Genomic DNA, 70305 nt, shown 5'->3' with positions numbered 1-70305 from the left:
GACGCTCCATCCTTTTCACCGGCCATGGATGCGGCCAGGGCAGGGGGATGGATGCCTGGGACACAAGCCCAGTGCGGGGACCTGCACGGCGGTTAGCCCTGGTCCCGCGTCCCGTGTGAACAGCGATGAATGAATTCATTCAATGCACTTTCCCCCCCGGGTGCACGAGTGTTATGAAGCCGGGCTATCGTTCCCCGAGCTCGGCTGAACACTTGCGGCGGTTAGCCCTGGTCCCGCGTCCCGTGTGAACAGCGATGAATGAATTCATTCAATGCACTTTCCCCCCCGGGTGCACGAGTGTTATGAAGCCGGGCTATCGTTCCCCGAGCTCGGCTGAACACTTGCGGCGTCCCCCGGGGGACCTGCACGGCGGTTAGCCCTGGTCCCGCGTCCCGTGTGAACAGCGATGAATGAATTCATTCAATGCACGCCCCCCCCGGGTGCACGAGTGTTATGAAGCCGGGCTATCGTTCCCCGAGCTCGGCTGAACACTTGCGGCGGTTAGCCCTGGTCCCGCGTCCCGTGTGAACAGCGATGAATGAATTCATTCAATGCACGCCCCCCCCCCCGGGTGCACGAGTGTTATGGGTCCCGGCTATCGTTCCCCGAGCTCGGCTGAACACTTGCGGCGTCCCCCGGGGGACCTGCACGGCGGTTAGCCCTGGTCCCGCGTCCCGTGTGAACAGCGATGAATGAATTCATTCAATGCACTTTCCCCCCCGGGTGCACGAGTGTTATGAAGCCGGGCTATCGTTCCCCGAGCTCGGCTGAACACTTGCGGCGTCCCCCGGGGGACCTGCACGGCGGTTAGCCCTGGTCCCGCGTCCCGTGTGAACAGCGATGAATGAATTCATTCAATGCACTTTCCCCCCCGGGTGCACGAGTGTTATGGGTCCCGGCTGGAGATCCGCGAGCTCGGGCTGAACACTTGCTCGTCCCCTGCAGTGTTTTTAGAAGAATTCCCGCAGAAATCGGATTTTTTTGAGCAATTCAAATAAGAGTAACAGCATTTGCATCCCCGGTGTCATAAATATTTTCCACCAGTAGATGGCAGCAGCCCCTAGAATTGGAGTCGGCAACCATTCAAATACTTGAAAAAGTACATTTTAATGAGTTTTTAAGCCAATTTTGGCAGGCTCTCAAAGAATCAGCGAATGTGGTAGGGGGCTGAAAATTGCTACAGAGTACCTGTAGGACATGCAGATAAGTGGTGGAAAAGCACAGGTTGCTGGGCCTTTCGGTTCCGACGCTGCCCCTGTCCTTAAATGCCACTTCTAAGTGCACTGCAGGCCCCTTGAAAAAGTACATTTGGAAGGATTTTGAAGCCATGCAAGCAGGTAGAAACACCATTCCAAGGGCTGTAGTATCAGACTAACAGCCTGTAACTGAGCCCAGGGTTTTTAGAGCGATTCCTACAAAATTCAGCTTTTTTCCCATTCAACTAAGGCGACCGCTGCTTTAAGCCTATGGGTCATTTGTAACAATTTTGGCAGGCTCTCAAAGAATCAGCGAATGTGGTAGGTGGCTGAAAATTGCTACAGAGTACCTGTAGGACATGCAGATAAGTGGTGGAAAAGCACAGGTTGCTGGGCCTTTCGGTTCCGACGCTGCCCCTGTCCTTAAATGCCACTTCTAAGTGCACTGCAGGCCCCTTGAAAAAGTACATTTGGAAGGATTTTGAAGCCATGCAAGCAGGTAGAAACACCATTCCAAGGGCTGTAGTATCAGACTAACAGCCTGTAACTGAGCCCAGGGTTTTTAGAGCGATTCCTACAAAATTCAGCTTTTTTCCGTTTCTGTTTTTTACGTTTTCTGGTGAAAACGCCTATACGTTTCAATGGGAATCACATTAAAATTAATATTTCAATAACCCCTGGAGCTACCACCTCATACGAGGTATCGTTGGATAGGTATGATTGCAAGCTACAAAACAACACCGCACTCGAGTTTTTATTCGACTGCTACACTAAATAACGACCTTAAATAGGTTTCGTTTACATTTGGCGAAAAAACGTCCCGTTCAGGTTTTTTTTTTTTTTTTTTTTTTTTAATATTTAAATAACCACAGGTGGTATCAATTGAATCAAGGTATGCCTGTAAAGGTATTACTGCGAGCTACAAAACAAGACCTTTAGCACGGAAACGAGTGTGACCCTAACCCTAACCCTGAGTCACACTAGTTTTGATGGGCCACAGATGGAGCTGCGTGCCTGCAACGGAGAGTGGGAGAGCTGGAGAGTGGGAGAGCTGGAGAGTGGGAGAGCTTGGGAGTGGAACGGCACTTGCATCCCAGTCGGATGCTGGGCTTTGGGACGCTCCATCCTTTTCACCGGCCATGGATGCGGCCAGGGCAGGGGGATGGATGCCTGGGACACAAGCCCAGTGCGGGGAGCTGCACGGCGGTTCGCCGGTGCCCCGCGTCCCAGGTGAACAGCGATTAATGAATTAATTAAATGCACGTCCCCCCCGGGTGCACGAGTGTTCTGAGGCCGGGTTGCAGTTCCGCGAGCTCGGGCGTGGGACGGCACTTGCATCCCAGTCGGATGCTGGGCTTTGGGACGCTCCATCCTTTTCACCGGCCATGGATGCGGCCAGGGCAGGGGGATGGATGCCTGGGACACAAGCCCAGTGCGGGGAGCTGCACGGCGGTTCGCCGGTGCCCCGCGTCCCAGGTGAACAGCGATTAATGAATTAATTAAATGCACGTCCCCCCCGGGTGCACGAGTGTTCTGAGGCCGGGTTGCAGTTCCGCGAGCTCGGGCGTGGGACGGCACTTGCATCCCAGTCGGATGCTGGGCTTTGGGACGCTCCATCCTTTTCACCGGCCATGGATGCGGCCAGGGCAGGGGGATGGATGCCTGGGACACAAGCCCAGTGCGGGGAGCTGCACGGCGGTTCGCCGGTGCCCCGCGTCCCAGGTGAACAGCGATTAATGAATTAATTAAATGCACGTCCCCCCCGGGTGCACGAGTGTTCTGAGGCCGGGTTGCAGTTCCGCGAGCTCGGGCGTGGGACGGCACTTGCATCCCAGTCGGATGCTGGGCTTTGGGACGCTCCATCCTTTTCACCGGCCATGGATGCGGCCAGGGCAGGGGGATGGATGCCTGGGACACAAGCCCAGTGCGGGGACCTGCACGGCGGTTAGCCCTGGTCCCGCGTCCCGTGTGAACAGCGATGAATGAATTCATTCAATGCACTTTCCCCCCCGGGTGCACGAGTGTTATGAAGCCGGGCTATCGTTCCCCGAGCTCGGCTGAACACTTGCGGCGGTTAGCCCTGGTCCCGCGTCCCGTGTGAACAGCGATGAATGAATTCATTCAATGCACTTTCCCCCCCGGGTGCACGAGTGTTATGAAGCCGGGCTATCGTTCCCCGAGCTCGGCTGAACACTTGCGGCGGTTAGCCCTGGTCCCGCGTCCCGTGTGAACAGCGATGAATGAATTCATTCAATGCACGCCCCCCCCCCGGGTGCACGAGTGTTATGGGTCCCGGCTATCGTTCCCCGAGCTCGGCTGAACACTTGCGGCGTCCCCCGGGGGACCTGCACGGCGGTTAGCCCTGGTCCCGCGTCCCGTGTGAACAGCGATGAATGAATTCATTCAATGCACGCCCCCCCCCGGGTGCACGAGTGTTATGGGTCCCGGCTATCGTTCCCCGAGCTCGGCTGAACACTTGCGGCGTCCCCCGGGGGACCTGCACGGCGATTAGCCCTGGTCCCGCGTCCCGTGTGAACAGCGATGAATGAATTCATTCAATGCACTTTCCCCCCCGGGTGCACGAGTGTTATGAAGCCGGGCTATCGTTCCCCGAGCTCGGCTGAACACTTGCGGCGTCCCCCGGGGGACCTGCACGGCGGTTAGCCCTGGTCCCGCGTCCCGTGTGAACAGCGATGAATGAATTCATTCAATGCACTTTCCCCCCCGGGTGCACGAGTGTTATGAAGCCGGGCTATCGTTCCCCGAGCTCGGCTGAACACTTGCGGCGTCCCCCGGGGGACCTGCACGGCGGTTAGCCCTGGTCCCGCGTCCCGTGTGAACAGCGATGAATGAATTCATTCAATGCACGCCCCCCCCCGGGTGCACGAGTGTTATGGGTCCCGGCTATCGTTCCCCGAGCTCGGCTGAACACTTGCGGCGTCCCCCGGGGGACCTGCACGGCGGTTAGCCCTGGTCCCGCGTCCCGTGTGAACAGCGATGAATGAATTCATTCAATGCACGCCCCCCCCCCGGGTGCACGAGTGTTATGGGTCCCGGCTGGAGATCCGCGAGCTCGGCTGAACACCTGCGCAAGCGCCGCTGCGGAGACCCGTTAGAAGCAGCCCCGAAGGCCAGCGAAAATAGCCGAGAGTTAAGCCCCTCCCCGCCGTGGCTTCGTCAGCCACTCGCCGCTTCAAGAGGGACGGGCCTCTGGTCATGTCATGTCATAAATCACATGACCAGAGGCCCGCCCATCCTGACGTTGCGGAAGTTTGCCGAAGACACAGCGGGGAGAGGCTTAACTCTCGGCTATTTTCGGACCCGGCGAGAAGGCAGCAGGTCGCTCTATTCACGGCTAACTCCCCGCGGTCCCCTCTGACCGATCGGAGCCGGTTTAGCGCTCCAGGCAGTCGGATACTTTAGCGCCTCAGCAGCGGGGGCGACGACCTCTAACATTCCCCGGGGAGCTGCCCGAGTGTAAGGCCGGGACCCCCGTCTGCTGGGGGAAAAAAATACCTGCACGTCCCCCCCCGTGTGCACGGGTGTTATGAGCTCGGGCTGAACACTTGCTCGTCCCCCCCGCCCCCGGGGAGCTGCACGGCGGAACAGCGATGAATGAATTCATTAAATGCACTTTCCCCCCGGGTGCACGAGTGTTATGGGTCCCGGCTGGAGATCCGCGAGCTCGGCTGAACACTTGCGGCGTCCCCCGGGGGACCTGCACGGCGGTTAGCCCTGGTCCCGCGTCCCGTGTGAACAGCGATGAATGAATTCATTCAATGCACTTTCCCCCCCGGGTGCACGAGTGTTATGAAGCCGGGCTATCGTTCCCCGAGCTCGGCTGAACACTTGCGGCGTCCCCCGGGGGACCTGCACGGCGGTTAGCCCTGGTCCCGCGTCCCGTGTGAACAGCGATGAATGAATTCATTCAATGCACGCCCCCCCCCGGGTGCACGAGTGTTATGGGTCCCGGCTATCGTTCCCCGAGCTCGGCTGAACACTTGCGGCGTCCCCCGGGGGACCTGCACGGCGGTTAGCCCTGGTCCCGCGTCCCGTGTGAACAGCGATGAATGAATTCATTCAATGCACGCCCCCCCCCCGGGTGCACGAGTGTTATGGGTCCCGGCTATCGTTCCCCGAGCTCGGCTGAACACTTGCGGCGTCCCCCGGGGGACCTGCACGGCGATTAGCCCTGGTCCCGCGTCCCGTGTGAACAGCGATGAATGAATTCATTCAATGCACTTTCCCCCCCGGGTGCACGAGTGTTATGAAGCCGGGCTATCGTTCCCCGAGCTCGGCTGAACACTTGCGGCGTCCCCCGGGGGACCTGCACGGCGGTTAGCCCTGGTCCCGCGTCCCGTGTGAACAGCGATGAATGAATTCATTCAATGCACGCCCCCCCCCGGGTGCACGAGTGTTATGAAGCCGGGCTATCGTTCCCCGAGCTCGGCTGAACACTTGCGGCGGTTAGCCCTGGTCCCGCGTCCCGTGTGAACAGCGATGAATGAATTCATTCAATGCACGCCCCCCCCCCGGGTGCACGAGTGTTATGGGTCCCGGCTATCGTTCCCCGAGCTCGGCTGAACACTTGCGGCGTCCCCCGGGGGACCTGCACGGCGGTTAGCCCTGGTCCCGCGTCCCGTGTGAACAGCGATGAATGAATTCATTCAATGCACTTTCCCCCCCGGGTGCACGAGTGTTATGAAGCCGGGCTATCGTTCCCCGAGCTCGGCTGAACACTTGCGGCGTCCCCCGGGGGACCTGCACGGCGGTTAGCCCTGGTCCCGCGTCCCGTGTGAACAGCGATGAATGAATTCATTCAATGCACTTTCCCCCCCGGGTGCACGAGTGTTATGGGTCCCGGCTGGAGATCCGCGAGCTCGGGCTGAACACTTGCTCGTCCCCTGCAGTGTTTTTAGAAGAATTCCCGCAGAAATCGGATTTTTTTGAGCAATTCAAATAAGAGTAACAGCATTTGCATCCCCGGTGTCATAAATATTTTCCACCAGTAGATGGCAGCAGCCCCTAGAATTGGAGTCGGCAACCATTCAAATACTTGAAAAAGTACATTTTAATGAGTTTTTAAGCCAATTTTGGCAGGCTCTCAAAGAATCAGCGAATGTGGTAGGGGGCTGAAAATTGCTACAGAGTACCTGTAGGACATGCAGATAAGTGGTGGAAAAGCACAGGTTGCTGGGCCTTTCGGTTCCGACGCTGCCCCTGTCCTTAAATGCCACTTCTAAGTGCACTGCAGGCCCCTTGAAAAAGTACATTTGGAAGGATTTTGAAGCCATGCAAGCAGGTAGAAACACCATTCCAAGGGCTGTAGTATCAGACTAACAGCCTGTAACTGAGCCCAGGGTTTTTAGAGCGATTCCTACAAAATTCAGCTTTTTTCCCATTCAACTAAGGCGACCGCTGCTTTAAGCCTATGGGTCATTTGTAACAATTTTGGCAGGCTCTCAAAGAATCAGCGAATGTGGTAGGTGGCTGAAAATTGCTACAGAGTACCTGTAGGACATGCAGATAAGTGGTGGAAAAGCACAGGTTGCTGGGCCTTTCGGTTCCGACGCTGCCCCTGTCCTTAAATGCCACTTCTAAGTGCACTGCAGGCCCCTTGAAAAAGTACATTTGGAAGGATTTTGAAGCCATGCAAGCAGGTAGAAACACCATTCCAAGGGCTGTAGTATCAGACTAACAGCCTGTAACTGAGCCCAGGGTTTTTAGAGCGATTCCTACAAAATTCAGCTTTTTTCCGTTTCTGTTTTTTACGTTTTCTGGTGAAAACGCCTATACGTTTCAATGGGAATCACATTAAAATTAATATTTCAATAACCCCTGGAGCTACCACCTCATACGAGGTATCGTTGGATAGGTATGATTGCAAGCTACAAAACAACACCGCACTCGAGTTTTTATTCGACTGCTACACTAAATAACGACCTTAAATAGGTTTCGTTTACATTTGGCGAAAAAACGTCCCGTTCAGGTTTTTTTTTTTTTTTTTTTTTTTTTAATATTTAAATAACCACAGGTGGTATCAATTGAATCAAGGTATGCCTGTAAAGGTATTACTGCGAGCTACAAAACAAGACCTTTAGCACGGAAACGAGTGTGACCCTAACCCTAACCCTAACCCTAACCCTAACCCTAACCCTAACCCTAACCCTAACCCTGACCCTGACCCTGACCCTGACCCTGACCCTGACCCTGACCCTGACCCTGACCCTGACCCTGACCCTGACCCTGACCCTGACCCTGACCCTGACCCTAACCCTAACCCTAACCCTAACCCTAACCCTAACCCTAACCCTAACCCTAACCCTAACCCTGAGTCACACTAGTTTTGATGGGCCACAGATGGAGCTGCGTGCCTGCAACGGAGAGTGGGAGAGCTGGAGAGTGGGAGAGCTGGAGAGTGGGAGAGCTTGGGAGTGGAACGGCACTTGCATCCCAGTCGGATGCTGGGCTTTGGGACGCTCCATCCTTTTCACCGGCCATGGATGCGGCCAGGGCAGGGGGATGGATGCCTGGGACACAAGCCCAGTGCGGGGAGCTGCACGGCGGTTCGCCGGTGCCCCGCGTCCCGGGTGAACAGCGATTAATGAATTAATTAAATGCACGTCCCCCCCGGGTGCACGAGTGTTCTGAGGCCGGGTTGCAGTTCCGCGAGCTCGGGCGTGGGACGGCACTTGCATCCCAGTCGGATGCTGGGCTTTGGGACGCTCCATCCTTTTCACCGGCCATGGATGCGGCCAGGGCAGGGGGATGGATGCCTGGGACACAAGCCCAGTGCGGGGAGCTGCACGGCGGTTCGCCGGTGCCCCGCGTCCCGGGTGAACAGCGATTAATGAATTAATTAAATGCACGTCCCCCCCGGGTGCACGAGTGTTCTGAGGCCGGGTTGCAGTTCCGCGAGCTCGGGCGTGGGACGGCACTTGCATCCCAGTCGGATGCTGGGCTTTGGGACGCTCCATCCTTTTCACCGGCCATGGATGCGGCCAGGGCAGGGGGATGGATGCCTGGGACACAAGCCCAGTGCGGGGACCTGCACTGCGGTTAGCCCTGGTCCCGCGTCCCGTGTGAACAGCGATGAATGAATTCATTCAATGCACGCCCCCCCCCCCGGGTGCACGAGTGTTATGAAGCCGGGCTATCGTTCCCCGAGCTCGGCTGAACACTTGCGGCGTCCCCCGGGGGACCTGCACGGCGGTTAGCCCTGGTCCCGCGTCCCGTGTGAACAGCGATGAATGAATTCATTCAATGCACTTTCCCCCCCGGGTGCACGAGTGTTATGAAGCCGGGCTATCGTTCCCCGAGCTCGGCTGAACACTTGCGGCGGTTAGCCCTGGTCCCGCGTCCCGTGTGAACAGCGATGAATGAATTCATTAAATGCACTTTCCCCCCGGGTGCACGAGTGTTATGGGTCCCGGCTGGAGATCCGCGAGCTCGGCTGAACACTTGCGGCGTCCCCCGGGGGACCTGCACGGCGGTTAGCCCTGGTCCCGCGTCCCGTGTGAACAGCGATGAATGAATTCATTCAATGCACGCCCCCCCCCCCCCGGGTGCACGAGTGTTATGAAGCCGGGCTATCGTTCCCCGAGCTCGGCTGAACACTTGCGGCGTCCCCCGGGGGACCTGCACGGCGGTTAGCCCTGGTCCCGCGTCCCGTGTGAACAGCGATGAATGAATTCATTCAATGCACTTTCCCCCCCGGGTGCACGAGTGTTATGAAGCCGGGCTATCGTTCCCCGAGCTCGGCTGAACACTTGCGGCGTCCCCCGGGGGACCTGCACGGCGGTTAGCCCTGGTCCCGCGTCCCGTGTGAACAGCGATGAATGAATTCATTCAATGCACGCCCCCCCCCCGGGTGCACGAGTGTTATGAAGCCGGGCTATCGTTCCCCGAGCTCGGCTGAACACTTGCGGCGTCCCCCGGGGGACCTGCACGGCGGTTAGCCCTGGTCCCGCGTCCCGTGTGAACAGCGATGAATGAATTCATTCAATGCACTTTCCCCCCCGGGTGCACGAGTGTTATGAAGCCGGGCTATCGTTCCCCGAGCTCGGCTGAACACTTGCGGCGTCCCCCGGGGGACCTGCACGGCGGTTAGCCCTGGTCCCGCGTCCCGTGTGAACAGCGATGAATGAATTCATTCAATGCACTTTCCCCCCCGGGTGCACGAGTGTTATGGGTCCCGGCTGGAGATCCGCGAGCTCGGGCTGAACACTTGCTCGTCCCCTGCAGTGTTTTTAGAAGAATTCCCGCAGAAATCGGATTTTTTTGAGCAATTCAAATAAGAGTAACAGCATTTGCATCCCCGGTGTCATAAATATTTTCCACCAGTAGATGGCAGCAGCCCCTAGAATTGGAGTCGGCAACCATTCAAATACTTGAAAAAGTACATTTTAATGAGTTTTTAAGCCAATTTTGGCAGGCTCTCAAAGAATCAGCGAATGTGGTAGGGGGCTGAAAATTGCTACAGAGTACCTGTAGGACATGCAGATAAGTGGTGGAAAAGCACAGGTTGCTGGGCCTTTCGGTTCCGACGCTGCCCCTGTCCTTAAATGCCACTTCTAAGTGCACTGCAGGCCCCTTGAAAAAGTACATTTGGAAGGATTTTGAAGCCATGCAAGCAGGTAGAAACACCATTCCAAGGGCTGTAGTATCAGACTAACAGCCTGTAACTGAGCCCAGGGTTTTTAGAGCGATTCCTACAAAATTCAGCTTTTTTCCCATTCAACTAAGGCGACCGCTGCTTTAAGCCTATGGGTCATTTGTAACAATTTTGGCAGGCTCTCAAAGAATCAGCGAATGTGGTAGGTGGCTGAAAATTGCTACAGAGTACCTGTAGGACATGCAGATAAGTGGTGGAAAAGCACAGGTTGCTGGGCCTTTCGGTTCCGACGCTGCCCCTGTCCTTAAATGCCACTTCTAAGTGCACTGCAGGCCCCTTGAAAAAGTACATTTGGAAGGATTTTGAAGCCATGCAAGCAGGTAGAAACACCATTCCAAGGGCTGTAGTATCAGACTAACAGCCTGTAACTGAGCCCAGGGTTTTTAGAGCGATTCCTACAAAATTCAGCTTTTTTCCGTTTCTGTTTTTTACGTTTTCTGGTGAAAACGCCTATACGTTTCAATGGGAATCACATTAAAATTAATATTTCAATAACCCCTGGAGCTACCACCTCATACGAGGTATCGTTGGATAGGTATGATTGCAAGCTACAAAACAACACCGCACTCGAGTTTTTATTCGACTGCTACACTAAATAACGACCTTAAATAGGTTTCGTTTACATTTGGCGAAAAAACGTCCCGTTCAGGTTTTTTTTTTTTTTTTTTTTTTTTTAATATTTAAATAACCACAGGTGGTATCAATTGAATCAAGGTATGCCTGTAAAGGTATTACTGCGAGCTACAAAACAAGACCTTTAGCACGGAAACGAGTGTGACCCTAACCCTAACCCTAACCCTAACCCTAACCCTAACCCTAACCCTAACCCTAACCCTAACCCTAACCCTGACCCTGACCCTGACCCTGACCCTGACCCTGACCCTGACCCTGACCCTGACCCTGACCCTGACCCTGACCCTGACCCTGACCCTGACCCTAACCCTAACCCTAACCCTAACCCTAACCCTAACCCTAACCCTAACCCTAACCCTAACCCTAACCCTAACCCTGAGTCACACTAGTTTTGATGGGCCACAGATGGAGCTGCGTGCCTGCAACGGAGAGTGGGAGAGCTGGAGAGTGGGAGAGCTGGAGAGTGGGAGAGCTTGGGAGTGGAACGGCACTTGCATCCCAGTCGGATGCTGGGCTTTGGGACGCTCCATCCTTTTCACCGGCCATGGATGCGGCCAGGGCAGGGGGATGGATGCCTGGGACACAAGCCCAGTGCGGGGAGCTGCACGGCGGTTCGCCGGTGCCCCGCGTCCCGGGTGAACAGCGATTAATGAATTAATTAAATGCACGTCCCCCCCGGGTGCACGAGTGTTCTGAGGCCGGGTTGCAGTTCCGCGAGCTCGGGCGTGGGACGGCACTTGCATCCCAGTCGGATGCTGGGCTTTGGGACGCTCCATCCTTTTCACCGGCCATGGATGCGGCCAGGGCAGGGGGATGGATGCCTGGGACACAAGCCCAGTGCGGGGAGCTGCACGGCGGTTCGCCGGTGCCCCGCGTCCCGGGTGAACAGCGATTAATGAATTAATTAAATGCACGTCCCCCCCGGGTGCACGAGTGTTCTGAGGCCGGGTTGCAGTTCCGCGAGCTCGGGCGTGGGACGGCACTTGCATCCCAGTCGGATGCTGGGCTTTGGGACGCTCCATCCTTTTCACCGGCCATGGATGCGGCCAGGGCAGGGGGATGGATGCCTGGGACACAAGCCCAGTGCGGGGACCTGCACTGCGGTTAGCCCTGGTCCCGCGTCCCGTGTGAACAGCGATGAATGAATTCATTCAATGCACGCCCCCCCCCCCGGGTGCACGAGTGTTATGAAGCCGGGCTATCGTTCCCCGAGCTCGGCTGAACACTTGCGGCGTCCCCCGGGGGACCTGCACGGCGGTTAGCCCTGGTCCCGCGTCCCGTGTGAACAGCGATGAATGAATTCATTCAATGCACTTTCCCCCCCGGGTGCACGAGTGTTATGAAGCCGGGCTATCGTTCCCCGAGCTCGGCTGAACACTTGCGGCGGTTAGCCCTGGTCCCGCGTCCCGTGTGAACAGCGATGAATGAATTCATTAAATGCACTTTCCCCCCGGGTGCACGAGTGTTATGGGTCCCGGCTGGAGATCCGCGAGCTCGGCTGAACACTTGCGGCGTCCCCCGGGGGACCTGCACGGCGGTTAGCCCTGGTCCCGCGTCCCGTGTGAACAGCGATGAATGAATTCATTCAATGCACGCCCCCCCCCCCCGGGTGCACGAGTGTTATGAAGCCGGGCTATCGTTCCCCGAGCTCGGCTGAACACTTGCGGCGTCCCCCGGGGGACCTGCACGGCGGTTAGCCCTGGTCCCGCGTCCCGTGTGAACAGCGATGAATGAATTCATTCAATGCACTTTCCCCCCCGGGTGCACGAGTGTTATGAAGCCGGGCTATCGTTCCCCGAGCTCGGCTGAACACTTGCGGCGTCCCCCGGGGGACCTGCACGGCGGTTAGCCCTGGTCCCGCGTCCCGTGTGAACAGCGATGAATGAATTCATTCAATGCACGCCCCCCCCCCCCCGGGTGCACGAGTGTTATGAAGCCGGGCTATCGTTCCCCGAGCTCGGCTGAACACTTGCGGCGTCCCCCGGGGGACCTGCACGGCGGTTAGCCCTGGTCCCGCGTCCCGTGTGAACAGCGATGAATGAATTCATTCAATGCACTTTCCCCCCCGGGTGCACGAGTGTTATGAAGCCGGGCTATCGTTCCCCGAGCTCGGCTGAACACTTGCGGCGTCCCCCGGGGGACCTGCACGGCGGTTAGCCCTGGTCCCGCGTCCCGTGTGAACAGCGATGAATGAATTCATTCAATGCACGCCCCCCCCCCGGGTGCACGAGTGTTATGAAGCCGGGCTATCGTTCCCCGAGCTCGGCTGAACACTTGCGGCGGTTAGCCCTGGTCCCGCGTCCCGTGTGAACAGCGATGAATGAATTCATTCAATGCACGCCCCCCCCCCCGGGTGCACGAGTGTTATGGGTCCCGGCTGGAGATCCGCGAGCTCGGCTGAACACCTGCACAAGCGCCGCTGCGGAGACCCGTTAGAAGCAGCCCCGAAGGCCAGCGAAAATAGCCGAGAGTTAAGCCCCTCCCCGCCGTGGCTTCGTCAGCCACTCGCCGCTTCAAGAGGGACGGGCCTCTGGTCATGTCATGTCATAAATCACATGACCAGAGGCCCGCCCAACCTGACGTTGCGGAAGTTTGCCGAAGACACAGCGGGGAGAGGCTTAACTCTCGGCTATTTTCGGACTCGGCGAGAAGGCAGCAGGACGCTCTATTCACGGCTAACTCCCCGCGGTCCCCTCTGACCGATCGGAGCCGGTTTAGCGCTCCAGGCAGTCGGATACTTTAGCGCCTCAGCAGCGGGGGCGACGACCTCTAACATTCCCCGGGGAGCTGCCCGAGTGTAAGGCCGGGACCCCCGTCTGCTGGGGGAAAAAAATACCTGCACGTCCCCCCCCGTGTGCACGGGTGTTATGAGCTCGGGCTGAACACTTGCTCGTCCCCCCCGCCCCCGGGGAGCTGCACGGCGGAACAGCGATGAATGAATTCATTAAATGCACTTTCCCCCCGGGTGCACGAGTGTTATGGGTCCCGGCTGGAGATCCGCGAGCTCGGCTGAACACTTGCGGCGTCCCCCGGGGGACCTGCACGGCGGTTAGCCCTGGTCCCGCGTCCCGTGTGAACAGCGATGAATGAATTCATTCAATGCACTTTCCCCCCCGGGTGCACGAGTGTTATGGGTCCCGGCTGGAGATCCGCGAGCTCGGGCTGAACACTTGCTCGTCCCCTGCAGTGTTTTTAGAAGAATTCCCGCAGAAATCGGATTTTTTTGAGCAATTCAAATAAGAGTAACAGCATTTGCATCCCCGGTGTCATAAATATTTTCCACCAGTAGATGGCAGCAGCCCCTAGAATTGGAGTCGGCAACCATTCAAATACTTGAAAAAGTACATTTTAATGAGTTTTTAAGCCAATTTTGGCAGGCTCTCAAAGAATCAGCGAATGTGGTAGGGGGCTGAAAATTGCTACAGAGTACCTGTAGGACATGCAGATAAGTGGTGGAAAAGCACAGGTTGCTGGGCCTTTCGGTTCCGACGCTGCCCCTGTCCTTAAATGCCACTTCTAAGTGCACTGCAGGCCCCTTGAAAAAGTACATTTGGAAGGATTTTGAAGCCATGCAAGCAGGTAGAAACACCATTCCAAGGGCTGTAGTATCAGACTAACAGCCTGTAACTGAGCCCAGGGTTTTTAGAGCGATTCCTACAAAATTCAGCTTTTTTCCGTTTCTGTTTTTTACGTTTTCTGGTGAAAACGCCTATACGTTTCAATGGGAATCACATTAAAATTAATATTTCAATAACCCCTGGAGCTACCACCTCATACGAGGTATCGTTGGATAGGTATGATTGCAAGCTACAAAACAACACCGCACTCGAGTTTTTATTCGACTGCTACACTAAATAACGACCTTAAATAGGTTTCGTTTACATTTGGCGAAAAAACGTCCCGTTCAGGTTTTTTTTTTTTTTTTTTTTTTTTTAATATTTAAATAACCACAGGTGGTATCAATTGAATCAAGGTATGCCTGTAAAGGTATTACTGCGAGCTACAAAACAAGACCTTTAGCACGGAAACGAGTGTGACCCTAACCCTAACCCTAACCCTAACCCTAACCCTAACCCTAACCCCAACCCCAAATCTAACCGCAACCCTAACCGCACGTCCATCCCCAACCCCTACCCCCGCTGCACCCCCACCTCTAACCCTAACCCACACCACACCCCGACCCAGAGACTACCAGAGAACCGACGACTCAGCAACAGTCCAGCAACACTGCCCAGGAGAACCTACCAGGTTCACAGACACATCAACACGGACAAAAAGAACATAGACTGGAGCCTGCAAACTAACAAGAACATTCTCATCATTGGGGACTCCAATCTCCACAGAATCCCGGATCACACCCAGAGCCAAATACAGATTGAAAGCTACCCCGGAGCAAAATTCCTACATGCAGCCAACCTTCTGGACAAAGCCAAAACAGATAGAGGAGTGACCAAAGTGATCCTATCATTCGGAATCAACAACAAGGACCAGAAAGTCAAAGAGACAGCTATCAAAAACCTACAAAGGATGTACAGGTCAGCAAAGACAACCTTCCCAACTGCAGAAATCAAAGTGCCACTGGTGAACTTCTCACGAGCACTAGACATGCAGGCCCAACGAAACTTGGAAGAACTAAACGGATTCATCTCAGCCAACCTACCACACATACCGCTATTACCAACTGAGAAATTTCAAGCTGGCGGAGACAACATCCACTGGACAACCAACACAGCCAAAGATATGCTCCAGCACTGGTGCCAGCATTTAAACTAGGAGACCCCACAAGCCCAAATATCTCCAGGGAGGGGGCATCCAACATAGTCAATCTATGTAAATACTTCACACCAACAGAGAGTCAAAACAGCCTTTTGAGCAAAGGCCTCTCCTTCATACCCACACCGCAAACTGAAGCAAAACAGAAGCAGACACTGCGAGCAGAAACACAAGACTACCATAGGAGGCTAAAAATCGCAACCTTCTTTGAAGAGGAAGGAGACTCAAATCACATACCCTTCCTACCCAAATCCAACTGGGAACCAAATAACAACCAAGTTCCACAGGAAATCACAGAGATTATTCTTGAAGATCTAAAAACAATACACAGCCTGAACCCAGGTAACTACAGAACAGAAGACAACCTAACAGCACCAGAAAGGATTGCACTTAAGGAATTACAAAAACATACCGACATCATTTTCAAACCAGCAGACAAGGGAAGTTCAATAGTAATAATGGATAGAGAAGACTACATCTTTGAAGCCAACAGACAACTAAATAATCAAGAACACTACAGGAAATTAGACGCACCAATTTATCTTGATTCTGCTCAGGAAATTAACACAATAATACAAACACTAACAGACCACAAAATAATTAGTAGAAAACAGGCACACTATCTCAAGGGGGCAGACACACCCAGAGCACGCATTTTTTACATGCTACCAAAAATACACAAATCACCAGACACATGGACTATCCCACACACCATACCACCAGGCAGACCGATAGTATCGGATTGCAACAGTGAATCATATAGAATTGCAGAATACATAGACCACTTTTTAAACCCCCTATCCACCAAACACACTAGCTACCTTAAAGACACATATGACTTCATAGACAAAATTAAAACACTCAAACTACCAGAAACAGCTTTTCTCTTCACAATAGATATAGACAGCTTGTACACAAACATAGAGACCAACGCAGGCATTGCAGCTATCAGGAAATGTCTAAATCTAAATCCGGATCCAACCAGACCAGACGAGGAACTGATCAAACTCCTGGAAATCAGCTTAAGGAAAAACGACTTTGAATTCGACAACCAATTCTACCTCCAAACCAAAGGAACAGCGATGGGGAAACGCTTTGCTCCATCATATGCTAACATCTACATGGCCGATTGGGAAGAAACAATCCTCCCCAGATGCCCACACAGACCAACTCACTATTTCAGGTACCTAGATGACATTTGGGGCACTTGGACACATAGCATGGAGGAATTTACACATTTCATCTCGTTACTTAACACACACCACCAGTCCATCAAGGTAAAATACACCACACATAACAGCAAAGTAAACTTTTTAGACACCACCACTTACAAAGGACCACATTTTTCACAAACACACCAACTAGACACAAAAGTATATTTTAAAGAAACTGACACACACACTCTACTACACAAAACCAGCTATCACCCTAAACACACGTTTAGAGGTTTAATAAAATCACAACTACTCAGATTCCACAGAATTTGCACACAACATACTGACTTCCAGGCAGCTACCAAAGTTTTATTCACAGCACTCAGACAAAGGGGGTACTCCCGTTCCTTCCTCAGAGGAATAAGGAAAACCTTCTTAGAACAAAAGCCTAGAGACAACAAAAAGATTATTCCACTCATAACTACCTACTCACATTTTAGTGTGGCAGCTAATTCACAGATAAAACAAAACCTAACCAACAAATTACAAGACACCAACCTTCTTACAGGACACAAGATCATCTCAGCCTACAGAAAAAACAAAAACTTGACCAACTATTTAGTGTCCAGTAAACTGCCTTCACTTAATCGCAAACCAACAAAAGCATCACGACACTTCAAGCAACTTTCCTCCCTCCGGAGCCAATCCACAGGCATCACATACAACATTCCACAAACCTTTACACAAAACAGCAGGAACTGCATCTACGCAATACAATGCGATACATGCAAAATCATTTACATTGGAGAAACAGGCAACACTATCCAAGTAAGACTAACACAACACATCTATAATATCAAACACAAAAAAGAATCACAAACACCTCTAGTAGCACACTTTCTACAACACAACTTGGAATCTCTGAAAATTACAGGGCTGGAGAGGAACCAGAACTGGACAATCGGAGAAAGGAAATGGAGAGAAAAAGACTGGATCAACAAACTACAAACAACTTTCCCGCTAGGCCTGAACATTAGAAAATCCACGATAGACCTACACTAGAAAAGGAGCTCCAAAACAACAAAAAAAACAAAGAAAGAAATCCAAAAAGAGCCAGATGGCCAGTGCATCTTTCTTTCCCTGAAAAACCAACCAAGTGTGGAGTTCTCAGGGAAACAAAGTTCCTACCTCACCCTAACCCTAACCCTAACCCTAACCCTAACCCTAACCCCTAACCCTAACCCTAACCCTAACCCTAACCCTAACCCCTAACCTCAAGCTTACTTCATCTTATCTCATCTCTGCACTGTGATGAAAAGTCTATTTCTTGTACAAACATTGTTATTTTTTCATGTTTTATTTATTTATTTATTTTATTATTATTATTATTATTATTATTATTATTATTACTGGTTCCACACACTCACGATGATGTGGGCTGGCTGAACATCATGGTGGAGGCAAGGATGAGATCATATCATTACATTACAGTATATTACATTACGACCCTAACCAGCACATTTAAGAAAATGTCTGTGATCTCGAACTCCCTGTTATGCTGCTTGAGCAATTAAAAAAATAAATAAATAAATAAATAAATAAATAAATAAAAGCATGGTTATTAGTTTAGATGCAACAAGAAAAAATACCGGTGTGTTTAATTTATGCACAGAATGGATTCATTATGAAAACCGAGTCATGAGGAAAATTGAAACCATAGAAGTGTTTATTCAAATTAGGAAACATTTCTGATCTCAGATAACAGGTAGTACAGGTAGTGAATTCAGCAATGACTTTATTATTTATACATAGTATTCTCTTGGTTATGGTGTCAATATTATTTTTGATGCATTTTAAGACTGTATCGGAAATGTCTTTGTTTTTGCACAGGGGTAACATTAATCTGAGCCATTACAATGAGCTAGAAAATTATATTTAGTAAAATCAACAGTTCTACTAATTGGCCACACGATGGCAGCATTGGATAAGGAATAGCGAGAGCTTTGTACTGCCTGTCTTCATAAAGTTTACTGCCTGCTTTGCCCATTGTAACCCACTGGACAGAGCCGCGCCGAATTAATGAGCTCACAGGGGGGCGTGTCTCAGTCAGAAACCACTGGATTTCATTAAATGTGTTGGTTTTTGGAAGAAGAAAGCCAAGCGAGGAGGTGTTTGCTTTGGTTTTGCAGATTATGACCTACAGAGCTCTTAAACCAAGTGAATGCACAGCCAGTGAAGTTGATTTTAAAAATCAATTCAAGAACATTTAACCCGATAGAAGGATTGCAGCAGCTTTATTATTTCTACACAGCACTGTCCTGGTTATGCTTCAATACGATTGTTTGGTGTGTTTCAAGAATGTTTCAGAAATGTATTTATATTTGAACGGGGGTCCAGGTTAATCCAAATCATTTTAAAGGGCTGCTGAGCTGTCCAGATTTTAAAACGATATGTTGGTTTGCCTGAATCAGCAGTTCTGTTAAATGACCACAAGATGGCAGCATGAGGCCATTTTCCAAGCGCAGCGGATTCTGAAATGCTGTCCCATGTTTAGGAATGCAGGAGGCGCGGGCGCTGCTGTTTCTCCACTCCGTGTACTGTTTGTTCTCATTTTATTTCCGTATTTTCTCATTTGATCTCTTCTAAAACTACAATCCATTCAAAGTGTGTCTTTTTATTTCATTATTTTTAATGTACTGGTCTCTCCCACATGTTTTATTTAATTACATTTTGGTCAAATATGACATCAATGAACTTGCTAGTCTTGCATGACACATTCTTAACTACTGTATTTCCACGCTGTATTTTTACATATAATTCAGAATATATATTTGCATCCTTTCCATTTGTTTTTGTAGGTTTTCACGTCCTTTTAAAGGATCTGTTATCTTCTTGTTTGTTTGCTAAGTTAGCATCTCTCTTGTTGAACTTCCATTAGTGCTTCAGGGCATAACATCTTTATTATTTCTGAATTATGAAGAAAGCGCAGGTCTTTCCAAATGTGTTTCTCTCTCTCTCTCTCTCTCTCTCTCTCTCTCTCTCTCTCTCTCTCTCTCTCTCTCTCTCTCTCTCTCTCTCTCTCTCTCTCTCTCTCTCTCTCTCTCTCTCTCTCTCTCTCTCTCTCTCTCAGTCAGTGGATGTGTTCAGATCTTCAGGATTTCCATTACATGAGAGTAGAAACTTCATGTTGAGTAGCAATTCAATCCTATCAGATTCCGAGATTTGGTTTTATTGTGGATTGCTGCTACACATCTCGTCCCTGCCTGCCTAAGAAACTGCATCTTCTCTCTTTGATTTCCACTTTCCATCTCACTCTATCCTGTCTCTCTGCTATCCTCCCAGGTCCAATCTGCAAACCAGGCCCTTCCTGCATGGAAACATTACAGAGCTCAATATTTTTATTTATTAAATGGTTACTTCATAGAATCTATTTTAGGCCAAATATTTAATTTTTTCCCATTTAATCTGACCTTGTATTTGTTCTGTATATTTATTTCTACTGCAGCTTCTGCTTGGATCAGTAGTGTGTTGTGATTAATCGATACAAGGAGTTTCTTATTAAACCAGACCCACAGCATGACTGGATTTCTCTGATTAAGAGATTTAAAATAATAATTAACAAACACCACAGTTGTGTGTGTCTCTGTGTCTCGTACAGCTGTGTGTGTGTGTCTGTATAACAGTGTGCATGTGCTGCAGCTGGGACTCTGTGTGTGTGTGTGTGTGTGTGTGTGTGTGTGTGTGTGTGTGTGTGTGTGTGTGTGTGTGTGTGCGTGTGTGTGTGTGTGTGTGCTGTATTTGTGAGTCTGTATATAGCAGTGTCTGTGGGACAAGCTGCTGGTCTATTTCACCATCCTTGCAACCCCTCAGGTGCACTGCGCATGAAGAATTCAAATACTGGGGAGCATTTGAGAGGCACTCCCCAACTGAGCCAACCAGAAAGCTGCTGAAAGTATTGGCCTCTGATTCTCTTGTCAGATGGTTCAAAGTTATGTTTTTTCCCCTCATTTTCAGAAATATTGTTTCATTTACCTTATAGAGCTACTGTATAATACGGTTGGGTTTGATAATCCCTCCTCTCTTCAGTGGCATGTAACCCTGCGTGCGTGTGCAGCCTCTGACCAGGGAAGTGAATCTCATATACCAGGTTAGAGTGCGAGGCAGTCACAAGCAGACAGGCGGTGCAGTGGGCTAGTTCACTAACATGCTGTGCTGTTCACCTTGGTTCACATCTAGGTGAGTTCTTCCTTTATTTTCAAAGACTTGGTTAATTTCTTATATAAGGCAATGAAAAAGCAGACTCCTCCATGGAAGCGAGATGGACTGGGTTCAAATCCAGGCGAATTCTGCTTTTCAAATAGTTTGTAATTGACTTTATATATAGTGTGAACCAACACTTTCCTGTGGGAGCTGGTGGTGCAGTAGGCAATGCCGATGGTCTTCTCCCTCTGAAGACAGCGGTTCAAATCCCAGTCCCCGAGGCGGGTTCCTATAATTGTGAGTCGTGGTTGTAAGTCTGGGTGTTGGTTCTAAGTAATGATGCAGGTTGTAACTGACAATGGGGGTTGTGTCTCCACAGATGGAGGAGGGCAGTGTTCCCTGGTGAAGAGCGGGCTGGGGTGGAAGATGGGGGTGAGCTGGTGGGATGTTTCCTTCCTTTTGGCCAGGCATTTCAGATCTGACCTACAAACAGACTCCCGATAGAGATAGGCGTGTCTTCAGGGACATATTGCCCATTTGTCAGCTCTGTAAAACAGTCGCGCGACAGTTCAATTTCAGGGTTTAGTCCTAAACAAATCACAGCAGCGCCACTGTATCGAAGCGTGACAGAGTCGAGGTATTTGTAGCGTGTGTGGCCCTTTAAAGGCTGTGGGACTGGCGGACACGCTGTCCAATCAGAAAGCATACCTACAGGGCTGCATTGAAACCCGCAGCCAATGTGAATCCTCGACGGGCGGGTTTAAACCATGTGGTTCGACATTGTTTGTGGAGAAGCAGCCGACAGAGCTGCAGCTGTGAGTGACGTTTCCGTTTAGAGTCGAGGTGATCGCTGACGTTTGATACAGTTAGGAGTTGTGAACTGTACCCAGAGGCGGAGGGCTCTGTTAGGAAGTCATTCCGGTCTGAAGCACGGTAAGGTGTACTTTGTGTTTTCAGTATTTACACAGCTAACCCAGCGGTCATTTATCCAACCTGACCGAAGCGTTGCGAGAGGCTCCGCGCTGTTGAGTCAAATGTTCATGTAGTTCCGAAACCGAGACTGCTCGGAAGAGGCTGAGATCCATTCCAGCGAACACTGCATTGCACTGATGATGTATTCCGATGCAACTTTGTAATATCTGTGTGCTAGCCGTGCAATATTATTTTTATCATGTCTGTTTTAATATCTGTGTGCTAGCCCTGCAATATTATTTTGATCATGTCTGTTTTAATATCTGTGTGCTAGCGGTGCAATATTATTTTGATCATGTCTTTTGTAATATCTGTGTGCTAGCCCTGCAATATTATTTTGATCATGTCTTTTTTAATATCTGTGTGCTAGCCGTGCAATATTATTTTGATCATGTCTGTTTTAATATCTGTGTGCTAGCGGTGCAATATTATTTTGATCATGTCTTTTGTAATATCTGTGTGCTAGCCGTGCAATATTATTTTGATCATGTCTTTTTTAATATCTGTATGCTAGCGGTGCAATATTATTTTGATCATGTCTGTTTTAATATCTGTGTGCTAGCCCTGCAATATTATTTTGATCATGTCTTTTGTAATATCTGTGTGCTAGCCGTGCAATATTATTTTGATCATGTCTTTTTTAATATCTGTATGCTAGCCCTGCAATATTATCTTGATCATGTCTTTTGTAATATCTGTCTGCTAGCCGTGCAATATTATTTTGATCATGTCTGTTTTAATATCTGTGTGCTAGCGGTGCAATATTATTTTGATCATGTCTTTTTTAATATCTGTGTGCTAGCCGTGCAATATTATTTTGATCATGTCTGTTTTAATATCTGTGTGCTAGCGGTGCAATATTATTTTGATCATGTCTGTTTTAATATCTGTGTGCTAGCCGTGCAATATTATTTTGATCATGTCTTTTGTAATATCTGTGTGCTAGCCGTGCAATATTATTTTGATCATGTCTTTTTTAATATCTGTATGCTAGCCCTGCAATATTATCTTGATCATGTCTTTTGTAATATCTGTCTGCTAGCCGTGCAATATTATCTTGATCATGTCTTTTTTAATATCTGTGTGCTAGCCGTGCAATATTATCTTGATCATGTCTGTTTTAATATCTGTGCTAGCGGTGCAATATTATTTTGATCATGTCTGTTTTAATATCTGTGTGCTAGCGGTGCAATATTATTTTGATCATGTCTTTTGTAATATCTGTCTGCTAGCCGTGCAATATTATCTTGATCATGTCTTTTTTAATATCTGTGTGCTAGCCGTGCAATATTATCTTGATCATGTCTGTTTTAATATCTGTGCTAGCGGTGCAATATTATTTTGATCATGTCTGTTTTAATATCTGTGTGCTAGCCCTGCAATATTATTTTGATCATGTCTTTTGTAATATCTGTGTGCTAGCCGTGCAATATTTTTTTGATCATGTCTTTTTTAATATCTGTATGCTAGCCCTGCAATATTATCTTGATCATGTCTTTTGTAATATCTGTCTGCTAGCCCTGCAATATTATCTTGATCATGTCTTTTTTAATATCTGTGTGCTAGCCGTGCAATATTATCTTGATCATGTCTGTTTTAATATCTGTGCTAGCCGTGCAATATTATTTTGATCATGTCTTTTTTAATATCTGTGTGCTAGCCGTGCAATATTATTTAGATCATGTCTGTTTTTACTGATTAAACCTGTGTGCTTGTGTGTACAATGCAGGCTCAAAGATGGAATCTGTCCCTATTAAAGAGGAAGACATTGAACTGGATGCTGTCCACATTAAAGAGGAAGACATTGAACCCGATGCTGTCCACATTAAAGAGGAAGACATTGAACTGGATGCTGTCCACATTAAAGAGGAAGACATTGAACTGGATGCTGTCCACATTAAAGAGGAAGACATTGAACTGGATGCTGTCCACATTAAAGAGGAAGACACATTAAAGAGGAAGACACTGAAGTGGATGCTGTCCACATTAAAGAGGAAGACACTGAACTGGATGCTGTCCACATTAAAGAGGAAGACACTGAACTGGACGCTGTCCACATTAAAGAGGAAGACATTGAACTGGACGCTGTCCACATTAAAGAGGAAGCCACTGAACTGGATGCTGTCTCCATTAAAGAGGAAGCAAGCCGCATTGCCGAGGACGTCAGTGACCTGGGACGCATCCACGTCATCGAGGACAGTCCCACGCTGGAATGGGGGCACATTAAAGAGGAGCGCGCCAGTCCCTCAGACACTCACAATGCAGCTGATTTGGGGCTCAGTGTGGAAAAGCCTCACATCCCTGGACCGGAGCAGGTGCACATGCAGGGAGGCGGGTTCGAGAGCGCTCACACGAGGGAGAATCACAGCAACCCTAACCAGGGCTTCAAAAGACACATGACTTCCACTGGGAGCAGATCAGGTAAGCGGACGTGGAAGTGTCCTGCAGGTCTTTACTCTGTGTCCCACGAGCGATTGCTAATGGGGCTGCTTTGTCAAGCAGTCAGGTGTTGATGTTTAGTTAAGATGCCATCACTGCTCTTTCTAATCCCATTGCTACATTCTCAGGACTTTCTCAGGACTCCTCAAGACACCCCAGCTCTCTTCTCACTGTCTCAGTGTCTAGATGCCGTTATTGGCTGTGCAGTTGGTCTATTCCTGTGCTGTCTGAAGCTCTGTGAAGGTCCGTTTGACAAGCTGCCCAGCCAGATAGACACGCCCCCTAGCTCAGATAGACACGCCCCCTAGCTCAGATAGACACGCCCCTAGCGCAAATAATAATAATAATGATGATTTTGCAGTGGAGTTGCATTCCGAGTATTGGCCATTGACAATGAACTGTTTTGTTGAACCTCTGCTGTTGTGACAGATGTGATGCAACAATAATTACATTTTCAGTTATGGCTAAATATTCTCCTGGTAATCACAATTACAATCACAATTTACAAACACCATTATGACCATTTACAAAAATGTTTCTTTCTCTCTCTCTCTCTCTCCCCCTCTCCCCCCTCCCCTCTCCTCTCTCCCTCCACTCTCCCCCTCTCTCCCCCTCTCTCCCCCCTCTCTCCTCTCTCTCTCAGTGGATCAGGCTCATGATGAGGAGCCCCCTCCTTCCTGTCGGATCTCCAGCACCGGGGCTCAGTACCTTCAGAGGCACGGAAAGAAGGAAGAGCATCAGTGCACCGAGTGTGGAAAGAGTTTCAGCCAGACAGAGAGCCCCAAACCACACAGAGCGGACACAGGGGACCCCCCTTACCACTGCCCTGAGTGTGGAGACAGCTTCATCCAGCTGGGAAACCTCCGATCACACCAGCGCATCCACACGGTGGAGGTGCAGCTCCGCTGCCCAGCCTGCAGGAAGACTGTCCGGGATTCAGGACACCTGGGGATCCAGCAGCAGCAGCAGCCCGCGCCGCGGGAGACTCCGTACAGCTGTCCGGAGTGCGGGGAGAGCTTCAGTGCAGCCGGGGCCCTCAAACTGCACCGCCGCATTCACACCGGAGAGAAGCTGTGTCTGTGCAGCCTGTGTGGGAAGAGCTTCAGCCGCCTGCAGCACCTGCGCAACCACCAGCGCATTCACATGGGGGAGACCCCGTACCACTGCCCTGCCTGTGGGAAGAGCTTCAACCAGTCAGGCGCTCTGAGGAGGCACCAGCGCATTCACACGGGTGAGACGCCCTATCACTGCATGGAGTGTGGCAGGAGCTTCATTCACGGAGGAGCCCTGAACATGCACCAGCGCCAAGCCCACGCTGGCAAGACCCCCTATCACTGCCCTGAGTGTGGAGAGGGCTTCAGCTACTCCTACCAGCTCAACGGGCATGCCTGCACTGTGGGGCATGGATAGCCACAGCCCAGCAACGTGCACGGTGACAGCTCTCAAGTGAACACTGCTGTCTGTGTGTCAGATCTCTCCTTTCCATGCACTGGGGGGGGACACAGAATCCTTCGTAGTGTTTACAGTGGTTCACTTCAAACATGTGGCCAGGGTGTGCAAACAGATCTCCATGGTTTAGAAAGCCAGCACAAGGAAGCACAGATTAACCCTTTTATATCAGGATTGCTGTGCCGGGATCATTCGCTGTTCGTTACATTTAAACACATGCATATCATTTACTGCAGGACTGTGTCATTAACTGGAGCGAAACAGTTTGTGTCATTATCAAAACAAGCCATGAAAACAAGCCATGAAAACAAACCACAAGCCAAGCCAGTGGAGACGTCGCTGCTGCCCTGCAGGATCCCAGGCTTGCAGGCCACGGTGGAGGATTCAGTGAACCCTGTCTCTCACTTTGCACCCTCGTAGCTCATGTGTCAGCTGTGTAATGTCTTACTGTGTGTCTCTTACAGCCAGGAGTTTCTAGAGGCTTCTTTTGTGTTAGGGAAGTATCTTAGTGTTGCACTGTGTCTATTTACTAACCTGCCTTTTATTTAAAACATAACAAACGTCAACATTTCTGTTTGCATTTTTATTGATTGTTACAAATACAAGAGTGGAGCAAAGCCCCAAAAATCACTGGGAATTGTGCGACTCGAAGGTGATTCAGTTGCTTCTTCTTCTTATAAGCCTGGTCTGCTGTTGTGATGACTTCTTCATTCATTCTGCAACTGGAAACATAAAAACAGATCCGTGAGCATTTTCCATTGTCATTTTCCATTGTCATTTTCCATTGTCATTTTCCATTGTCATTTTCCCCAGCGATGCAGATACAATGTCAGGGGGCAGGCATCAGCACAGCAGCACTGCGGTCTATGGCAGTGGCAGTTCTCAACCACGGGATGGCTCTCAAAGGCAATGCCTCGTCTGCCCTAGAAATATTAGTAGAGGGCACAGCAACTCTTTGTATAGCTTGGCCTCTTTTGTAGATTTCACGTCTTTACATGGCAGACCCCTGTATTCTAACTGGGCTGTTTTTGTACATGAAAACTACAGATATCATGAGGTACTAATTCTAACACCCTAGTGACCACTGAGATAACAAAAAAACAGGCAGCATTATCACAAATGGATGAGTGCTGCAGTATTGCATTCCCTAGTTCATCTCAGTCTGTACAAGTTGATTGAAAATCTGTTGTTTCAGGAGCCTTTCCGTGACTCCTTCACACTTTGTATTGGAGATCTATTTAATAAAATCATGTTTGCATTATTATAACACATGTTAGGACAACATTATTATGAATACACATTTGCATGTTTTGTAGGTTTTCCAAGTGATTCTGAAGAGTTCTGCTTGTGTTATGCATGCTAACTATATGTCCAACTCCAGTAAAGCATTTCTGAAAAAGGTACACACACAAAGACGAACCCAGAACACATGAAATCCACACAGAGCTTCTTACACAAGTATTTCTGCAGTGCCCCATTCAAACACAGCATGCACCTCAATCACAAACACACGAAATCCACACAGAGCTTCTTTACGTACCAAACTTATACTTGGCTGAGAATCCCGTCCCCACATCTGAGCCGTCACTGTGGAACTGAACCACGGCAGCGTTTCCACTGGAGGTGAAGGAGGGAATGGGTTCAGAGCCACAGTAGGTTTGCTGTACAGGGGAGGTAGTCACGGGTCCATCTCGGAGAGTGAGATAGTCGTAGGAACAATCCTCAGAATACTCCACATCAAAGGAACTGATGGTAAGCGAGACCTGAAATGAAACACAAAAAAGGATCTGCAGTCCAGCTAAACATCGGCATGCTCCCGCATGTTTGAGTCACATTGAAGACAATGAAATGGACGTTATAAAAGCTACATCATTTAATATCAAGATATAGATTTGTTTGCCCTCAGTGTTAATGCAATTGTTTTTGCCCTTCAAGGACCTCTGCAGACGTTTCTCCAAGTGGCTCAGGTGAGTAATGAAGGTAGCGAGGCGCCTCGATCATTCAAACAGAGATGCTGCTGGTTTGTTCTTGTGTGTTTCTTACCTTGTACCCTTTAGGGGCGTTGATGATCCACATGCAGTCTGTATTAACGGGATATTCCAGTGGATAATTGGGAGATGTCAGTGTTCCACTCACAGCAGTCAGTATGCCTCCGCATTGCACTAGAAAATGAGAGTTGCAGTGTATGTGTGAAATGCTGGAAACCCCTTTTAACTTGGGACAGGAGAAGCAAAAGAACATGTTAAATAAAGCACTTACTGGATTTACTGCAGCCATAAAGCATATTGATCTTTTGAATATCTCTCGGAGACATTGCTATTCTCTGACCGATTTCTACCGTTTCATCTGGAATGGGTACAATAGTGAACTTTCCGGTTGTATTTGAGAAAGCATCTCTGTGTGGAGTGAAAATAACAGTGTTTTATTCAGATCAATACTGAAAAAGAGAAAAGATCTCCTCACATTGTGTGGCAGGTAATTGAGACAGGCTGAAAACCTGGACTTTCTGTTTCTTCTTACCTTCCATAGTGCATGATGGAGGTGTAGTCGTATGGCATGCCCAAGGTATTAATGTCCTGCTTGTAAAAGTTCGAAACTTGGTCTGTAAAGGGAAGGAGATGCTGGTTAAGAAGGTAAAGCTGCTACACCAGAATCTGGTTCTGTGTTTTACTTCCAGACACCTATTGTAAAAGCATTAGTGAGAGGTCTCCAGTTATTCATTGAAATGATAATGCATTCTGAAATCCCATTATAAACCCTGGCTGAACTGCACACACTTGTTTTCAACATGCCACTAGAGGCTCCTGTGAGTGTCGGGGGTCCTTCCTTTCTCATGATCCCTGCAATAAGGGCTGCCCAATTAGCACAGACTCCTACCTTTCTTGAGCTCTGACTAACAGTTGAATCACTCTGTAATGAAAGGCTATTGGGATACAAAGCCATGGTGAATGGAATATTTGTGTTGCTGCTTTCCACCCTCCCCTCAGCTCTCTCTCCAGTGCTCTTTATTGTGATTGTGTGAGCGCTCCTGGAAAGGACTCCTTGTAGTTTCCTTACCTGCTGGGATGTACTGCCAGTTGATTCTGACATAGCTGTCGCGGTCAGGTCTGCTCTGCTCATGAAAGAAGCCTAGTGCATGGATGAGCTCATGTTGAGCCGTGGCTTTGTAAACACAGCCTCCCTTTGACAGGGACACTTGCTGAACGCCTTTATACTTTCCAATATTGGACCAGCAGCTATGGGTGGAAAGAGATTCCTGTTTAGAAATCTTGTACTTTTGATCTGTAAAAGTCGTTGCATATTTGTGAAGTTTTGAGACACGCTTGCTATACACCTTTAACCTTGAAAGCCACTCAAATGGTAGGATTCGTCAGAGACACACAGAGTGGTTATTTACCCGTTCTGAGGACTGATATTTATGTAGTCTTTTTCTGTAGTTCGCTGTTTAAATTTGATGCAGGTCTGTGCTTCGAAGTCTGGGAATGCGCTGGAGATTATGTCCTTCTCTTTAGCACCTGTAAAAAAGGATAAACCAATTGAAACACATTGATATTTTAATATATCAAAGCTTAGCATCTCCCAGACAAGAGGGACCAATAACACTACCTGCAGCACCTCCATCCATTACACTGACAACTTTAAACACAACACCCTTTCGAAAGGACAACTAGATTCCTGCGCACAGAGAAATACAGAGCTCTCCTTTACAAACAAGAAACGTTTCAAAGATCAATCCAAGTCTCTTCAATGTCCTTGTTTAATTAAATATGGTCTCACTGGTGCTATAAAACATAGTGAATGTTAATATAAAGCATTCTTCCAAACGTTTCGTGTACATACTGTATTCACTGGAGATAGTATAAGGCACGTAAACAAATCCATCAGAGGCCTTCGGCCAAAAGCAGGAGTTGTCCGGGCAGTTCATGGCGTTCCTGGAGTTTGACACGACAATGTCACCCTCCATCAGATGCTCTTTGATTCCTGTTTGAAATTTGAGCAGAGAAACGTCTTAAAGGGGAACTTGTTTTAGCCACAATATGCATTTTTATGTACTTCTCTAGGATCAAAGAAACAAAACACATCAATATATTTGAATGATCATTATGTTAGTGGTAATGGGCAGTTTACAGACACAGGTAAGACCCTATCAAACTAATCTCAATGTGCTTCTGTTAAGAGTGCATAGATTGTAGAAATGAAGACACCGATCTCAAATAGAATATGCCAGCCTTAACTTCTATTCAATAGCAGACCCAATATTTTAACAGGCAGTAAACGTCTCTTCTTTATGTTCAGAGGCTTTCCTACCTTTATTGGCTTCTAAGATGATGCTGAAGACATCCTTATCTTCAGGGATCCCTGGGCTACGTCTTTCTCTTTGACCTACAGAAGCAAAGCACCCCAGTGTGAAATCCTGTGTGCAGGGGCAGTGTGTGGAATACAGTGCTGTGTACTAATACTGGAAGCGAATGCAATCGAGCCCCCCTGTGACACACTGCTGACACTCTGACCATCACTCATGCACTATACAGTGAAAGCATTTCCTCCAGCATGTCACCTGGGTTACAAACACACACACAAGCACACTGGCCGTGCTGAAGAGACTCCACATTCAGCTGCTTCACTGTTTGGGTGCAGTTTTGAGTTTTTGTCCTTTCAAGTAAATTACACACCAGACTAAAGGTTTATTAATCTGGTCCAGTGTGTCTGGGATCCTGAATTACAAAGATGAACTCACTGCAATGTAAAATTCAATGGATAATTTTTTTTTCTCGTATGGGACATACACATATAAAAACAAAATCTAGGAACTTGCCTTTTCCGCTGTGGTCCCCCTGCAACAATATAAGAATGGAAAGAAAAACATGGAGCCGTTAGTGAAATGTTTAAGAGCCCAGTGAAAATGCATTTGAAATGAGAAGCGCTGCAGCTGTGTGGCATTGTTACCTTCAGAGGCTTGCCGTGTGAGACACTGAGCAGCAGTGCTAAAGTGGCGAGCACCAGTTTGTGATCCATCTTCATCTGCTGCTGCAATGTTCTGAGAAGCTCAGGAGATTCGTCTTTCCTCTTCGCTTGATGCTTCAGCACACCTGCGCATGGGCTTATATACACCCAGCCAAAGGTGTGTCCGTCAAGGGAGCTTAAAGCCATTCCATTACTGGATCCACACGTGACTCCAGATAAGACAAAGTTTGCATTGGGTTTTAAAGTCCTTAATCTTGTGTAAAAGCTGAGAGCATTCAACTCTGGCCACAAGTGTTGCATCACCGATAGAATGAACTCATTGTGCTTCATAAAGTCGAATGAAACCTGCTGAATACGTTAACTTACTGAATTATAGACCGCTTTGTAGTTTTCCATAGACCTCGTGAAAAATGTGACATTTTGAAATCTAGCATGAAATACTTTATTACTGTTATGGCTATCGGTAGACTTTTTGTGATATCGTTTTGTAGTTTCTTTGATTACATGATGTTAAATAAAATATCTAAATTATGTTTGTATAGTTTATTTGTACTCAATAATGTCTCAATTCTAAAGTTGTACGTGGTGTAAAACCTTTGGCCATAGCTGTGATTCAGTATGTCAGTGTACGCACAGTACAGTACAGAGATATATTGTTCATTTTACAGATGTGCAATCCTAGGAAACAAGCTTGATTTCAGTTTGAGCTCAGCAGTCGCTTTTTTGACAGAAAATGACACCACAGTGAAGACAGTGGCTTTGTCATTAATTGTACCACACACACAAAGCCAAAGCCATGCTCAGATATATAGTAAAACGGGTTGAATTTAAATCAAGGGAAGTAATGTTAAAACTTTACAATGCATTAGTAACACCTCATCTGGAATATTGTGTTCAGTTCTGGTCACCTCGCTACAAAAAGGATATTCCTGCTCTAGAAAGAGTGCAAAGAAGAGCGGCCAGAATTATCCCGGGTTTAATTGAATCTATTCAGTCATGAACAAAGAAGACAACGAGGCAATCTGATTCAAGCATTCAGAATTCTAAAAGGTATTGACAATGTCGACCCAGGGGACTTTTTTGACCTGAAAAAAGAAACAAGGATCAGGGGTCACAAATGGAGATTAGATAAAGGGGCATTCAAAACAGAAAATAGGAGGCACTTTTTTACACAGAGAATTGTGAGGGTCTGGAATCAACTCCCCAGTAATATTGTTGAAGCTGACACCCTGGGATCCTTCAAGAAGCTGCTTGATGAGATTCTGGGATCAATAAGCTACTAACAACCAAACGAGCAAGATGGGCCGAATGGCCTCATGGCGTTTGTAACCTTTCTTATGTTCTTGTGTAATGCCATTCAGCATTAAGGCATGTCCGTCACTGTCTCGCATGTGGATGGTGGACGGGGTTTTGCAGTATTTTTGCTGAGTTTGTTGTCTTCCTGTGTGTTTCTAGTGGAGTTGCTTTACCAGCTACAGCAGCTTCAGGGTTTTGCTCATTTTGAGTGCCAGCGCTTGTCAAATTCTCTTTATCTAGTCTAATAACAAACCAGTCCCTGCTTTCTATTCAGCGCAGAAGATGCTGCTGTATTTGCTCTGGGCCCAGCTCCTGTTAGCACACTGTAGTTGATCAGTCAATGGAAACAGACACTATTACAATGAGCTCCTCGGAACCGGACAAGCACTGCTGGACAGAACGGCCTCCTCAGTTTAATCTGGACATGCAAGTACCAGCAGCTAGAACATTTCAAAACGAAACGCATTTCATTGTTTTTACATTGAATATGTGTTGTGTGATATACACCATAAAGGGGAGGAGCGCTTTGAAGATTTGAGGATTGACTGTTCATTGTCCTAGAATCTTTGTAAGCCTACATTCCCACACCTTTGTGGACATTAACCATCTAAAGTCATCCAGAGTATCTACTGTGCTTTGTTTAAATACACCTACTGTATAAACAACTCATACACAGCACAGCCCTGTCATTGCCAGTGCACTTAGTGATATACTCTGCAATGGAGAAGTTTTAAACACAACTAAAACTGACTCCAAGCTGTCTGGATCTGCACCTAAACTGTACAATGTGAAAAGTAACCTAGCTCTGATATCAAATGATGGCACCAGACTTGAAACTGTACCACGATAGCAATACCTTGGTTCTTGGCTTGACTCAGTGCTATATTTTGAATACCATATTGAACATGCAGAGTTAAACTGGGACTTCTTCTATACAGGCAGGCAGTGTCTCTCGCTTGGACAGGCCAGCGATATTACCTTTAATAGACTGTGCTGACTCAGTATACGAGAGCGCTGCACAGACAGATCTGACAGAGTTGCTTCCCATCTACAACAGTGCTGCCAGATTGCAGCTGAATGCACATGAAACACACATGCATGGAACATATAGCAGTGCAGTGACATGTCAGTGGACAAAGACCCCAATGAACACACATGATAAACCTGCTCCACACTAAACACAATCCCAAACACGTTGCTTAGAAGCCTGGAACTAACCCGCCCACAAGCTTAATTTAGGAGTCTTCTCAAACTCCAAAGAAAATGATTGACTGTATTTTTTTCCTAGTCTTTGTAACCCTAGATTCAGCCTCATCTCTTCCACACCTTAATTTGTATTATTGATCTGGAGGCGTTGGTATTTAATGTATCTATTGTTCAGATTCTGCCCTGTTTGTACACTCACTGTACCAACAATACACCCAGGACATCCACAAGCCTGAATCACACACTGAATCTACCAGTGAGATGGACTTATTAATAAACATGGCCAACCAGGATAAATGCAAAGTATAACTATGGGAAAAATACCATTCTCAATTACTGGGGTAAACCTTTACAAAAGGGCCTCCAAACTTCCAGCTGGAAAACACTGGAAAGCCAGGAGGGAGCCCTCTCATTGTCATCGTGTAATATTTCCAAATGAATCCACGTGGACTGCTTTACAGTCATGGATGAAGGTAAAATGAAACAGACTGTGCAGTCTAACTCATCAGTGTACAGGCTGGGGACGGCTGATGCTGTTAACTTGCTTGTTTCTTGTATTTTAGTTGCTAGTGATGAAATGGAAGGAGCTCCAGTAAAGCTCCTCAGGTGAACATTTCTATCAAGGGTGTGCCTGCAATGGCAGCCGTCACAGCGTCCCAGCTCTGGAAAGCACCGCGCTTTTATAAACCCGTTAGTTCTGCATTGAAACGACTTCCACAAAACTAGAGCAGTTTAAAATGAATGAAAGGGGAGTGTGTGGAATTAAAACAAACTCCTGACTGTGTGGTAGAGTCCTGAGTGTGAGAAACCAAGCTTGTTTCCTAGGATTGCACATGTGTAAAATGAACAATGTATCTCTGTACTGTACTGTGCGCACACTGACATACTGAATCACAGCTATGGCCAAAGGTTTTACACCACGTACAACTTTAGAATTGAGACATTATTGAGTACAAATAAACTATACAAACATAATTTAGATATTTTATTTAACATCATGTAATCAAAGAAACTACAAAACGATATCACAAAAAGTCTACCGATAGCCATAACAGTAATAAAGTATTTCATGCTAGATTTCAAAATGTCACATTTTTCACGAGGTCTATGGAAAACTACAAAGCGGTCTATAATTCAGTAAGTTAACGTATTCAGCAGGTTTCATTCGACTTTATGAAGCACAATGAGTTCATTCTATCGGTGATGCAACACTTGTGGCCAGAGTTGAATGCTCTCAGCTTTTACACAAGATTAAGGACTTTAAAACCCAATGCAAACTTTGTCTTATCTGGAGTCACGTGTGGATCCAGTAATGGAATGGCTTTAAGCTCCCTTGACGGACACACCTTTGGCTGGGTGTATATAAGCCCATGCGCAGGTGTGCTGAAGCATCAAGCGAAGAGGAAAGACGAATCTCCTGAGCTTCTCAGAACATTGCAGCAGCAGATGAAGATGGATCACAAACTGGTGCTCGCCACTTTAGCACTGCTGCTCAGTGTCTCACACGGCAAGCCTCTGAAGGTAACAATGCCACACAGCTGCAGCGCTTCTCATTTCAAATGCATTTTCACTGGGCTCTTAAACATTTCACTAACGGCTCCATGTTTTTCTTTCCATTCTTATATTGTTGCAGGGGGACCACAGCGGAAAAGGCAAGTTCCTAGATTTTGTTTTTATATGTGTATGTCCCATACGAGAAAAAAAAAATTATCCATTGAATTTTACATTGCAGTGAGTTCATCTTTGTAATTCAGGATCCCAGACACACTGGACCAGATTAATAAACCTTTAGTCTGGTGTGTAATTTACTTGAAAGGACAAAAACTCAAAACTGCACCCAAACAGTGAAGCAGCTGAATGTGGAGTCTCTTCAGCACGGCCAGTGTGCTTGTGTGTGTGTTTGTAACCCAGGTGACATGCTGGAGGAAATGCTTTCACTGTATAGTGCATGAGTGATGGTCAGAGTGTCAGCAGTGTGTCACAGGGGGGCTCGATTGCATTCGCTTCCAGTATTAGTACACAGCACTGTATTCCACACACTGCCCCTGCACACAGGATTTCACACTGGGGTGCTTTGCTTCTGTAGGTCAAAGAGAAAGACGTAGCCCAGGGATCCCTGAAGATAAGGATGTCTTCAGCATCATCTTAGAAGCCAATAAAGGTAGGAAAGCCTCTGAACATAAAGAAGAGACGTTTACTGCCTGTTAAAATATTGGGTCTGCTTATTGAATAGAAGTTAAGGCTGGCATATTCTATTTGAGATCGGTGTCTTCATTTCTACAATCTATGCACTCTTAACAGAAGCACATTGAGATTAGTTTGATAGGGTCTTACCTGTGTCTGTAAACTGCCCATTACCACTAACATAATGATCATTCAAATATATTGATGTGTTTTGTTTCTTTGATCCTAGAGAAGTACATAAAAATGCATATTGTGGCTAAAACAAGTTCCCCTTTAAGACGTTTCTCTGCTCAAATTTCAAACAGGAATCAAAGAGCATCTGATGGAGGGTGACATTGTCGTGTCAAACTCCAGGAACGCCATGAACTGCCCGGACAACTCCTGCTTTTGGCCGAAGGCCTCTGATGGATTTGTTTACGTGCCTTATACTATCTCCAGTGAATACAGTATGTACACGAAACGTTTGGAAGAATGCTTTATATTAACATTCACTATGTTTTATAGCACCAGTGAGACCATATTTAATTAAACAAGGACATTGAAGAGACTTGGATTGATCTTTGAAACGTTTCTTGTTTGTAAAGGAGAGCTCTGTATTTCTCTGTGCGCAGGAATCTAGTTGTCCTTTCGAAAGGGTGTTGTGTTTAAAGTTGTCAGTGTAATGGATGGAGGTGCTGCAGGTAGTGTTATTGGTCCCTCTTGTCTGGGAGATGCTAAGCTTTGATATATTAAAATATCAATGTGTTTCAATTGGTTTATCCTTTTTTACAGGTGCTAAAGAGAAGGACATAATCTCCAGCGCATTCCCAGACTTCGAAGCACAGACCTGCATCAAATTTAAACAGCGAACTACAGAAAAAGACTACATAAATATCAGTCCTCAGAACGGGTAAATAACCACTCTGTGTGTCTCTGACGAATCCTACCATTTGAGTGGCTTTCAAGGTTAAAGGTGTATAGCAAGCGTGTCTCAAAACTTCACAAATATGCAACGACTTTTACAGATCAAAAGTACAAGATTTCTAAACAGGAATCTCTTTCCACCCATAGCTGCTGGTCCAATATTGGAAAGTATAAAGGCGTTCAGCAAGTGTCCCTGTCAAAGGGAGGCTGTGTTTACAAAGCCACGGCTCAACATGAGCTCATCCATGCACTAGGCTTCTTTCACGAGCAGAGCAGACCTGACCGCGACAGCTATGTCAGAATCAACTGGCAGTACATCCCAGCAGGTAAGGAAACTACAAGGAGTCCTTTCCAGGAGCGCTCACACAATCACAATAAAGAGCACTGGAGAGAGAGCTGAGGGGAGGGTGGAAAGCAGCAACACAAATATTCCATTCACCATGGCTTTGTATCCCAATAGCCTTTCATTACAGAGTGATTCAACTGTTAGTCAGAGCTCAAGAAAGGTAGGAGTCTGTGCTAATTGGGCAGCCCTTATTGCAGGGATCATGAGAAAGGAAGGACCCCCGACACTCACAGGAGCCTCTAGTGGCATGTTGAAAACAAGTGTGTGCAGTTCAGCCAGGGTTTATAATGGGATTTCAGAATGCATTATCATTTCAATGAATAACTGGAGACCTCTCACTAATGCTTTTACAATAGGTGTCTGGAAGTAAAACACAGAACCAGATTCTGGTGTAGCAGCTTTACCTTCTTAACCAGCATCTCCTTCCCTTTACAGACCAAGTTTCGAACTTTTACAAGCAGGACATTAATACCTTGGGCATGCCATACGACTACACCTCCATCATGCACTATGGAAGGTAAGAAGAAACAGAAAGTCTAGGTTTTCAGCCTGTCTCAATTACCTGCCACACAATGTGAGGAGATCTTTTCTCTTTTTCAGTATTGATCTGAATAAAACACTGTTATTTTCACTCCACACAGAGATGCTTTCTCAAATACAACCGGAAAGTTCACTATTGTACCCATTCCAGATGAAACGGTAGAAATCGGACAGAGAATAGCAATGTCTCCGAGAGATATTCAAAAGATCAATATGCTTTATGGCTGCAGTAAATCCAGTAAGTGCTTTATTTAACATGTTCTTTTGCTTCTCCTGTCCCAAGTTAAAAGGGGTTTCCAGCATTTCACACATACACTGCAACTCTCATTTTCTAGTGCAATGCGGAGGCATACTGACTGCTGTGAGTGGAACACTGACATCTCCCAATTATCCACTGGAATATCCCGTTAATACAGACTGCATGTGGATCATCAACGCCCCTAAAGGGTACAAGGTAAGAAACACACAAGAACAAACCAGCAGCATCTCTGTTTGAATGATCGAGGCGCCTCGCTACCTTCATTACTCACCTGAGCCACTTGGAGAAACGTCTGCAGAGGTCCTTGAAGGGCAAAAACAATTGCATTAACACTGAGGGCAAACAAATCTATATCTTGATATTAAATGATGTAGCTTTTATAACGTCCATTTCATTGTCTTCAATGTGACTCAAACATGCGGGAGCATGCCGATGTTTAGCTGGACTGCAGATCCTTTTTTGTGTTTCATTTCAGGTCTCGCTTACCATCAGTTCCTTTGATGTGGAGTATTCTGAGGATTGTTCCTACGACTATCTCACTCTCCGAGATGGACCCGTGACTACCTCCCCTGTACAGCAAACCTACTGTGGCTCTGAACCCATTCCCTCCTTCACCTCCAGTGGAAACGCTGCCGTGGTTCAGTTCCACAGTGACGGCTCAGATGTGGGGACGGGATTCTCAGCCAAGTACAAGTTTGGTACGTAAAGAAGCTCTGTGTGGATTTTGTGTGTTTGTGATTGAGGTGAATGCTGTGTTTGAATGGGGCGCTGCAGAACTACTTGTGTAAGAAGCTCTGTGTGGATTTCGTGTGTTTGTGATTGAGATGAATGCTGTGTTTGAATGGGGCGCTGCAGAACTACTTGTGTAAGAAGCTCTGTGTGGATTTCGTGTGTTTGTGATTGAGATGAATGCTGTGTTTGAATGGGGCACTGCAGAAATACTTGCACAACATGACATCAGCTTATTGAACAATGCAGCATTAGAGCTTGCACTGCAATGGAAGTGTAATGCAATCATGTCCAGTAAGAGATTAGCAAGTGAAGGTGGTTTAAGAAGCAGCAGCGTGTTGGAACATTTCAAGCATCCTTCAGCTCCCGTTAAAACTCAGTACAAATACACATGCTGTGAAACAGAAGTTTAATGAACTCAACTGATCCTTGAATCTTCCCTTCTTTGCTGTGTAACGATGATAATACAAGGTGCTCACGTCTCCGTTTCTATTCTTACAGTTCCAGTATGAACAAAGAACACGACCACAAGAGTTTCCTGGATTTGAACAAACGTGCCGATTACACAAATATGAATGTGTGAAGCAGAAAGTACAGTAAATGAGAAAATAAAACCCAATAAGAATGAAATGATTATACATCTTTTTAAATCTGGTATTGTTTTTGATTAACAGGTATTGTATTTGTAATAATGAATAAAAATGATTGTTTCTTTGACGAGAAATGTGGTGCATTTATTTTTTTCTTAACAAAATCCGTAACAGATGAGTTTTATAAGATGAGATGCTGTAGCAGGTGTTGACTCTTCCATAGAAACTCCAGAGCGCCCCCAAACTGAACACTTTAGAACAGCTGCAGTCTTCTTGTTCTGAGGACTGGCATGAACACACGTCCACTCCTGTGTCCCTGCTGTCCAAACAGGACACTGCAGCTCTGCAGGGCAAAGCCACTAATCCCTGCACAGGAGTTCTGGGACAGACCAAGCCAAAGAGCATGGAACGGATCCCAGGCTGCCATTCACAGAGGGCATTTTAAATGGAGGAGAAAGACAAAAGGGCAAAACATGATACAAGAAGATCATAAAACAGTCACAACACAACACAGCACTATACTTGTATAAATCACCCCCCACACCCCCCCCCCCCCTAACAGTGTTAAAATAAGAACTAAAAGTCAATGTTCCAGTTCTACCACAATATTGATTCCTCTGTGGATAGTGTATTATAAACAGGACAGACGAATGTATGAATGTTTCTGAAGTGAGGGTCATCAGTCTTCAGTGCAAACAGAACCCGATTCCTCACACATCTGTAGTGTTGCTGTATATTGCCCAAGCTCAGCTATTTGCTCTTCCTTTCATGACTTTTATGATGCTTTTTAAGGGATCCAGAATGTCTGAATCTCTTGTCACATACAGTACAGGGAAAGGGCTTCTCTCCAGTGTGAATTCTCTTGTGTACTTTTAAGATCTTGGCTTGTCTGAAACTCTTCCCACAATCGGCACATGGATAAAGATTCTCTCCTGTGTGGATCTGGCGATGTGCAGCTAGAGTCCGAGGCTCCTTGAAGCTCTTCCCGCAGACAGCACAGCGATACGGGGCCTCTCCTGTGTGAACCCGCTGGTGTCTCTTGAGGTTCTGCCCCTGGCTGAAGCGCTTCCCGCACACAGTGCAGTGATACGGGGTCTCCCGGGTGTGGGTGCGCTGGTGGATGTCCAGGCTTCTTACATACTTGAAGCTCTTCCCACACACCGTGCACAGATAGGGGGTCTCTCCTGTGTGAGTGCGCTGGTGTGTGGAGAGTGCAGTGGAGTCACGGAAACCCTTCCCACAGTCAGCACAGAGGAACAGAGCTTCTCCTGTGTGAACTCTCTGGTGTTTTATAAGAGCTCCCGACGCAGCAAAGCTCTTCCCACAGTCACAGCACTGATGAGGATTGTCTCCTGCATGAATCTGCTGGTGGGTATGAAGCTGTCCGACCTCACTGAAAGTCTTCAAGCAGGAAGTACACTTATAGCGCTCGTTTGTGATGTGAATTTGTTCATGTCTCTTCAGGTCCCCAGACTCTCTGAAAGTCTTCCCACAAATAGTGCACTTATGGGTGGTCTCTCTTCTGTGAATTTTCTGGTGTGCATCCAAAGCTCCTAAATCTTCACAGCTTTGCTCACAGTCAGTACAGTCATAGGGTCCCGTGTGACTCTTCTGGTGTTTTTTAAAACTCTGGGAGAATTTGAAGCTTTTCCCACATTCTGAACACTTATAAGGCGTCTCTGTGGAGTGAGTGCGCTGGTGGGACTTCAGGTTTCCTAAAGTTTTAAACTTTTTCTCACAAACATCGCAGTGGTAGGGGGTCTCGTTGGTGTGGATTCTCTGGTGTACTATTAGATTTTTAAGGAGCCCAAAGCTCTTCCCACAATCAGTACAGGGATATGGTCTCTCGCCTGTGTGAACTTGCTGGTGTCTTTTCAGGTGCACTGACTGACTGAAACTCTTCCCACAGACAGTACAGTGATACGGAGTCTCTCCTGTGTGTGTGCGCTTGTGCAGGGTAAAAGATTTGGAGTACCTGAAGCTCTTCCCACATTCAGAGCAGTGATACGGTCTCTCTCCAGTATGAAGTACCAGGTGACTTTTCAAGTGTGAGGACTGGGTGAAGCTCTTCCCACAAGCAGTGCACACAAAGGGGTTGCCTCCGGTGTGAATCCTGTTGTGGTTTATAAGGGCTGTGAGGTTTTTGAAATTCTTCCCACAGTCGGTACAGCGGTTTTGTGATTTCTGGGATTCACTCAGACTGTTCTCTCTTGCAGGAGCTCCTGGTCTACACTGCTGTAAATGTGTGCTGCTGTTAACTTGCCCGCTTCCTAGCTCCTCTTCTGGGTGCGCCGTCTTGAGATGGTTCTGAAAGTGCCGCTTCCCAGTAAAAGAGACCTCACAGTGCCAGCATGTGTGCTTCTGATTACGATCCGCTTCAGAAGAGTGAGAGAGAACAAAGAGAAAGAAAGTTACACATCCAGAAACGACTCTCAGAATCCTGCGCTTTATAAGCAGTAACTAAATAAATAAATTAATAAATAAATAAATAAAATTACATAAATGGTGCTGCGAGCCACATTATATGATGTTACCATCAGGCAAAATGTTTTCAAAAGCAAGACGTCCCAGGAGTACAGCGGCACCCCAAATGATACCCATCTCAGAATAACTGGGAGGGAGGTGTGTTCTTCACACTGCACAGAAATGAGTTTGTGCAGTGATGCATTATAACTGGGAGGGAGGTGTGTTCTTCACACTGCACAGAAATGAGTTTGTGCAGTGATGCATTATAACTGGGAGGGAGGTGTGTTCTTCACACTGCACAGAAATGAGTTTGTGCAGTGATGCATTATAACTGTGAGGGAGCTATGTGCACAGGGCCAAGTCTATTATCAACATGCAGATTGTGTTTGGTGTCTATTGTAAGATTTACAGTATTACACTTGATCCCTGAAATGGAAGTGCTAGCATGAGAGAATGATCAGATGAAAGCCACATTATCCCTCCCTGTCTTACCTGCTCATGAATTCTCTAGGTTTGTACTTACATGTTCCACTGGTGCTGGAGGAGGAGGGGGCTGTTTTCTCTTTAGGTGTGTTAGTACTGGTTTCTTTAGAGACCTCTGGTTTAATATGGACAATTCCCAGTTGAGACACATCCTCTGCATAGTCAGCGTCCTCCTGCTCCCGGACTGGCAGCGATCTCAGTTCAGAGAGCTCCTGTTTAACATGGGCAGGCTCCGGTTCAGGGAGCTCCTCTTTACTGTGTCTGGAGCTGCGCCGAAGGCATTGCGCATTACTTTGAACTGAGGTCTGCCTTCTCACTTTTTTATAAGTCACTGATTTCATTTTACAAGAGGATTTCTCTTCCACACCTGTATCAAACAAAACACAATCAAGTTATTTAATCTGAACTCCACCAGATCACACCCCAGCAAACTCCAGCAGATCACACCCCAGCAAACTCCAGCAGATCACACCCCAGCAAGCTCCAGCAGATCACACCCCAGCAAGCTCCAGCAGATCACACCCCAGCAAGCTCCAGCAGATCACACCCCAGCAAGCTCCAGCAGATCACACCCCAGCAAACTCCACCAGATCACACCCCAGCAAACTCCACCAGATCACACCCCAGCAAACTCCACCAGATCACACCCCAGCAAACTCCACCAGATCACACCCCAGCAAACTCCACCAGATCCACCCCAGCAAACTCCACCAGATCCACACCAGCAAACTCAACCACATCACACACCACAGTTTAAAAGCATCCCTGTGAGGGCAACGCAAAATATAATAACACAGGAAGACCTTGTAAAACATGTCTAACAGAAGCTTAACATTTATAAAGACATTAAAACACACAGGAACACATAACAATGTCCTTATCAGAATCACATTTTAACATCTAAATTGTAAGCTAGTGTTTCATTTCGTGTTGGTTTGTGGTGGTATTTGTGTGAGGGCTGGGTGCTGTGGTGTAACGTGCTCAATACTGACAGCGCGTGTTACACAGTCTTATCTACACATTAAACGGGAACTCGTTCTGTGATAACGCTTTGAATAAGCACGCCGGTGTTTGGCAGCGCAGGCAGTTCAATGAAAATGGCAACTTGTAACGCGCTCTAATCTGGCTAGCCGAAGTACAGTCAACCTTAACGGTGATGTAATGCACTGAAATAAGAATCGCTTTTGGCCGCACTTTCAGTACAATCATATCCAGAATAAAACGCTTTCTGAGAGTAGCGCATTAGGTCTGTGGGACTACGTTGAGTACAACACCGTTTTTATTTTAGAGACCATTATAATCCTCACGTTTTGCTCCCTGTCTAAATACAATTTGGATGTGATATAATTAAAACACTGTCGCAAACACCCCTGTGCGTGCGTGTACTGTCTTTCATCCTGGAAGTTAGTTTGATAGTACGGCTATGCAGGCGCGAAATGAATACAACACTAATATTACTCATAAAACAGCCCCGGTTTTTATAAACAACTTTTCGGAAGACGCCGAGAAGCTGTCTGATTATACTTTTTAAATACATTATATATCTATCTCAGATTTCGGAAGTAACCATGAACCGGTACACCCAGTCTTACCTTCTCTAAACGTGCCTCTGTTACACTGATATCTTCCACAAAGAGACCGTCGCAGCACTGTGACGTCACTTTCAGTGAAATCATAGATGTGCTACTGCGCCTAGATTTAACCATATGCGCTGATAATGTGTTTCTCGTGAGAAGATGTCGTTTGTCACAACTCTGATATTGACCGCTCTGCTGTCTTTTTAGTCAATGTCTTCATGTTATTTGGGTATTGCATACATAAATGCAAATGGATAAAAGACAAACCAAATGTAAATGTTCTTTCTGATTGTAAAATGTGTAAGGAGCGAGGTCAGAGCACGGACATAGATCTACAATAGTAGCAGAATTATTATTATTATTATTATTATTATTATTATTATTATTATTATTATTATTATTATAATTATAATGAAACGACCCTTTATTGTAAATACATTGCGTTTAAATCATAAAAGTGAATAACATCATTTTCTCAGTGTTTCAAATTTTTAAAAACGTATGAAGTCTGTTTCGCTGTTGCCCAGGGTCCACTGATGAAATATATTATTAACTGGTGGATGATGACATAACGTAATGCTTAAGAATGATAAAATATAAAGAATAACTTCTCCATTATTATTTTTTTAAATATTTAATAATTGTATTTTTTAACTTGCAATGTAGGTAGAATAGTTAGAATAAATGCAGGCAGCAGTGTGGAGTAGTGGTTCTGGACTCTTGACCGGAGGGTCGTGGGTTCAATCCCAGGTGGGGGACACTGCTGCTGTACCCTTGAGCAAGGTACTTTATCTAGATTGCTCCAGTAAAAACCCAACTGTATAAATGAGTAATTGTATGTAAAAATAATGTGATATCTTGTAACAATTGTAAGTTGCCCTGGATAAGGGTGTCTGTTAAGAAATAAATATAAATGGGGTGTACAAAATTAATCTTTATTGTATATAGCACCTTTCATAGTGGATCACCATCACAAAGTGCTTTACAAGATGCAGTAACAGCAAGAGAATCCATAATACTTTAACTACAGAGAAATGCATAATACATGCATACAAAATGAAAAATACTGTGCGCTGTGCAAGCGTCCCAGCTGACTGTGTTGTGATGATCTCAGTGGAGTTCCTCACTCACTTTCTCCAGATACAAGGAAGCACAGTGCTGTGAGAACTGTAAAACAGAACTCACTTCAACACAGTTTAAAAGTCAGTATCATTCAATTTGCAACCAAAGCACTTCTTTCATTTGTTCATATACAGTTCATATCTTTCACCATTGGCAAGTCATATTTCTTATTAAAAAAAAAAGGTTTTCAAAGAATTTACAGAAAAATTCAAACAGTTTTGGCAACAAAAAAAAAGTTTGTGTATCTGTTAATCTTTCAATACCTGGCTGGTTTCACAGGCCACAGTTAGCACTCATCTTGGTTAAGTGATCCGAGAGGGCTGATGAGGGTCTGTGAAAGCAGCCAGTCGTGTTTGCAGAGAAGAGCTTGTTTTATGGGTTAGTATGTTTGTTGGAAACGATACGAATGACTGCAGCGGATCTTTTCAGTCCTTGTTTTCTGGTGTGATAATGCAGTGCTCTCATATTCATTTACCCAGAAAACGAGGCAAATCCGTGCTGAGCCCATGCTGTGCAAGAGCTCTTCACTCATTCACAGAATACTAATAAACAGTCATGCATGAGAGAGAGAGGCTGGCAGGATCCGTCATGCAAGGGCAGTGCTGTCTAATTGAAGTTACAGTGTTACTGTTCCAGCCTCACGTTGTTGATGTTGCTGGCTGCCCTGATAGCCGACTTCATGGCTGTCTCAATCCAGGCATGTGGAAGTGCAGTGTGCTCTCCAGCAAAGTGTATTCTCCCTTCGTTCTTGAATAGAGTGGAGGAATAGTCATTCAGCTGATAGGGGGTGAATATGGCAAAGGCACCGAGACTGTATGGATCTAAGCTCCACTTCTTCACCACTCCTGCTCCGTCCCAGAGAGCGCGAATCTCTCCTCCGTGAATCTTGACGAGATCTTCAAGAGCCACCTCCATACACTCCTGATCGCTGAGCCCCAGGAACAGGGCAGAGTCGTCTGAGGCGGTGTATGAAGCAAGAATCACCCCTCCGTCTGTGCCCTGGAAGCTGTGACTGGGGTAATAGATGAACCTGGATGGAAGATCGGTGATCGACTTCCCTCCCCAGATCCCTTCTTTCTCCCAGAACCTCTGTCGAAAGCTCAGGAAGATCTTGGTAGAGCTGGAGTAGTGAACCGAGCGAAGAGCCTCCATCTTGCTGGCTGACAGGGGGGGTGAGAAGTCTATAAACAGAGAGGCTTTGGCGGTGGCGGTGGCAGTGAGGAGCAGGTAATCAGCACTGACGTTCATGACGGAGGAATCCTTCTGGCTCTGATAAAACACAGTGACACCCTTTCTGCTCTGCTCTATCCTGACAGCTCTGGAGTCCAGGAGAACAACAGCACTGAGAGATTCATAAAATGCTCTCGGAAGGTTATCCAGACCATTACTGATTTCGAAGTACCTGAAACAGAGAGAAGGCACTTTAGTAGCTGAAACGTTTTGGGGGCTTGTCGCATAGCAGGTAATGCAGTCGCCTTTCTCGCCTACAAGTTCAAATCCGGTTCAGGTCACATAAGGTAGGGAGTCACTCAGATAAAGTATAACTAAGGCTCATTAGGTGGGGAGTCACTCAGATCATGTAGCAGCTAAGCAGGGTCCTGTCCTATTTCTACACCTGACTGCTCATGAGAATCTTACCTGGTATTATCATTGATGTCATATTCGATTCTTAGACTCTCAGTGAAGGCGGTGAAAAAGAAACTGTTCTCATCGAGAATATCTCCAATCATACGCACAGCCCCTTCACTCAGGTTACCCTCTTTAACTAAATACTCCTGCAAGAAGCAATACAGCATTCACTTAACTGCATGGCACTCACGTTAAGAAAACCAGCTCATCAGATGCATTGCACAAAGATTGTAGTCTCAGTTAAGACTGCTGTAAAAACAACAATGAATGATCCCATTCCCAGGCTCTGCCAGCCTGTGTGATGTGCTAGCATTGTGTCTTCATGCTGAAGGTGTGAGGAGATGAGAAGTTCTAGGTGTGTTTGTGCAGTGGAGCCGGACTCTTTCTGTGCCGAGGTTAAGACCCATGTGCTCACCAGTTTGCACCCCAGCCTGTGTGATGTGCTAGCATTGTGTCTTCATGCTGAAGGTGTGAGGAGATGAGAAGTTCTAGGTGTGTTTGTGCAGTGGAGCCGGGCTCTTTCTGTGCCGAGGTTAAGACCCATGTGCTCACCAGTTTGCACCCCAGCCTGTGCTGTTAACAATGCAGGTTCCATGCACTTCAGTGTGGTTATCAAGCCTTTGTGTTGTTCTGTACAGCTTCATATTAACACATGCAATGCGAATGTATTCACCTTCACAGAGTAGGAGTCGTATTTCTCCATCACCTCGCTGCAATTGTATCCACTCTTCTTCAGATCATCCATCACCTGTAGGATCATTATTTCAGAGATCAGAGCCCAGCTGTGCCTCTCACAGACTCATTGAAACCTCTCCTAACTCAATGAAGGGGTCTCTTGGAAGCCCTCCTGCATCTCTGACAGAGACTCATTGAAGAGCCTGCCTGCTGATTTCCCTCGTTCCTGGGCGCTCACAGGGTACCTCAGCACATCTGGATTCTCCTCCACAGTGTAGGCTCTCTTGTGGACCCCGTTCACCTGGTACCAGGTGTTCCTGTTGTCCTCAATGAAGGGGTTCAGTTTTAAACCCATTCTTTCAGCGAAGGTCAGGACAAGCCTAAAGAAATGTGTCACCATTATTACCTGTCTTTCTCAGCCCTTGAAACACAGTCATGTAGGCAATACAGTTTCTTTGATCACAGAAAAAAAGAGTTTCCCATTCGCCACGGTGCCTGACCTGTGAAAACTGGGTATCCTCATTGCTCCCAGTTCAGCGTACCAGCCCCCGCTCTCATTCCTGTGGGTGTGCACACGTCCACCAATGCGCTGGCTCGCTTCAATCAATATGATCTGCAAACATCAACCAGCATTCACCGTCATTCTCTTACAGTCACACATGACGTCAGCATTGAGGTCACAGTTTAACAGGCCTGATGAGTTCCTATTGAGGGCAAAGTAAAACCACTGGCAATATGAAGGTCTACAATTGGTTTGGATTTTCTGATTTAGCTGAGATGGGAAAACACTTCCACACTACAGTACTAAAGCCTCTGTGATGCAGAACCTCATGAACACTTCCACACTACAGTCCTATAGTCTCTGTGATGCAGAACCTCATGAACACTTCCACACTACAGTCCTATAGTCTCTGTGATGCAGAACCTCATGAACACTTCCACACTACAGTCCTATAGTCTCTGTGATGCAGAACCTCATGAACACTTCCACACTACAGTCCTATAGTCTCTGCGATGCAGAACCTCATGAACACTTCCACACTACAGTCCTATAGTCTCTGTGATGCAGAACCTCATGAACACTTCCACACTACAGTCCTATAGTCTCTGTGATGCAGAACCTCATGAACACTTCCACACTACAGTCCTATAGTCTCTGCGATGCAGAACCTCATGAACACTTCCACACTACAGTCCTATAGTCTCTGTGATGCAGAACCTCATGAACACTTCCACACTACAGTCCTATAGTCTCTGTGATGCAGAACCTCATGAACACTTCCACACTACAGTCCTATAGTCTCTGTGATGCAGAACCTCATGAACACTTCCACACTACAGTCCTATAGTCTCTGTGATGCAGAACCTCATGAACACTTCCACACTACAGTCCTATAGTCTCTGTGATGCAGAACCTCATGAACACTTCCACACTACAGTCCTATACTCTCTGTGATGCAGAACCTCATGAACACTTCCACACTACAGTCCTATAGTCTCTGTGATGCAGAACCTCATGAACACTTCCACACTACAGTCCTATAGTCTCTGTACCTCGTGTCCAGCCTCCTCCAGTAGTTTTGCTGCAGTCAAGCCAGAGATTCCTGCTCCCACGATGATGATGCGCTTCGGAGAAGATGTCTTCTTCAGACCGTTCTGAGCGATTTGCAGTAACTGCAGATAGTCAGGATCAGTAAAGCATTTATCCAGTGCATCATGATCATGTGCCTTTGTTTCCAGCGATGCAAACATGAAGCCCAGAAACAACACTGTGAATGAAGGAAGTGAAACTTCATACAATTACACCATTCCACACAGCAGTGCTTTCATTTGATGGGTGCAGCTTAAACACAGAGACATATAATATTGTGTTACGTTCCTTCAGCTGAACAAGGGGTCAGATTCCCGGGTTATTTTCAGGGATCCAGTCTGTTACTCTGTTCAGCTTGATGGTGCTCACAATATATTAGTATTGTTATTTTTACTTGTGTCAGCATTGACTTTTTTAAACTCAGGTCCAGATGAATGGAAACTGTCAGTGTGATACAGACTGACCCCCCTATATCTTCAGAGTCTGACACTCTCAATAACATAAACTAAATCATAGTAATACTAACTGGATATGTGCTTCTCCAGATCAATGCAAACTGTCAGTGTGATACAGACTGACCCCCCTATATCTTCAGAGTCTGACACTCTCAATAACATAAACTAAATCATAGTAATACTAACTGGATATGTGCTTCTCCAGATCAATGCAAACTGTCAGTGTGATACAGACTGACCCCCCTATATCTTCAGAGTCTGACACTCTCAATAACATAAACTAAATCATAGTAATACTAACTGGATATGTGCTTCTCCAGATCAATGCAAACTGTCAGTGTGGTACAGACTGACCCCCCTATATCTTCAGAGTCTGACACTCTCAATAACATAAACTAAATCATAGTAATACTAACTGGATATGTGCTTCTCCAGATCAATGCAAACTGTCAGTGTGGTACAGACTGACCCCCCTATATCTTCAGAGTCTGACACTCTCAATAACATAAACTAAATCATAGTAATACTAACTGGATATGCGCTTCTCCAGATCAATGCAAACTGTCAGTGTGGTACAGACTGACCCCCCTATATCTTCAGAGTCTGACACTCTCAATAACATAAACTAAATCATAGTAATACTAACTGGATATGCGCTTCTCCAGATCAATGCAAACTGTCAGTGTGGTACAGACTGACCCCCCTATATCTTCAGAGTCTGACGCTCTCAATAAGATAAACTAAATCATAGTAATACTAACTGGATATGTGCTTCTCCAGATCAATGCAAACTGTCAGTGTGGTACAGACTGACCCCCTATATCTTCAGAGTCTGACACTCTCAATAACATAAACTAAATCATAGTAATACTAACTGGATATGTGCTTCTCCAGATCAATGCAAACTGTCAGTGTGATACAGACTGACCCCCCTATATCTTCAGAGTCTGACACTCTCAATAACATAAACTAAATCATAGTAATACTAACTGGATATGTGCTTCTCCAGATCAATGCAAACTGTCAGTGTGGTACAGACTGACCCCCTATATCTTCAGAGTCTGACACTCTCAATAACATAAACTAAATCATAGTAATACTAACTGGATATGCGCTTCTCCAGATCAATGCAAACTGTCAGTGTGATACAGACTGACCCCCCTATATCTTCAGAGTCTGACACTCTCAATAACATAAACTAAATCATAGTAATACTAACTGGATATGCGCTTCTCCAGATCAATGCAAACTGTCAGTGTGATACAGACTGACCCCCCTATATCTTCAGAGTCTGACACTCTCAATAACATAAACTAAATCATAGTAATACTAACTGGATATGTGCTTCTCCAGATCAATGCAAACTGTCAGTGTGATACAGACTGACCCCCCTATATCTTCAGAGTCTGACACTCTCAATAACATAAACTAAATCATAGTAATACTAACTGGATATGTGCTTCTCCAGATCAATGCAAACTGTCAGTGTGGTACAGACTGACCCCCCTATATCTTCAGAGTCTGACACTCTCAATAACATAAACTAAATCATAGTAATACTAACTGGATATGTGCTTCTCCAGATCAATGCAAACTGTCAGTGTGGTACAGACTGACCCCCCTATATCTTCAGAGTCTGACACTCTCAATAACATAAACTAAATCATAGTAATACTAACTGGATATGCGCTTCTCCAGATCAATGCAAACTGTCAGTGTGGTACAGACTGACCCCCCTATATCTTCAGAGTCTGACGCTCTCAATAACATAAACTAAATCATAGTAATACTAACTGGATATGTGCTTCTCCAGATCAATGCAAACTGTCAGTGTGGTACAGACTGACCCCCTATATCTTCAGAGTCTGACACTCTCAATAACATAAACTAAATCATAGTAATACTAACTGGATATGCGCTTCTCCAGATCAATGCAAACTGTCAGTGTGATACAGACTGACCCCCCTATATCTTCAGAGTCTGACACTCTCAATAACATAAACTAAATCATAGTAATACTAACTGGATATGCGCTTCTCCAGATCAATGCAAACTGTCAGTGTGATACAGACTGACCCCCCTATATCTTCAGAGTCTGACGCTCTCAATAACATGAACTAAATCATAGTAATACTAACTGGATATGTGCTTCTCCAGATCAATGCAAACTGTCAGTGTGGTACAGACTGACCCCCTATATCTTCAGAGTCTGACGCTCTCAATAACATAAACTAAATCATAGTAATACTAACTGGATATGTGCTTCTCCAGATCAATGCAAACTGTCAGTGTGGTACAGACTGACCCCCTATATCTTCAGAGTCTGACACTCTCAATAACATAAACTAAATCATAGTAATACTAACTGGATATGCGCTTCTCCAGATCAATGCAAACTGTCAGTGTGATACAGACTGACCCCCCTATATCTTCAGAGTCTGACACTCTCAATAACATAAACTAAATCATAGTAATACTAACTGGATATGCGCTTCTCCAGATCAATGCAAACTGTCAGTGTGATACAGACTGACCCCCCTATATCTTCAGAGTCTGACGCTCTCAATAACATGAACTAAATCATAGTAATACTAACTGGATATGTGCTTCTCCAGATCAATGCAAACTGTCAGTGTGGTACAGACTGACCCCCTATATCTTCAGAGTCTGACGCTCTCAATAACATAAACTAAATCATAGTAATACTAACTGGATATGTGCTTCTCCAGATCAATGCAAACTGTCAGTGTGGTACAGACTGACCCCCCTATATCTTCAGAGTCTGACGCTCTCAATAACATAAACTAAATCATAGTAATACTAACTGGATATGTGCTTCTCCAGATCAATGCAAACTGTCAGTGTGGTACAGACTGACCCCCTATATCTTCAGAGTCTGACACTCTCAATAACATAAACTAAATCATAGTAATACTAACTGGATATGTGCTTCTCCAGATCAATGCAAACTGTCAGTGTGATACAGACTGACCCCCCTATATCTTCAGAGTCTGACACTCTCAATAACATAAACTAAATCATAGTAATACTAACTGGATATGTGCTTCTCCAGATCAATGCAAACTGTCAGTGTGGTACAGACTGACCCCCCTATATCTTCAGAGTCTGACGCTCTCAATAAGATAAACTAAATCATAGTAATACTAACTGGATATGTGCTTCTCCAGATCAATGCAAACTGTCAGTGTGGTACAGACTGACCCCCTATATCTTCAGAGTCTGACACTCTCAATAACATAAACTAAATCATAGTAATACTAACTGGATATGTGCTTCTCCAGATCAATGCAAACTGTCAGTGTGATACAGACTGACCCCCCTATATCTTCAGAGTCTGACACTCTCAATAACATAAACTAAATCATAGTAATACTAACTGGATATGTGCTTCTCCAGATCAATGCAAACTGTCAGTGTGGTACAGACTGACCCCCTATATCTTCAGAGTCTGACACTCTCAATAACATAAACTAAATCATAGTAATACTAACTGGATATGTGCTTCTCCAGATCAATGCAAACTGTCAGTGTGGTACAGACTGACCCCCCTATATCTTCAGAGTCTGACACTCTCAATAACATAAACGAAATCATAGTAATACTAACTGGATATGCGCTTCTCCAGATCAATGCAAACTGTCAGTGTGGTACAGACTGACCCCCCTATATCTTCAGAGTCTGACGCTCTCAATAAGATAAACTAAATCATAGTAATACTAACTGGATATGTGCTTCTCCAGATCAATGCAAACTGTCAGTGTGGTACAGACTGACCCCCTATATCTTCAGAGTCTGACACTCTCAATAACATAAACTAAATCATAATAATACTAACTGGATATGTGCTTCTCCAGATCAATGCAAACTGTCAGTGTGATACAGACTGACCCCCCTATATCTTCAGAGTCTGACACTCTCAATAACATAAACTAAATCATAGTAATACTAACTGGATATGTGCTTCTCCAGATCAATGCAAACTGTCAGTGTGGTACAGACTGACCCCCTATATCTTCAGAGTCTGACACTCTCAATAACATAAACTAAATCATAGTAATACTAACTGGATATGCGCTTCTCCAGATCAATGCAAACTGTCAGTGTGATACAGACTGACCCCCCTATATCTTCAGAGTCTGACACTCTCAATAACATAAACTAAATCATAGTAATACTAACTGGATATGTGCTTCTCCAGATCAATGCAAACTGTCAGTGTGGTACAGACTGACCCCCCTATATCTTCAGAGTCTGACACTCTCAATAACATAAACTAAATCATAGTAATACTAACTGGATATGTGCTTCTCCAGATCAATGCAAACTGTCAGTGTGGTACAGACTGACCCCCTATATCTTCAGAGTCTGACACTCTCAATAACATAAACTAAATCATAGTAATACTAACTGGATATGCGCTTCTCCAGATCAATGCAAACTGTCAGTGTGATACAGACTGACCCCCCTATATCTTCAGAGTCTGACACTCTCAATAACATAAACTAAATCATAGTAATACTAACTGGATATGCGCTTCTCCAGATCAATGCAAACTGTCAGTGTGGTACAGACTGACCCCCTATATCTTCAGAGTCTGACACTCTCAATAACATAAACTAAATCATAGTAATACTAACTGGATATGCGCTTCTCCAGATCAATGCAAACTGTCAGTGTGATACAGACTGACCCCCCTATATCTTCAGAGTCTGACACTCTCAATAACATAAACTAAATCATAGTAATACTAACTGGATATGCGCTTCTCCAGATCAATGCAAACTGTCAGTGTGATACAGACTGACCCCCCTATATCTTCAGAGTCTGACGCTCTCAATAACATGAACTAAATCATAGTAATACTAACTGGATATGTGCTTCTCCAGATCAATGCAAACTGTCAGTGTGGTACAGACTGACCCCCTATATCTTCAGAGTCTGACGCTCTCAATAACATAAACTAAATCATAGTAATACTAACTGGATATGCGCTTCTCCAGATCAATGCAAACTGTCAGTGTGGTACAGACTGACCCCCCTATATCTTCAGAGTCTGACGCTCTCAATAAGATAAACTAAATCATAGTAATACTAACTGGATATGTGCTTCTCCAGATCAATGCAAACTGTCAGTGTGGTACAGACTGACCCCCTATATCTTCAGAGTCTGACACTCTCAATAACATAAACTAAATCATAGTAATACTAACTGGATATGTGCTTCTCCAGATCAATGCAAACTGTCAGTGTGATACAGACTGACCCCCCTATATCTTCAGAGTCTGACACTCTCAATAACATAAACTAAATCATAGTAATACTAACTGGATATGTGCTTCTCCAGATCAATGCAAACTGTCAGTGTGGTACAGACTGACCCCCTATATCTTCAGAGTCTGACACTCTCAATAACATAAACTAAATCATAGTAATACTAACTGGATATGCGCTTCTCCAGATCAATGCAAACTGTCAGTGTGATACAGACTGACCCCCCTATATCTTCAGAGTCTGACACTCTCAATAACATAAACTAAATCATAGTAATACTAACTGGATATGCGCTTCTCCAGATCAATGCAAACTGTCAGTGTGATACAGACTGACCCCCCTATATCTTCAGAGTCTGACACTCTCAATAACATAAACTAAATCATAGTAATACTAACTGGATATGTGCTTCTCCAGATCAATGCAAACTGTCAGTGTGATACAGACTGACCCCCCTATATCTTCAGAGTCTGACACTCTCAATAACATAAACTAAATCATAGTAATACTAACTGGATATGTGCTTCTCCAGATCAATGCAAACTGTCAGTGTGGTACAGACTGACCCCCCTATATCTTCAGAGTCTGACACTCTCAATAACATAAACTAAATCATAGTAATACTAACTGGATATGTGCTTCTCCAGATCAATGCAAACTGTCAGTGTGGTACAGACTGACCCCCCTATATCTTCAGAGTCTGACACTCTCAATAACATAAACTAAATCATAGTAATACTAACTGGATATGCGCTTCTCCAGATCAATGCAAACTGTCAGTGTGGTACAGACTGACCCCCCTATATCTTCAGAGTCTGACGCTCTCAATAACATAAACTAAATCATAGTAATACTAACTGGATATGTGCTTCTCCAGATCAATGCAAACTGTCAGTGTGGTACAGACTGACCCCCTATATCTTCAGAGTCTGACACTCTCAATAACATAAACTAAATCATAGTAATACTAACTGGATATGCGCTTCTCCAGATCAATGCAAACTGTCAGTGTGATACAGACTGACCCCCCTATATCTTCAGAGTCTGACACTCTCAATAACATAAACTAAATCATAGTAATACTAACTGGATATGCGCTTCTCCAGATCAATGCAAACTGTCAGTGTGATACAGACTGACCCCCCTATATCTTCAGAGTCTGACGCTCTCAATAACATGAACTAAATCATAGTAATACTAACTGGATATGTGCTTCTCCAGATCAATGCAAACTGTCAGTGTGGTACAGACTGACCCCCTATATCTTCAGAGTCTGACGCTCTCAATAACATAAACTAAATCATAGTAATACTAACTGGATATGTGCTTCTCCAGATCAATGCAAACTGTCAGTGTGGTACAGACTGACCCCCCTATATCTTCAGAGTCTGACGCTCTCAATAACATAAACTAAATCATAGTAATACTAACTGGATATGTGCTTCTCCAGATCAATGCAAACTGTCATTGTGGTACAGACTGACCCCCTATATCTTCAGAGTCTGACACTCTCAATAACATAAACTAAATCATAGTAATACTAACTGGATATGTGCTTCTCCAGATCAATGCAAACTGTCAGTGTGATACAGACTGACCCCCCTATATCTTCAGAGTCTGACACTCTCAATACTTTCTGCCAAATAATGTTAATACAAGTTTCATGACAATGGGATGAGCGCTTTTCTGATTATATGGAGATATTTGTGAATGGTGCTGTGTGTATGTATGACCGTCTCATAATGAACGCTGATACATCATAGAAAAAGAAAAACAACTGAAAAAAACGGGCAAAACAGACTTCCTTAAAATAAGTTCAGAAGTGCAAGCGTGGGTAAGAGGAAACAGAATCTGCATGAATGTTTCCATTGTTTTTCAGTGTCCCTTCACACAAATACCAGGTGTTTAGAACTAGAGGGGCTGGGCGTGTCTGTGAATCCTCCCCATGTGACTTCTGTAAGCTGTGATAATCAGCCCTGTCACACACACCCTTGCTTTAATATTGTGATGTACGATTTAAACAACATGGAAGGGTCTTATCTACTAAGCCTGCTTTAAAGACTGTGATTAAACCTGGCGTTTGAACCATCAGGGTGGAGCTGGACTCACAAGACTAATACTGAGCACACAACTCTGCTCGGGTTCATGTCACACACAATGAATTCTCTGCAGTACCACAGACACACTTTTCTAAATTATTAAGGCTTCGTTTTTTTCTCTTCAAATACAGCAGCATACTGTAAAACAAAGTTACACTTAATAAGAGATGACTCATTCAGTGTTTATATGGTCTGTTTCCAGTGTACAGTCAGATAGTCACTCCCTGTGAGTATCTCCAGACATCCACATTTACGTCTCAGTGCAAACATTCAAAATGCGTTATTGCTGGAATGCAGAGAGCAGCTAACTATAACAGTGTTAAAGTAACACGATCACGTGTTAACAGTATATTTATATATTAACTGTAACAGACCGCATAACTTAATAAATAATGCACGCTTTTCTTCTCGTACCAAATACATTCTGAGAGTATATTCACGTGTCATACTTGCGTTTCAAAAGCATTTAAATGACACTGTTTAGAAACTATTACTACTATTTATTTCTTAGCAGACGACCTTATCCAGGGCGACTTACAATTGTTACAAGATATCACATTATTTTTACATCCAATTCCCCATTTATACAGTTGGGTTTTTACTGGAGCAATCTAGGTAAAGTACCTTGCTCAAGGGTACAGCAGCAGTGTCCCCCACTGGGGATTGAACCCACGACCCTCCGGTCAAGAGTCCAGAGCCCTAACCACTACTCCACTACTTAATAATAATAATAATAATAATAATAATAATAATAATAATAATAATAATAATAATAATAATAATAATAATAATAATAATAATAATAATAATAATAATAATAATAATAATAATAATAATAATAGTGTGTATCAAAGCTGCACTAGATACTCACAGTACAATTTGCTCCCAGTCATATCCATCGTGATTTCAGGATGCTATCTGTGTCGACAGGTTAACAGCAATGCCCGCACTTGCAATATCAGCGCTTTATATATCAGCGAGGGGGGACCAGTGAGGAAACGATGAAGAAACAGAAACTTTCCAGCGATGCCAAGAAACCGAAACCATTAATCTGATCCAGTTACAAGATCCTCGTGAGAGTGACGCGCAACAATACTGCTCTTTCTCCGCGAGCGCCCCGGCATGGTCAATATAACCGTACATCAGCGCGTCTGGTTTCTATCAACACAAACATACAGCAACCGTCTTTTACCGACAAGGAATGAATGGCGTTTTGTTAAAAGAATGGCTCTAAATGATTTCAGTATTGGCGTTTACATATGAAGCATCGCTAGCATTAAACCTCTTATTTAGCACTCTATCGTGTTCTGTTGAACCCATTTCACCCGAAATTGCTTGGCTTCAAATAAACTGCAGATCTACAGTTGAGGTTTTTATGACAGATTTTTCTACCAGTAAGGTTATGGTTATTATTAGTAGTATTATTATTACAGCCAAACGCTATAGTAAGCAGCAATCTACAGCCGAAAGCAGAACTCAGGGAAGCACGGGAGTGAGTCATTATGACGTCACTGCGATCATAAGCAGAGGGAAATCCCATAGCCAGAGCCAGCGGAATTCCCATAAACTCCCGAGCCTGATCGTGTAGAGAATAACCGCTACTTCAGATTCACATCCTGCACGTATATCTAAGCATGCATATATATATATATATATATATATATAGATAGATAGATAGATAGATAGATAGATAGATAGATAGATAGATAGATAGATAGATAGATAGATATAGATATAGATACACACACACACAGAGACGCTGTTTTTCATATAGCAGTATGGGGTGTATTTCAATGAATGGTGGAAAGGGCAAAAAAGAACCCCCTTTCACACTGGTTCTTGATAGAAAGCACGCGGTGCCATTGCACCTGTGTAGAATAGCCGTGCGTGTGTGTGTGTGTGTGTGTGTGCGCGCTACGTGTGTATGTGTGTGTGTGTGCGTGTGTGTGTGTGTGTGTGTGGGTGGGTGTGTGTGTGTGTGTATACTACAGGATTGGCTATATTACGACATGCAGCTTCCTAAAAATCTAACAGACATGTGAATAGAATTTAACAAGGGAAGTCCCGGCAGAACCTCCAAAATCCCAGTGGAATTTACACGTATATATATATATACACACACACACACACACACACACACAGAGACGCTGTTTTTCATATAGCAGTATGGGGTGTATTTCAATGAATGGTGGAAAGGGCAAAAAAGAACCCCCTTTCACACTGGTTCTTGATAGAAAGCACGCGGTGCCATTGCACCTGTGTAGAATAGCCGTGCGTGTGTGTGTGCGCGTGTGTGTGTGTGTGTGTGTGTGTGTGCGCGCTACGTGTGTATGTGTGTGTGTGTGCGTGCTACGTGTGTGTGTGTATGTGTGTGTGTGCGTGCGCTACGTGTGTATGTGTGTGTGTGCGTGCGCTACGTGTGTATGTGTGTGTGTGTGTGTGTGTGTGTGTATAGTACAGGATTGGCTTTATTATGACATGCAGCTTCCTAAAAATCTAACAGACATGTGAATAGAATTTAACAAGGGAAGTCCCGACAGAACCTCCAAAATCCCAGTGGAATTTACACGTATATATATATATACACACACACACACACACACACACACACAGAGACGCTGTTTTTCATATAGCAGTATGGGGTGTATTTCAATGAATGGTGGAAAGGGCAAAAAAGAACCCCCTTTCACACTGGTTCTTGATAGAAAGCACGCGGTGCCATTGCACCTGTGTAGAATAGCCGTGCGTGTGTGTGTGCGCGTGTGTGTGTGTGTGTGTGTGTGCGCGCTACGTGTGTATGTGTGTGTGTGTGCGTGCTACGTGTGTGTGTGTATGTGTGTGTGTGCGTGCGCTACGTGTGTATGTGTGTGTGTGCGTGCGCTACGTGTGTATGTGTGTGTGTGTGTGTGTGTGTATAGTACAGGATTGGCTTTATTATGACATGCAGCTTCCTAAAAATCTAACAGACATGTGAATAGAATTTAACAAGGGAAGTCCCGACAGAACCTCCAAAATCCCAGTGGAATTTACACCCGAGCATCTCTACTCAAGGCTCCCATTGTTTGCCAGCCAGGTGACTGCAGGTGAAGCACACAGAGGCTGCTTTGAGAACACAGACACTCTTATTATTGAAGGGTTCAAACAAGCAGAGCCAGTCCCTGCGTATCTAATCACCGGCACCTGACAGGGTTTTTCAAACTGACAGGAATCCCCACAGCCCATCCTCTTCACAGTTTGCTGTTGGAAATGTAAATAGACAGACAGATTGTACAGGACAGCAGGGAGCCCCACTTCAATCTACAGTGAAAGACACCATTCTGGGGGGTGCACTAAAACAGACATTTTCTTTCATCAAGCAGAAATAAAGGCAGATTGCAGAAATGAATACTGGATTTAGATATTTTCCGGCGGACTGATTTGGAACCGAGATTAAACAGTTTGAACGATAACATTCAAGGTCCTTTACCAGAGATTAGGGGCCTCATATTGACCAATCAGGTTAAAGAAAATCTCCAATCCATTTTCTAATATATATTTATTACACACACTCTCTATCAAACAAATCATAGCACGGGGGGAAAAAAATCTTTTCATTTGTTTGTGTCAAAACATTTTTATTCCATATATTATCCAAAGGAAGACAGCATTACATATTAAAAGTATATTTGAAATTCACAATCCTATGTATTTTAATGACTGTATGAGCCCAGGGCGTGGCGCTGAGTGACAGCTCATCATCACACATGTTTATATTAGATCTCGAGCTTCACATGCTTCACATGTTTATATTAGATCTCGAGCTTCACATGCTTCACATGTTTATATTAGATCTCGAGCTTCACATGCTTCACATGTTTATATTAGATCTCGAGCTTCACATGCTGCACATGTTTATATTAGATCTCATAGTAGAAGCCACTAACACACAACCTTGTAGTAACATCGTAACTCAATTTAAACATTCCAACTTTGTTAAAAGGTTGAGTGTCAGTGGGAACTAAGTAACAGTTTTGTTTTCTAACAAAATTACATTGTCTTGTACCCCCTCAAGTATAAAGCGAAAGTATCCAGTCTTTTATATATGCCTGTTTAACAAGGATACGGTCTGCAAAACATTGGAAAATGAACAAGCAGAAGAACGAATTTGTATTTAAAAACGGAATTAGATCTACCATTATTATTAATATTAATAATAATAATAATAATAATAATAATAATGACAAACTTCTAAAATGTTTTTAAAATGAACAGTAAAAGCATTAAGTATCATTATCAAAAATAATGTATTGTTTAATCTCAAACTTGTACATTGTTAATACAACAAAACATGTTAAAATACACCAAGAGGTTTGTACCTGGTCTGCTATCAGCACGCTTAAAATTATCAAAACTTTTAACAAGTGCATTAAACACATATTATTATTATTATTATTATTATTATTATTATTATTATTATTATTATTATTATTATTATTATTATTATTATTATTATTTATTTCTTAGCAGACACCCTTATCCAGGGCGACTTACAATTGCTACAAGATATCACATTATTTTTTACACATTATTTTTACATACAATTACCCATTTATACAGTTGGGTTTTTACTGGAGCAATCTAGGTAAAGTACCTTGCTCAAGGGTTCAGCAGCAATGTCCCCCACCTGGGATTGAACCCACGACCCTCTGGTCAAGAGTCCAGAGCCCTAACCACATATGCATTACATGTAGGCCGACCTTAAATTACGTTTTCTATCAGTATTATTATTTATTAATCCTGAGTCACTTTCATCGCTGTCACTTCATTATGCTCAAGCACCTCCTCATCTTCCTCAGCTTGAATGGCAATGACAGAGACCCGGCGCGTCATTGACTCTTCAAACTCCATGAAGAGAAAATCATCGACTCTTCAAACTCCATGAAGAGAAAGTCATCGACTCTTCAAACTCCATGAAGAGAAAGGCATCGACTCTTCAAACTCCATGAAGAGAAAGGCATCGACTCTTCAAACTCCATGAAGAGAAAGGCATCGACTCTTCAAACTCCATGAAGAGAAAGTCATCGACTCTACAAACTCCATGAAGAGAAAGTCATCGACTCTTCAAACTCCATGAAGAGAAAGTCATCGACTCTTCAAACTCCATGAAGAGAAAGGCATCGACTCTTCAAACTCCATGAAGAGAAAGGCATCGACTCTTCAAACTCCATGAAGAGAAAGGCATCGACTCTTCAAACTCCATGAAGAGAAAGGCATCGACTCTTCAAACTCCATGAAGAGAAAGGCATCGACTCTTCAAACTCCATGAAGAGAAAGTCATCGACTCTACAAACTCCATGAAGAGAAAGTCATCGACTCTTCAAACTCCATGAAGAGAAATTCATCGACTCTTCAAACTCCATGAAGAGAAAGGCATCGACTCTTCAAACTCCATGAAGAGAAAGGCATCGACTCTTCAAACTCCATGAAGAGAAAGGCATCGACTCTTCAAACTCCATGAAGAGAAAGGCATCGACTCTTCAAACTCCATGAAGAGAAAGTCATCGACTCTTCAAACTCCATGAAGAGAAAGGCATCGACTCTTCAAACTCCATGAAGAGAAAGGCATCGACTCTTCAAACTCCATGAAGAGAAAGGCATCGACTCTTCAAACTCCATGAAGAGAAAGTCATCGACTCTTCAAACTCCATGAAGAGAAAGTCAGACTCTACAAACTCCATGAAGAGACAGTCAAACTCTACAAACTCCATGAAGAGAAAGTCATCGACTCTTCAAACTCCATGAAGAGAAAGTCATCGACTCTTCAAACTCCATGAAGAGAAAGGCATCGACTCTTCAAACTCCATGAAGAGAAAGTCATCGACTCTTCAAACTCCATGAAGAGAAAGTCAGACTCTACAAACTCCATGAAGAGAAAGTCATCGACTCTTCAAACTCCATGAAGAGAAAGTCATCGACTCTTCAAACTCCATGAAGAGAAAGTCATCGACTCTACAAACTCCATGAAGAGAAAGTCATCGACTCTTCAAACTCCATGAAGAGAAAGGCATCGACTCTTCAAACTCCATGAAGAGAAAGTCAGACTCACACTCTTCAGACTCCATGAAGAGAAAGTCAGACTCACACTCTTCAGACTCCATGTTTATTTCTCAGCCCTTTCTTGCTCCTGCAATGCAAAGCGTTGTCCTGCGAGGGCTGCCCCCCGTCCATACGTAGCGCAAGCTGACTGCTAGTCTTGGAAGAATCTGGGACCTTGAACTTGGGAGTCAAGTATCCCACAGGAATCTTGAAGAGGCTGGTTCTTCAAACAATCTAATTGGTAGGCCAGTCTCCAGAAGCACATTCACTCAAAGCTTCTTCCCTTTTTTATATTCACCCGACACGGCTCCCCACAGCTCTGCTCTTGGAGTTGATGCCTTTCAGCTTCACTCCACATATCTTCAGGCTCATTAAATCAAGACATTTGCTTTCATGGTCAATGCCGCTGTTCTGAAAGAGTCCCACACAGAGCTTCCACTCTCTCGTTCTGCGCTGCAGACTCATTGCAGAACAGACCACTGTTTTTCTACATGTGTAACTCGACAGGCTCCGATACACAAAACAACACGCTGAGCTACTCCCAAAAGAACTGGCGCCCTACGACCTGTCACAGTGCGGACAAGCCATCCAGTATGATGCTGACTGACGTCTGAACCACTCAGTGAGAAACGGCGATATTAAAAGAATCATTTATTCCCTGCTTACTCTTATGATTTGTGTTTCGTTTTTGGTGTGTTCCTTTCTCAGTTTTATTTTTTTTCAGTTTCTACTATTGTTAACCAAATCATTTATTTCCTGTTTGTATCTGTTTCATTCTCCGTTAAGGGCTAGAACACTGCTTATCTCTCAATGAAAGACACAGAACAGAATATGGTGCTATTTCCTTTCCTATAAATTCCTTTATTTCCATGTATCCTGGCACAGGGCTATAGGTTTTCACTCCCTATTTGATTGATGGCAGCTGTTTCAAAGGGTTTACTTTGTGTGCAGTTTCTGGTGCTTGAGAAGAGTGTTTGTCTCTTTAAAAGACTTCCCGCAGGTGTTACAGTAAAAGGGCTTCTCTCCGGTGTGGGTCCTGTGGTGTACTTTCAGGCTCCCGATCTGAGAGAAGCTCTTCCCACACGCAGTACAGAGGTAGGGTGTTACTCCTGTGTGAACTCGCTGGTGTTTTTTAAGTCCTCCTATGTCCATTAAAGTCTTCCCACATTCGTTACAATGATAGGGTTTCTCTCCTGTGTGAACTTGAGCATGTCTTCCAAGGGTAATTCTGTTGGCGAAACACTTCCCACATTCACTGCAGCGGAAAGGGCTCTCCGTGCCACGAATACATTTGTGTCTCTTCAGGAAGTTTAAAAGTGCAAAGCTCTTCCCACATTCTTTACAGTGGTGGGGAGAGCCTCCTTTGTGGATTTTCTGGTGTGTTTTGAGTTTGCCCAGTTCAATGAAACTCTTGTTGAATTCATTACAGCGGAAGGAGTTCTTGTTCTGGTGCAATCGCTGGTGTGTTTTCAGGTGGCACAGCTGTTTGAAGTGGTCGCCACAGATGGTGCAGCGATGGGGAGTTGCGCGTGAATGGCTGCGCTGGTGACAGGTGAGGTACTGTTTCCTGCTGAAGCCCTTCCCACATGTAGCACAGAGATGCAAAGCCTGTTCAGAACTGTCCGCACTCCCTGAAGCTCCAGGTCCAGGCTGTGGGGACGGGAGCCTCTTCTTCCTCTCTGGACGGGATTTCACACTCTCTTGTCTCTCAGTCTTAGTTCTGCTCTTCTTCAGCTTCTTTTCATGAGGAGAGGTTTTGCAGGGAAGCACTGGATTGGAATCAGGCTTTCGTTTATCAGCCACTTCACAAGCTAAAAAACACAGAGAGAGAGAGAGAGAGAGAGAGAGGGGGGGATTCATAAATGTATTACTATGAAGCGTTTAACAATTGCCCAAATCATAGACTAATCTCAGAGACAGCAAGTGTGTGTAGTGTAGAGCGCATGTAGTTACTGGTCACACTGTTATTAGTGTTCATGTAGTTACAGGTCACTCTGTTATTAGTGCTCATGTAGTTACAGGTCACTCTGTTATTAGTGCTCATGTAGTTACAGGTCACACTGTTATTAGTGCTCATGTAGTTACAGGTCACACTGTTATTAGTGCTCATGTAGTTACAGGTCACACTGTTATTAGTGTTCATGTAGTTACAGGTCACTCTGTCATTAGTGCTCATGTAGTTACAGGTCACTCTGTTATTAGTGCTCATGTAGTTACAGGTCACACTGTTATTAGTGCTCATGTAGTTACAGGTCACTCTGTTATTAGTGCTCATGTAGTTACAGGTCACACTGTTATTAGTGCTCATGTAGTTACAGGTCACTCTGTTATTAGTGCTCATGTAGTTACAGGTCACTCTGTTATTAGTGTTCATGTAGTTACAGGTCACTCTGTTATTAGTGCTCATGTAGTTACAGGTCACACTGTTATTAGTGCTCATGTAGTTACAGGTCACTCTGTTATTAGTGCTCATGTAGTTACAGGTCACGCTGGTTGTGGAGATCACTGCTCTTTCTTACAGGTCACTCTGTTATTAAAGCTCATTTACTTACAGGTCACGCTGGTTGTGGTGATCGCTCCTCTTTCTTCACAGTCCTTGTTGCCCAGGTTCTCCACGGAGCTGCTCTCTTTCTCTTTCTCTGTATCATCTGTGCTCCTGTCATTAGAGACCTGCCCATTACCGTGGACAGGACCTTCTGGTCTGACTTCACCAAGTGCAGTGCTTTCATTGTGAGCACCAGCACTGAGTTCTTTAGCAGCCTGCGCCTCTTCTTTACATTGGATGGATCCATCATTATCATCCTCCTCATTATTATTGTGCTCTTCAGTGATTTCCTCTTTCATTTGAAGCGACTCCATGTCAGGTACATCTTTGGAATTACTGACAGATTCCAGTTCAGGGAGCTCTTCTTTAATGTGGGCAGCTGGTGATTCCCGGACACCTTCAATAATGAACACAGACTCCACTTCAGTGACTTGCTCTTCAGCGTGGCTGCGGCCCTGCAGCGGGACCTCTTCAGCACTCTGAACAGATCCCTGGGGAGCCTCACTCTGAACAGATCCTTGGGGAGCCTCACTCTGAACAGATCCCTGGGGAGCCTCACTCTGAACAGATCCCTGGGGAGCCTCACTCTGAACAGATCCCTGGGGAGCCTCACTCTGAACAGATCCCTGCGGAGCCTCACTCTGAACTGCACAGTATTCCTGGTGAAGGTGCTGCTCTGGAGCCTGTAAAGCTACGTTCTCATGAACAGTTTCCTCTTGAGCCTCTGTGATATAAAGAGAAGCAGACGTTAACAGGTGCATTCATAACAGGGATGCATGTCGGTTCTGGTCACTTCGGTTTCATATCAACTCTTTCTGCTGTTTTTCACGTCCAATCAGTTTTTGGTAAATGAAAGTTTCAAGTGGGAATGCTGGAGAGAATGTGTGCAGCCCAGGGAACATGGCACATCATATTACAACACACATGATAATGACACCTGCACAGCCTCAAGTGAAACGTCGGCACACTCGTTTTTATTTCTATTTGTACACGTCCTGGTGTTGACTTTGCCATTGCATTGCATAAATCTCATCTGCACAACACTAACTCATCTACAGCTTCATTTAGATCTGCTGACTTCAGTTCGGAGTACCTGTGCAGCAGCAGCATCGCAATGACTGAACCGGTATAACCATCTCCTGAACCTTTCTAGAGCTTGTTATAAAAACAAAGCCAGGTTCTTACCTTTCTCTATTCCCGCTCTGTCCACAATACTTCGGATCCACGTGTCAACACTCTGGTCAGAGATCAGTAACTCCTGGTTGTTATCTTCAGTGACGATCTCTGGTGTGATTAATAAAACCAGGGGCCAGTCCTTTATCGACGGAGCTGCTTGACTGGTGCACAGACGCTGGGACCCGCTCTGTGCTTCATTGAAGAGTGAAGCGTTCACTCCGGTAACATCGCCGCTTTCCTTCTCGGGATCGTCTCCTCCCGGACTGTGTGACTGGAAGTCGCGCTCAAGGCAGCTCACTCCAGGCTGTGTGACACCGCTGTTCTTATCTGCGGTTTTGAAATACCCGCGCAGCTGTTTCAGCTCCCGCTCGGATGTTTCCAATCGACGCCTCAGCTGTTTCATTTCTTTCACTCTTTCAGACAGATCCGCGAATTCGTTACCGACCAGCTGTGTGATTTCACTGATCACCGTGTCCACGGCAGCTTTCAATGCTTGCTCAATGACCGCGGAGAGCTTGTCTTTAAAAACATCCATCTTCACCTCCTCCAATTCCGAACCACTAATAAACGATTGTGAATACTTTTCTTTCAGACTGAGACCGGAAACAGGATGTTTTCTTTCAAGGTGTATTTAAACCCTTTCAGTTTCGCTCGGATGTCTAGCTGCATTAGAAACAGTTTTTCTGGGACGCTTCACAGTCGGGTCCTCATTAATAAAACACAGCAAAGCCTCAGACTTCAAAATCCAAAGCGGACTCGGACACTCTCATAATTCTGTTGTCTCAATGTCACCGCGAGTTCACGCATTTCAAATAAGGGTTACAGTAAAATCATCCCGCATAACAATCCGCCATCACACAAAAACAGCGACCCTCCCTCACTTCCTGTGCGCTCTCTCGTGCGCATGCGCGGTGCTGCAGCAGTCGCACAGCAGTGACGGGGGATCCTAGTGACGCGCATGTTTTAGTTTGTGACGGTGGGTGCGTTCATGGAGATCATTCTTAGAATTGATCAGATTCTGTGCAGAATGATCTCCTGAACGCACCCTGTGTTCTCTCCTCCTGGGTTCCGTGCTGCGCTTATTGGTCAGGGTTAACTTTTTTTAAAGACGTCATCACGCCCTCCCTAATTCTTCTCGGTTCCTGGTGGAATAGATTCGTAGCTCAGTCCTCAGTCCTGCCCCATGCTGTCCGGAGGAGGAATCTGTGTTTCACTTGTTTTAACTCTGCCCCAGGTTACAGGCGTGTATGATTTTATTAAGGCGTTTTATTTTGAACTGCTTTCTCTTGATTTTTGGTGTGAAGTATAGTTTTACTAAACGTGTTGATATAAATTTGGCAACGTTCTTAATTGATGAGGCTGCTGACTGCCTATTCCCTTCACCCACCTTCTCATCTGTGTCCTTGCTGAGGCTGCTGGCTGCCTATCTTACACCCACCTTCTCATCTGTGTCCTTGCTGAGGCTGCTGGCTGCCTATCTTACACCTACCTTCTCATCTGCCACTTTGATCATGAGATAATCTTCTCAAAAAAGGGATTTTCTTTCCATTTTGTATTAGAAATCCATAGACATCTTTGTTTAGTTTCCTATAAATACACTATAGATTTGTATTAACATATCCCTAATGCTCCTCTGAAATGTAGTGATTTATTATTTTGAATTCTATTTGAACATCTGTACAAACAACAAGAGCCTTTCAATAGGGGGCTTTAACAACACGAGACTGTAAGATTGGTGCTTGGGATGAGATGGAAAAGTGAGGTCCTGCTGTAAGTGACTCTGCAGCAGCATAGCTCCCCTGAGTACAGAGTACTTCTTTAAACAGTCCATCATCCAGACTGTGAGTTGCACAAAGATGTTTGTGTTTCCATGACTACACAGGTATTGTGACGCACCTGTTGAGCCCAGCCCTGCCCCTCTGAGAGAGGAATGTGCCTGCGGGAGGAACAGGGAGTAGAATGAGAGAGAGAGGGAGGGAGAGAGAGAGAGAGAGAGAGAGGAGAGTGTCAATGCATCTATTCAAGAAACTGAAAAACACAAGGAAAACGAACACCAATTAAGAGAACAGGTACATGAGGTGAATAAACAGAAGAAATAAACTGAGACATACCCAGGGACAGGAGACAGACAGACAGGGACAGGAGACAGACAGACAGACAGGGAGGGAGGGAGGGGCATCGCTTTCATTTGCTTTTCCAGACATCCATGGTTTCCAGCTCTTTCATTTGCTTTTCCAGACATCCATGGTTTGCAGCTCTTTCATTTGCTTTTCCAGACATCCATGGTTTGCAGCTCTTTCATTTGCTTTTCCAGACATCCATGGTTTGCAGCTCTTTCATTTGCTTTTCCAGACATCCATGGTTTCCAGCTCTTTCATTTGCTTTTCCAGACATCCGTGGTTTCCAGCTCTTTCATTTGCTTTTCCAGACATCCATGGTTTCCAGCTCTTTCATTTGCTTTTCCAGACATCCATGGTTTGCAGCTCTTTCATTTGCTTTTCCAGACATCCATGGTTTGCAGCTCTTTCATTTGCTTTTCCAGACATCCATGGTTTCCAGCTCTTTCATTTGCTTTTCCAGACATCCATGGTTTCCAGCTCTTTCATTTGCTTTTCCAGACATCCATGGTTTGCAGCTCTTTCATTTGCTTTTCCAGACATCCATGGTTTCCAGCTCTTTCATTTGCTTTTCCAGACATCCATGGTTTCCAGCTCTTTCATTTGCTTTTCCAGACATCCATGGTTTCCAGCTCTTTCATTTGCTTTTCCAGACATCCATGGTTTCCAGCTCTTTCATTTGCTTTTCCAGACATCCATGGTTTCCAGCTCTTTCATTTGCTTTTCCAGACATCCATGGTTTCCAGCTCTTTAATTTGCTTTTCCAGGCTCTCACTCTGCTTTATTCCACTTTGCTGTGCTGTTGTTGTGGTGAACTTTTTTAAGGGCAGGACACAGTGAGGAAAGTCAGGGATGAAGACAAGCAGAGTGAGTCTGACAGGTCTTCAGATAAAGGGAGGGAAACCAGAAAGGGCGAGGTGAGGCAAGTATAGAAAGAGGATTAGAGAATGAAATCTTAAAGACGTGACGTCAGAAAGATAAACCAGATACACAGGAAAGAATCTCAGTGCAGAAAAAACATTTACAAACCAGGACTGAGGAAGCAGGAGGGAGCTGAGAGCCTCAGGACTCCAGGGTTAAAGGTATTTCAAGAGGCAGCAAAACAGCTTTCAACAGACTGGGAGATCAGGGCAGACAGACAGACAGACAGACAGACAGACAGGCAGGCAGACAGACAGGCAGGCAGACAGACAGGCAGGCAGGCAGGCAGACAGACAGACTCAAACACACGCTCCACCCAGATAACATTTGAAAACTTTACTTTGATTCAGATCGAGGCCGGGGTGTCAGAATACAAAGAGAAGAGATGAAAGCTTGTACTGCCACTCATCAGAGCAACAGAATCTGAGGCAACTTGCATCTTGAGGCAACACACTTTTTAATCACAAATTTCCAGTTTGGAAGAGGCCTCACTGAAACTAAACCAGGCTGGATTAACTGCATGGCTTCCCTGTTGTGGCAGAACCCGGATCCTGCGAGGGTCAGGAGGTTGGCATCCCAGTCCAGGAGGGACAATCTGTCCTCCCCCAGTTTGGAGAAACCCTTCTTCCCATTCCCGTCTCAGAGAAGAGAGTCTATGGGGAGCCCCCTGCCCCCCCCACTGGAACACACCAGCTCCGAGCTACTGGAGAGGGACCTCATACTGGCAGCGGAACTGGGACAAGCCTTACTGGAGAGGAACGAGGAACTGGGAGCCAAGCTGGAAGAGAGGGACAGAGAGATAGAGGTGAGAGAGACGTATTCCTGGGTAGCCTGGTCGTGTAAGTTAACATTTCTATCATCTACATTAAAAGATGTTCCGTGTCCTAATTCACAGTTCAGAGGGGGAAGAAAAGTCATCTCTAGAGGTCACTTCTCAAACCACCTCACTGCAATAATTCAGCTTCTAGGAGTCGCTTCGGGCTGATAGGCTGAAAGAACTGAATCTATTTAGCATGGAACAAAGAAGAATTAGAGGGGCATGATTGAGGTCTTTAAATAAAGGAGTCAGCAAAGTTAACCCAAACCCAAGACCAGCACAGAAACCAGGACCAGAGAACACAGTCTGCAATGAAGTGGAGATAGACTCAGGACAGAGGGAAGGGGACACTGCTTCACACAGAGAGTGCTGAGGGGATGGGATGGGTTACCTAGTCATGTTGCTGAAGGAGACTCTTCTTCACACAGAGAGAGCTGAGGGGATGGGATGGGTTACCTAGTCATGTTGTTGAAGGAGACTCTTCTTCACACAGAGAGTGGTGAGGGGATGGGATGGGTTACCTAGTCATGTTGTTGAAGGAGACTCTTCTACACACAGAGAGTGGTGAGGGGATGGGATGGGTTACCTAGTCATGTTGCTGAAGGAGACTCTTCTTCACACAGAGTGGTGAGGGGATGGGATGGGTTACCTAGTCATGTTGCTGAAGGAGACTCTTCTTCACACAGAGAGTGGTGAGGGGATGGGATGGGTTTCCTAGTCATGTTGCTAGTCATGTTGGATGGGCCTCTGTCCTATA

At 45.5% G+C, this 70305-nt stretch overlaps 7 protein-coding genes across 7 annotated transcripts in view; 3 read left to right on the top strand and 4 right to left on the bottom strand.

Moving 5' to 3' along the window:
* Positions 1–23451: 23451 nt before the first annotated feature.
* LOC131708060 (zinc finger protein 16-like) lies at positions 23452–26056 on the top strand. The gene is made up of 3 exons (XM_059009976.1): positions 23452–23456; positions 23542–24023; positions 24685–26056. The coding sequence occupies exons 1-3, from the start codon at positions 23452–23454 to the stop codon at positions 25449–25451; spliced, it is 1254 nt and encodes a 417-aa protein (XP_058865959.1). The 3' UTR covers positions 25452–26056.
* A 2-nt stretch (positions 26057–26058) lies between these two features.
* Positions 26059–30568, bottom strand: LOC117966634 (hatching enzyme 1.2-like). The gene is made up of 11 exons (XM_059010233.1): positions 30438–30568; positions 30307–30325; positions 29799–29873; positions 29331–29471; positions 28888–29005; positions 28548–28726; positions 28011–28092; positions 27750–27886; positions 27534–27652; positions 27031–27253; positions 26059–26212 (listed from the first exon to the last, which is right to left on the bottom strand). The coding sequence occupies exons 1-11, from the start codon at positions 30510–30512 to the stop codon at positions 26202–26204; spliced, it is 1179 nt and encodes a 392-aa protein (XP_058866216.1). The 5' UTR covers positions 30513–30568; the 3' UTR covers positions 26059–26201.
* Positions 30569–34347: 3779 nt separating this feature from the next.
* Positions 34348–38642, top strand: LOC131708093 (hatching enzyme 1.2-like). The gene is made up of 11 exons (XM_059010193.1): positions 34348–34478; positions 34591–34609; positions 35044–35118; positions 35447–35587; positions 35913–36030; positions 36192–36370; positions 36826–36907; positions 37032–37168; positions 37266–37384; positions 37665–37887; positions 38420–38642. The coding sequence occupies exons 1-11, from the start codon at positions 34404–34406 to the stop codon at positions 38428–38430; spliced, it is 1179 nt and encodes a 392-aa protein (XP_058866176.1). The 5' UTR covers positions 34348–34403; the 3' UTR covers positions 38431–38642.
* Positions 38643–39067: 425 nt separating this feature from the next.
* LOC131708092 (zinc finger protein 883-like) lies at positions 39068–43132 on the bottom strand. The gene is made up of 3 exons (XM_059010192.1): positions 43050–43132; positions 41498–41824; positions 39068–40883 (listed from the first exon to the last, which is right to left on the bottom strand). Exons 2-3 carry the CDS (start codon positions 41796–41798, stop codon positions 39259–39261), a joined length of 1926 nt encoding a protein of 641 aa, XP_058866175.1. The 5' UTR covers positions 41799–41824; positions 43050–43132; the 3' UTR covers positions 39068–39258.
* Positions 43133–44780: 1648 nt separating this feature from the next.
* On the bottom strand, positions 44781–48212 carry LOC131708059 (L-amino-acid oxidase-like). The gene is made up of 6 exons (XM_059009975.1): positions 48015–48212; positions 46961–47073; positions 46646–46840; positions 46459–46567; positions 45795–45931; positions 44781–45558 (listed from the first exon to the last, which is right to left on the bottom strand). Exons 1-6 carry the CDS (start codon positions 48210–48212, stop codon positions 44781–44783), a joined length of 1530 nt encoding a protein of 509 aa, XP_058865958.1.
* A 14696-nt stretch (positions 48213–62908) lies between these two features.
* Positions 62909–66630, bottom strand: LOC131708058 (zinc finger and SCAN domain-containing protein 12-like). The gene is made up of 3 exons (XM_059009974.1): positions 65703–66630; positions 64525–65241; positions 62909–63783 (listed from the first exon to the last, which is right to left on the bottom strand). The coding sequence occupies exons 1-3, from the start codon at positions 66226–66228 to the stop codon at positions 62909–62911; spliced, it is 2118 nt and encodes a 705-aa protein (XP_058865957.1). The 5' UTR covers positions 66229–66630.
* Positions 66631–68097: 1467 nt separating this feature from the next.
* Positions 68098–70305, top strand: part of LOC131696670 (BICD family-like cargo adapter 2) — a 4222-nt gene continuing 2014 nt past the window's right edge. Inside the window, exon 1 of the mRNA XM_059010313.1 lies at positions 68098–69536. Coding sequence (XP_058866296.1) covers positions 69252–69536 — 285 coding nt within the window. The 5' untranslated portion in view covers positions 68098–69251. The remainder of the gene's footprint in view (positions 69537–70305) is intronic.

This window comes from Acipenser ruthenus, chromosome 40, assembly GCF_902713425.1.
Source record: "Acipenser ruthenus chromosome 40, fAciRut3.2 maternal haplotype, whole genome shotgun sequence".
NCBI classification, from domain to species: Eukaryota; Metazoa; Chordata; class Actinopteri; order Acipenseriformes; family Acipenseridae; genus Acipenser; species Acipenser ruthenus.
Note: the sequence above shows the minus strand (reverse complement) of the source record. Positions and strands in the feature narration are given on the sequence as shown.

Coding starts and splice junctions, on each gene's coding strand:
- LOC131708059 (XM_059009975.1), bottom strand. CDS start 48,212: ATGTTTGCATCGCTGGAAACAAAGGCACATGATCATGATGCACTGGAT. Junction 46,568..46,645: donor AGGCTCTTCAATGAGTCTCT/GTCAGAGATGCA, acceptor TGAGAGGCACAG/CTGGGCTCTGATCTCTGAAA. Junction 45,559..45,794: donor GACATCAATGATAATACCAG/GTAAGATTCTCA, acceptor TCTCTGTTTCAG/GTACTTCGAAATCAGTAATG.
- LOC117966634 (XM_059010233.1), bottom strand. CDS start 30,512: ATGAAGATGGATCACAAACTGGTGCTCGCCACTTTAGCACTGCTGCTC. Junction 29,006..29,330: donor TACTATCTCCAGTGAATACA/GTATGTACACGA, acceptor CCTTTTTTACAG/GTGCTAAAGAGAAGGACATA. Junction 28,727..28,887: donor AATATCAGTCCTCAGAACGG/GTAAATAACCAC, acceptor TTCCACCCATAG/CTGCTGGTCCAATATTGGAA.
- LOC131708058 (XM_059009974.1), bottom strand. CDS start 66,228: ATGGATGTTTTTAAAGACAAGCTCTCCGCGGTCATTGAGCAAGCATTG. Junction 65,242..65,702: donor CAGAGCGGGAATAGAGAAAG/GTAAGAACCTGG, acceptor TTTATATCACAG/AGGCTCAAGAGGAAACTGTT. Junction 63,784..64,524: donor CACCACAACCAGCGTGACCT/GTAAGTAAATGA, acceptor TGTGTTTTTTAG/CTTGTGAAGTGGCTGATAAA.
- LOC131708092 (XM_059010192.1), bottom strand. CDS start 41,798: ATGAAATCAGTGACTTATAAAAAAGTGAGAAGGCAGACCTCAGTTCAA. Junction 40,884..41,497: donor CTCCAGCACCAGTGGAACAT/GTAAGTACAAAC, acceptor ACTCTTCTGAAG/CGGATCGTAATCAGAAGCAC.
- LOC131708060 (XM_059009976.1), top strand. Junction 24,024..24,684: donor TTCCACTGGGAGCAGATCAG/GTAAGCGGACGT, acceptor TCTCTCTCTCAG/TGGATCAGGCTCATGATGAG.
- LOC131708093 (XM_059010193.1), top strand. CDS start 34,404: ATGAAGATGGATCACAAACTGGTGCTCGCCACTTTAGCACTGCTGCTC. Junction 35,588..35,912: donor TACTATCTCCAGTGAATACA/GTATGTACACGA, acceptor CCTTTTTTACAG/GTGCTAAAGAGAAGGACATA. Junction 36,031..36,191: donor AATATCAGTCCTCAGAACGG/GTAAATAACCAC, acceptor TTCCACCCATAG/CTGCTGGTCCAATATTGGAA.